The 72,089-nt window shown below is 33.5% G+C and overlaps 4 protein-coding genes across 20 annotated transcripts in view; 2 read left to right on the top strand and 2 right to left on the bottom strand.

Annotated features, from left to right (window-relative positions):
- LOC107922436 (histidine biosynthesis bifunctional protein hisIE, chloroplastic) overlaps positions 1-4,461 on the bottom strand; it is a 4,815-nt gene extending 354 nt beyond the window's left edge. Inside the window, exons 1-11 of one of the 17 annotated variants that reach the window (XM_041087440.1) lie at positions 4,252-4,448; positions 3,804-4,003; positions 3,624-3,686; positions 3,183-3,296; positions 2,693-2,799; positions 2,414-2,608; positions 1,898-2,111; positions 694-939; positions 515-610; positions 252-400; positions 1-44 (exon numbers count right to left, since the gene is read on the bottom strand). The exon at positions 1-44 is cut by the window's left edge and continues 354 nt beyond it. In XM_041087440.1, coding sequence (XP_040943374.1) covers positions 1-44; positions 252-400; positions 515-610; positions 694-939; positions 1,898-2,065 — 703 coding nt within the window. In that variant the 5' untranslated portion in view covers positions 2,066-2,111; positions 2,414-2,608; positions 2,693-2,799; ... (2 more) ...; positions 3,804-4,003; positions 4,252-4,448. Of the gene's footprint in view, positions 45-251; positions 401-514; positions 611-693; positions 940-1,897; positions 2,112-2,413; positions 2,609-2,655; positions 3,128-3,182; positions 4,004-4,251 lie in introns of those variants that run through there. The other 16 variants (XM_041087437.1, XM_041087439.1, XM_041087445.1 and 13 more) reach the window with 16 other exon arrangements.
- LOC121213599 (uncharacterized) lies at positions 3,661-4,224 on the top strand. The gene has a single exon (XM_041086395.1). It carries the CDS (start codon positions 3,661-3,663, stop codon positions 4,222-4,224), a length of 564 nt encoding a protein of 187 aa, XP_040942329.1.
- Positions 4,462-53,053: 48,592 nt separating the features above from the next.
- Positions 53,054-55,382, top strand: LOC107921406 (amino acid permease 4). Its single transcript, XM_016851260.2, has 7 exons — positions 53,054-53,203; positions 53,302-53,437; positions 53,531-53,764; positions 53,834-53,927; positions 54,044-54,258; positions 54,348-54,505; positions 54,579-55,382. Exons 1-7 carry the CDS (start codon positions 53,156-53,158, stop codon positions 55,230-55,232), a joined length of 1,539 nt encoding a protein of 512 aa, XP_016706749.1. The 5' UTR covers positions 53,054-53,155; the 3' UTR covers positions 55,233-55,382.
- Positions 55,383-57,604: 2,222 nt separating this feature from the next.
- Positions 57,605-62,776, bottom strand: LOC107921558 (uncharacterized). The gene is given in 7 exon segments (XM_041086394.1): positions 57,605-58,033; positions 58,346-58,473; positions 58,679-58,826; positions 60,510-60,654; positions 61,197-61,297; positions 61,381-61,478; positions 62,759-62,776. Coding segments are annotated over 6 exon segments (618 nt in total). The 3' UTR covers positions 57,605-58,033; positions 58,346-58,365.
- Between the last annotated feature and the right edge of the window lie 9,313 nt (positions 62,777-72,089).

Genomic DNA, 72,089 nt, shown 5'->3' with positions numbered 1-72,089 from the left:
CCTCTTTCTCCTCCAGCGTTCGGCACAACTCATCTGCTTCTTCCCTGCATTAGTAAACTGATCACTTAATTTGCTTATATAAAATTCAACATGCAAATACTATACACATACTCTTACATGGGGCATATACCATATACACACTTCTAGACATGTTCATTAGTGGTTTAACACTACTTTCTTTGTTTTTGAACTTTTTGCAGTTCTTTATGGGACACATACTACTATTGTAGCTTAAGGTAATATAACTTTACCGGATTTTTGAGCACAACAAGTTTTCATCAAGTAAGAGCCGTTTAGTCCACGAAGGCTTTCCATGTTTCCCTGCTAACTCTAATTCTCTTTTGGAAATTGTAGCCTCTAATGAGTATAAAGTTGTCAATGCCAAGTTAGTTTCTTCAACCTACAAATACAGACCAAGTTAAATAAGAACTTGCAAATAATACCGTATAAGGTAGTGTAGAAGTAGAACTAAAAGATTGTGACAGCACTTTTGTTAAAGATGAGAGCTGCTTACTTCTTGCTCCTTAAACAAATCTCCTATTGATGTGAAATAGCATGTCTCTGACCCTGTGTGGCAGGTAGGACCATCAGGCTTCCCAAGGTAAATTATCTAAAGGAGAAGTTTCAGTTATGTCAAACTTCATAAATTAAGCAATCAATAAGATGTCAATGAGAAAGTTATTTAGAACGAACAGAATCGCGATCACAATCAACAAATATGTCATAAATGTTGATGAAATTGTTGGAAGTTTCTCCTTTTGTCCACAATGTTGCCCGTGATCGACTGAAGAATGTTGCCTTCCTAGAAGTGATAGTTGTAGCTAGTGCATCCCTGTTGACAAAGCCTTGCATTAATATGGCTCCAGTGTCAACATTTTGAGCTATAGCCACTGCTAAACCTTTGTCATCCCATTTGATACTGTCCAACAATGTATCAACCTAAAATTAAAACTTTTAGATATTTAGGTCCTTATAGATGTGCGGTTTTTCAAAATATACAGAAGTCTAAGAGAATATATATACAAAATCAATGAGATACCATACAAGAATAACAACTTCACTATAACCATGCGTCTACATAGTGCAAAGAACTACCATATTGTATTTTCACTAGTAATAAAACAAATTTCCACAATCAATATAATTTAAACAAATTAGAGATCTGATTTTTAAGAATAAAGAACTGAAATCAGAAAACCATAGAGACAGAGGACAAGAGGTTCGAAAGCAAAAGGGTTTTGCCAATCACCACCAAGCCCTCAATGGCTTAGTACCTCAACTCATAGTACCAGGCAACATTTGACTCCTTCCAGAGATGGTTACCATTAATCCTATATTTTATTTTCCAGATATGTAACAATTCATACCATAATGGATAAGATTGGGACCTCCCATATTCCAGTTAATTCTTAAGCACTAGTCAAAACACATAGATGAAAATAGGGTTAGAGGAATACTAATAACATTATTAGTTGTTTCAGGACTATTTTATCTTGGCCTGCAAATGCCGGGCTAACTTACCAGTAATAATATCAGCATCAAATGGGCATGAGTTATGGCAAAGAAGCCTGGATTCATGGCTAAGGCAAAGTAAGTTATTAGTGCAAGACTGCTTAAACAAATTCGAAGTTCGATAATCTTTTTCTTCTATTTGACATCTCCATTCGTTAATAGCTAATCAATCTAGCTTGTCCTTATGTCTTCATTTGGGAAAGATATACTTTATTAGATAGTATTTTAACACTTCTTCTTCAAGGATAAGGGGTAAAGCCGTATAATATCCATGCTTGCAAACTATTTAATCAGCCAATGCCTTGATGGAGTAAAAGACAAGCAGATAATTACTAAAAACATTTGGCTGCTTCATCAAGCAAATGCACATTAAAGAAAAAAGTACCTTGGATTCAATGTTGATATCGTTGGAAATTTTCCTCAACGAAGAAAAAAGAACAGCATTTATCCTTTTCTTATTGTTGAATCCACCACAAACACCAGCAGGAAAGAAGCTACAAGCTTTTAAAGGAACTCTTACAGGTTGAATACAAGGGAGAGATGAAATCGCCATTGAAGCTTCAAATGTAAATCTCAGCTATGATTGCAGTTGTGTCAAGCTGAAAATAAAAATGGTAAAAAAATATTACTAACAAACAAAAAAAACCAGAAGAATGTCGTTAGTTTTAGTGAAAACGATGGTGAACCTCTGTAAAAAGATAAAACTTGATTTTTCATATATAGTTGCTCCCTTGTTTGAACCACAACAAGAAGGTAAACCTAACTAAGGTTGAGATTGAATATAAAGCCACACAGTTTGTAGTTTATATTGCTTCAAGGGATGAGTCATATGGGAATGAATCAAAATTCAAATTTTTTTCAGAGAACAGAATGAGGTGTAAAATGTTAGCAAATAAAAAACCTTTCTTGTATAAGGATGTCAGGCAATGGAGAAGCACCAACACGGATTTTCCCCTCTCGTACTGGTGTCCTACAGAATACGAACTGTCAAGACACCATTGTCCGAAAATGGACACGGATGACTGGCGGCCGGCGAGCGGATGAAGAAGAAGAGGCATTCTGCTGATGAGTGATGAAGAAGAAGCAGTTGTGGCGGCTGAAAGGAAGGAAAAAGTTATAGAATCAGATCAGAGAAAAACTCACTTGGTGTGGCCGGTCCTCCAGTTTTTTTTGCAGCTACCTTCAGGAACAAAAGATTTGCTGGCAGCTTCTGTTTCATGTTGGGAGGGAGAGGGTGGAGGTGGCTTTCGGGTTGGGAGGGTAAAACAGGGCAGATGAAATCGAGAGCTGTAATGGGGAAGCAAAACTGAGCTTTTGGAAGGGAATAGAAAGCAGCAGATTTTAAGAATAGGGGCGTAATGTAATAAGCCCATAATAGGGCATTACACCCAACCAAACGACGGAATAGGTGGGGCCCATGGAATAGGGCTGTAATGGCATACCCATTACACCGAACCAAACAGCACGTTAAGCTGCCAAGGTTTATTGCAAAAGGGCTCCTGCTGGCAAGTTGGTTCGGGGGAAAGCATTTTAATCTCGGAGCATGCATGGATTCCAGGTTCAGTTAATTACAAATTATGTGATGACATGCAAAATAATGTTGTTTCCTTTATGGCGTAACTTATTGATAATATTACGAGGGATTGGAATAAGGAGATTGTGTTCAATACCTTCTCGTCTGGGGATGCAAAACGAATTCTACGGATACTATTGGCCAAGGTCCAACATGATGACTTTGTGGTGTGGCGGGGTGAACACTCGGGGAAGTTCTCGATCCGGAGTGCCTATAAACTATTACAAGTAGGTATTTTTGGGACTAATTTTAATGATTTACTGACCATTTCTAATGCTTTTTATAGGAAGCTCTACAGCCTTAAACTTCCCACTAAGATTAAGATTACAATCTGCAAAATTGCTAACAATTATATCCCTACATTTACAAATCTGAACCTTCAAACCTTGGTGATTAATACTGTCTGCCCTCGATGTACGGAGGGTACGGAAAATTGGGACCATGATTTTTGAAATTGCCTTGTATTACAAGTATGGTCACAATTAGGCCTTCGTTGGGTTTTAAACAGAGCAGATTTGGGCGGGTTTGAATAGCTTACCTAGGTGTTTAGGGAGAGTAATCATCATACTAGTAGGATGTTTGGAGGGGCACTATGGGCAATCTGGTTAGATAGAAACAAAACAGTTAATGAGAAACAGACAAAAACTGGACGGAAGATCGCAAATGATTTACTTTGCTGCTTAGTGGAAATTGATAAATCAGAGTTAGATGGGCCTACTAGAATGAGTGCGAATGATCAGTGGATTCCCACACATGGTGAACTTATCGAAGTTAATTTTGATGAGGCTTTTGACAAAGATTGTCTTCAATCTTGCTCTAGAAGAGTGGCAAGAAACGCTGGCGGTTGGGTTCTGGTCTCACGAACAATACTTCATGAAAATGTTGCGTCCGCTTTCGCTGTAGAGGCCCTTGCATGTTCTTGGGCAGTACAAACAAGTATGGAAAAGGGCTGGTCAGATCTTATCTTTGAAGGGGACTCGTTATCAGTTGTTAATAAATGTCGAATAAATTCCCTTAATAAGTCGGAAATTGGTGCTTATATAAGGAATATTCAACAAATTTCGAAAAAATTCCGGTGGGTTCGATTTCAACATGTGAACAGGAAAGCCAATCAACTTTCTCATATACTAACGGCATAATGTTTAAGAAGGAAGGAGCAAACTTACATGGAAGGTGGGGTTTCCAGATCTGGCAGACGGAGAATGGAAGATGACTAGCCGCGCGAACCAGATTGAAAGAGCTCTTGTGTTTAGGGGATGAAAGAATCGGGAACGATGGAAAAGAAATGGAAGAGGGTTTTTGGTTCTCTTGGAAGATGCAACCGCCTGGTCTTGAAATGTGGAAATGAATTGTTGGGCTTTTTTCATCATTGAATGTGGCTGGTCAGTCTTTTGGTCTGCTTTATTTATTTTACCTTAATTTGTTTTAGGACTGGTTGGTTTTGGGCATTGTGTTGTTGGGTCGGGTCATTTATGCTTTCTTTTTTGCTTTTAAGCCCGTGGATTTTGGGTCTTATTCAGTTTTGTTTTTTCTTTTGTATATTAATAAAATCTAGCCCATTTATTGATTAAAAAATTAATTTAATATACTTTTATTAATACATACACATGTTTATTTAAAATTATTTTTAATTTCCATTTAAAAATATTTGGGATAGTTTGTGTTTAAAAAATAAAATATATTGATTAAATAATTGTTGGGATAATTTCTGTTTTTAAAAAATAAAGTATATTGATAAAAAAAATTATTGTTAAATTTTGTGCAATTTTTTATATCCGATAGAAATTAAATTTTATACTTGTGAAAATTTGATCAATTTTTTAAATAGATAAGAAATTTTAAATTTTATACTTAAATTTTAGGCCATCAATGTGGCAAGAAATTGGCATTTCCATCTCAGTTGGGAGTTTGAGACCTTGTATATATATATATATATATAATATCAGAGGTGTTTCTGGGCTGAGTTAAGACACGTTGAGATTGAATTTAAGCATGATATTAACACACTTTATGTTTACTAAACCCCTCATATTTGTAATTATTTAATCTAAACTCATTTCAGGTTCATCCATATTTTTTTTATAAAATTTAAAAAATATGTTTATATTATTTTTTTAATTTAATATATATGTTTATTTATTAAAATTTTATATACAATCATCTTAATAGTTTTTAATGTTTCCATTAAAGTAGTTTTATAAAAATAACATAAAATAAAACATTAAACATGTCTAATTTTTTTTCAAGCCCATTTTTCAAGTTTATTTTTTTATCCAAATCCCATCAAATCAGGGGAGCCTTCAGACTTGAGCGATTAATTTGGTCCATAAATAAGTTTATTCTATATGTGATATATTTAATTTTTAAAAATTATTTTGTTATTGAAAAATATAATTTTGAACTCACTTCTAAATAGATATTTTTAAAAAACAAAAAAATAGAGAAGTAAGATGGAGCAATCCTTGCATAACTAATTTTATATTTACTTAGCAGACAGATGAATAACCTGGTTTATTGATGATTTAATTTGTGATTATGGCGCATTAAACTTTGAACATCAAATAATTAAAAAAGAACCACTAACATGATGTAGCGCTAACAGGGGGAACCTGACATGATGTAGCAGCTTATTTTTATCCACTTACCTATTCAATATGCACCAACCATAACTCACCAATATTCCTTCAACCCTGCAACCATATAACCCTTTCAATGGAAAATTAAATTATTTTACCTAATCAGTAACCCTCCATTACAAAAATTCTAATTTGTTCAACTTCCGAATATTAAAAAGGTAAGAAAATTATTTAAATTTTTTTTAATTTTTAAATTTGTATTATTTATCAAATCATCTTAAAATAGATGAAAAAAATTAACAGTTGTTAAATTTTCTGACATAATCTATGTGACAGTCCACGTGTATGTATGACACGTTAACAATTAATTATTATTTCTTAATTTTTTCTAAAAATAATAATGAAGTTTTAAAATTTTAAAAATTAATTAATTCTTAACCTCACAATCTATATATATATATATGCTACATCAAGAAAATTGATAGACTTCAAGTTTTTCATAGACAAAAATAGTCATTATGGAAGGTATCTTTGATTCTTTTTCTGGGTACGTTGTTGAGCCAAGGTGACCACTAAATCCAACAAGTTTGTTAGCTAGGGTGCAGCTACTTCCCCATCATTGGGCCTAAAATATAGCACAAATATCTTTTATCTTACTGGCCAGCCAGCATTCCAGACTTCCAGGATCCAACCATAGAGGGTCCCTTTTTCTAAAAGTAAATTAAATTAAAAAATTAAATTAAATTAAATTTTATTGTTTCGAATTTAATTTATTGATTTTTAAAATTTTAAATTTTTTTCATATGACTTTTAAATTATTTTTTATTATTTTAATATATAAAATACGTTATATAAAAATAAATTATAAATTAAATAAAACAGATAAATCCAGTTCAGTTTGGATAATTAAAATTTTTTAACTAAAACTAAATCAGACCAAATAGAATTGAACTGAATTTTAAAAATAAATAAGTCGAAATCAAACCAAACACTATAATTTAATTCAATTCAATGCAATTTTCTCATCTCTAGCAAAAGGACAAAGTGAGGAGTTGTAAATTGACCTTATAAAGCAGTAGAGGAACCTGCAAAAAAATGCACCAATGCCCCCCAAAATATCATTCTAAATGTGGGCACCGTAGAAACACCAACTCTCTAGTCATATCCAAGAGAAGTTGGACCTTGAAACCGAAGGCTCAAAGACCGAACCAGCAAGTGACAGTTGAGATGTGGAAAAATGAAATATCTAAAGACCAAGGAGAGTACCAGACACATACAAACATGATCTTATCTGTCTTGTAGAAGCTGCTAGAAATCTCCATTTCTGTAATAGGACATGCAAATATGTCTGTTAGCCTTGCAGGGTAACAAGTATGTGTTGATGCTCAAGTTTTGTAACTGGTAATAGCTATTAAATAACACCCAAAGCTCGAAAGTAGCAACAATCAAGTACTATCAGCAAATGCATGATGCTGAAAATACAAACTAAAGTTTTCCACATAGCGATATTCAACTAACCAACCAACCAATCGGCATAACTGAATAATGTTTCAATGGAGAAGTAATGAAGGGAAAACTAAGGCGAGACCAAGGAGATACGAAAAATTGAAATAGGTTTCTTTAGGGAGTGCCTTCTTAGCAGCCTTTGTAGCTACTTTCTCAGCTTTAATCTCGGGCAACAGTGGTCAGTGGCATCAATTTCAGCCTCTTCTGGTTGTCGCAACCCATGCTCTTTCTAATGGATCAAAACCATATATGTTACCTAATTATTTGTTTCATTATTACTATATAACTTATAATAACATCAGAGCCTCAACAGTCGCACAACATAAAACTTCCTTGAAATTACCTACATGATTTTAATTTTTCCCCAATGTCATCCAAATGTTCCATCTTCCTTCGGATCCTTATGGCAATGGAGTGGAGTGGAGGAAGATATCATCGATTCTACCACCACCCTACTATTGGCATGCTCTACCTTGCCTATTGCCTCACTTCACTAATGATGTGTTAAATATCATTATCATCTCCATAAATGTTGGATATATCCACAATTGCCCCTATTTGATATTTATTAGTTATTTATAATATTTTCAATGAGCTTTTAGCCTATAAACATGGTGTTAGAATTAAGTGGTACCAGAGCTTCGGATCCTTGGTTTTTTCTCGAAAGGGTTTCCATGTAAAAATCTGTGTGTTCTTTATTTTTATTTATCTTTTCTTTGTGATATATTGTCATTACCGACATTCTATTTTTACAAAGTGGTACCAGAGCTTCCGGGTTGTTCATCTTAATCACGGTAATGGCATCTTTGAAGTATAAAATTTCGCTGTTGGATCGCAACACCAGATTCGCATTGTGGCAGATAAAGATGCAGTCAGTTCTTGCACAGATAGACTTAGAGGAAGCCCTTCTAGGGGTAGATAAGATGCCTTCAACATTAACAGAGGAAGAGAAGAAACACAAGGATCGAAAGATGTTAACACAGTTACATCTGCATTTGTCTAACGAAATTTTACAGGATATGATGAAGGAGAAGACCGCCGCTAGATTATGGAAGAGGTTGGAACAAATATATATGTCAAAAACTCTAACTAGCAAGCTGCATATGAAACAACGTATTTATGCTCATCGTTTGGAGGAAGGTGCGTCTGTGCATGAACACTTAACAGTGTTTAAAGAAATTCTCTCAAACTTGGAGGCCATGGAGGTTCAGTATGATAAGGAAGATCTAGGGTTGGTTCTACTTTGTTCGTTGCCCCCGTCTTATTCAACCTTTAGAGATACGATTTTATGTAGCCGTGAATCTCTCACAGTTGATGAGGTTTATGATTCTTTAACCTCGCATGATAAGATGAAACATCTTGTGGTTAAAATAGACTCTTAGTGAGAGGGTCTCATTTTTCATGGAAGACAAGATCGGAATGCTGATGATAAGCGTGGAAGGACACGGGAACAAAATCTTCGTGGTAAATCTAAGGGTAGATCGAAGTCTTTAAACAGAAGGAAAACTTGTAACTTCTGCAAGAAGAAAGAGCACATTAAATATGAGTGCTATAAGCTACAAAACAAGATCAAAAGGGAGGTTACGAATCAAAATGGAAAACAACTAGAAAATTTTGGTAAAGCTGATGTTGTAGAAGACTACAGTGATGATGAACTTCTAGTCATTTCTGTCAACAATTCTAAAGTGAGCGGGGAGTGGATCCTTGATTCGGGTTGCACCTTCCACATGAGTCCCAATTGGGATTGGTTTACAACTTACGAAATAGTGTCTGAAGGTGTTTTTTTGATAGGAAATAATGCTTCATGTAGAATTACAGGTGTTGGAACAATTAAAGTTAAGATGTTTGATGGAGTTGTCAGAACACTTAGTGACGTATGACATGTTCCAGAATTGAAGAGAAATTTAATTTTATTGGCTACTATTAATTTAAAAGGGTACAAATACACAACTAAAAGTGGGGTTTTGAAGATTTTCAAAGGTTCTCTCGTTGTGATGAAAGGGTAGAGAAAGACTGCCAAGTTACTTATTTTACAGGGTTCTACTGTTACTGGTGATGCAGCTGTCGCATCCTCTTCCTTATTAGATGATAATATTACTAAACTTTGGCATATACGCCTAGGGCATATGAGTGAGAATGGCATGGCAGAATTGAGCAAAAGAGGACTTCTTGATGGGTAAGGAATTTGCAAACTGAAATACTGTGAACACTGCGTTTTTAGGAAGCAAAAGAGAGTTCGATTCACCAAAGAAATCCATAACACGAAGGGAATGTTGGAGTATGTTCATTCTGATCTGTGGGGGCCATCTAGAGTGTATTTGAGAGGTAGAGCTAATTATATGTTAACTTTTATTGATGATTTTTCCAGAAAAGTTTGGGTGTTCTTCCTGAAGTAGAAAAACGATATGTTTTCCATATTTAAGTCTTGAAAAACTATGATTGAAAAATAGACTGGAAAACAAATAAAATATTTCTACACAGATAATGACTTAGAGTTCTGTTCTGATGAGTTTAATAAACTGTGCAAGTCAGAAGGGATCGTGAGACATTTGACAGTTCGTCATACTCCACAGTAAAACGGCATTGCAGAACGAATGAATAGAACGATCATGAAGAAGATTCGATCTATGTTGTCAAATGCCAACTTACCAAAGTCATTTTGGGCCGAAGCAGCCTCTACTGCATGTTTTTTGATCGACCGATCTCCATCCATTGCCATTGAGAAAAATACTCAACAAGAGGTATGGTCTGATAATCCTGCTGACTATTCTGATTTAAAGATATTTGAGTGTCTTGTGTATACTCATGTTGATAATGGAAAATTGGAATCGAGATCCATTAAATGTGTTTTTCTTGGTTATAAAGCTGGTGTAAAAGGGTATAAGTTATGGTTTCCTAAAAATAGAAAAGTTATGATTAGAAGAGATGTTGTTTTTTTATGAAACTGTTATGCTACCTAACTTATCTCTTAAAGACTCTTCCAATAAAGAACAACAAAAGCAGGTGGAGCATCAGATTAATCTAGAATCCACAACAGAGTCGACTCCTCAAGCTAGTATAGTAATTCAGAATAGAGTTACTTTTTCACCACAATATTCTATCGCCAAAAACAGAACTAGAAGAGAGATTAAACCTCTAAAGATGTATGTCGAAGCTGATCTTGTTGTTTATGCTTTAAATGTGGCGAAAGATATAAATGCAAACCAAGAGTCATCTACTTATTCTGAGGTAGTTAGCTGTGAAGACTCAGAAAAGTGGATGTTTGTTATGTAAGAGGAGAATCAATCCACAAAAATAAAACATAAGATCTTGTGAAACTTCCTAAAGGTAAAAAGTTTGTTCATAGTACATGAGTATTTAAAAAGAAATAAGGGGCTACAGGAGTTAAAGAACCAGATATAAAACAAGGCTTGTTGCAAAATGTTACAGTCAAATTCCAGTAGTGGACTTCATAGATGTGTTCTCCCTAGTTGTAAAGCATAGTTTGATTTGAGCTTTGCTTAGTATTGTGGTCATGCATGATTTGAAGCTTAAGGAGTTAGATGTAAAAACTGTATTTTTGCATAGAGAACTTGAGGAAGATATTTACATGCAACAACTAGAGGGTTTTACAGTCTCAAAAAAGGAGGGCTATGTTTGCTTACTGAAAAAGTCCCCTTACGATTTAAAACAGTCACCAAGACAGTGGTACAAGAGGTTTGATTCCTTTATGACTTCTCATGATCTCAAAAGAAGTAGTTTTGACAGTTGTGTTTACTTTAAGAAAAACAATTATGGTTCTTTTGTGTATCTACTCCTCTATGTTGATGACATGTTGATAGCAGTAAAAGATAAATGAGAGGTAAGAAAGGTCAAAGTCCAACTAAGTGAAGAATTTGAGATGAAAGATTTGGGACCAGCAAAGAAGATACTTGGTATGAAGATTCTCAGAGATAGAAAAGCAAGTAAATTGTACCTAAGTTAGAAGGGGTACATTGAGAAAGTTCTTTGCAGATTCAATATGCAAAATGCTAAGCCTGTTTGTTCTCTTTTAGCAGCCCATTTCAGACTTTCATTGGCTTTGTCTCCACAATTAGATGATGAGATTGAGTACATGTCACATGTTCCATACTCTAGTGTAGTGGAATCTCTCATGTATGCTATGGTTTGTTCATGTCCAAATTTATCATATGCAGTCAGCGTAGTTAGCAGATACATGGCGAATCCTGGTAAAGAACATTGGAAAGCAGTTCATTAGAAAGCAGTTCATTAGAAAGTAGTTCAGTGGATTTTAAGATACTTACGAGGTACTACTGATGTTTGCTTACATTTTGGAAGAACTAGAAATGGAGTCATTGGGTGTGTTGATGTTGATTTTGCTGGAGATTTTGATAGAAGAAGATTTCTCACAGGTTATGTCTTTACAATCGAAGGTTGTGCAATCAGTTGGAAAGCCATTTTGCAAACTACAGCTGCTTTGTCTACCACTGAAGCTGAGTACATGGCGATTACTGAGGCTTGTAAAAAAGCTATTTGGTTGAAAGGACTCTTTAGTGAACTCAATGAAGACCTTCAAATAAATATAGTATTTTGTGATAGACAGAGTGCCATCTTCTTTACAAAAGATCAAATGTTTCATGAGAGAACAAGATGCATTGATGTTCGGTATCATTTTGTTCGTGATATTATTGCTTGTGGTGATATTGTTGTGAGCAAAATTAGTATTCATGAAAATCCTGCAGATATGATGACTAAGTCACTTCCTATAACCAAGTTTAAGCATTGTTTAAACTTGATTGATGTTCATTGTTGAAGTTAAACCCTTAAGGGATTTTATGGAAGAGGTGGAGAACTTGTTTGTTGAGAGTTCGCGATAAAGAACTTGTTCATTGAGAATTCGTGTCAAGGTGGAGATTGTTAGAATTAAGTGACCCGAATCCTTATTTAAATAAAATAAAAGTAAAATCCTTATAGAATTACACTTCTTTTATTTTATTTTAGAATAAGATTTTTTAAACCTTATTAAACTTCATCTATTTGATATTGATTAGAATAAGGTGTTTCAATCTTACTACACTCCTATTAGAATATGGTTTTACAAGCCTATAAATAGACATAGTCTACTCCTCTTGTAATTATTCAAATTCGACATAGTGAATTTTCTTCTCCTCTATCCGTGGTTTTTTCTCAAAAGGGTTTCTACGTAAAAATCTGTGTGTTCTTTATTTTTATTTCTCCTTTTTTTTTGTGATATATTGTCATTACCGACATTTTATTTTTACACATGGAAAAATAATCTTGAATATCTCACTTCAATAAAAATGTATTGATCTTCATATATTGTAGACAAAAGAGAAACTATTTTCGAAATATATCTAAATATAAAACAAAAAAAATTATTTTTTTCTAAACACAAATAAATATTTAAACATAAAACATTATCTATAATTATCTAAACATAAAATACCATACAAACTCGATCACAAATTTTTAAAATATAAAATATTCTCTATACAAATCTAACGCATGAACATAAACATCTCTCGAATATCTAAATATGTTAGATAAGAAATCATATCTTTGAAGTATAAAATGAAATAAATATTTTTGAAAGGCTTTTCAAGTATATAAAAGTTCTTCGTATGTAATCATAGTTTAAAACAAAGTTAATATCATAAACATAATAAAAATAATATACTTATTAAATCGAGAGTAATGGAACCATGATCATCCCCATAACATTTTTGGACGGTGTATCCAAGTACAAAATTATAAAATATGTAAAAATGGTTGAATTGTTAAGTAAAAATATAACATAACCTTCCGTTTGAGTTACTCAATTCCGTGAACATCCATAATAGGACAAAGGGTACTACATTAGAGACTTGTCAACCTACCACTCATCTTGTAAAGCCACTATGAACATTTTTAACATATACATCTCTAGCTATTTTTAGCAACAGGGGATACTTGAAACCACCACTCTTCCACCATCCCAAAATGCCAAATTTGATTACCACACTTCCTTTCAAAAAGAATTTTTTTAATAAAAAATATTAATTAAAATTTTAAAATTTTAAACATGACAACTTGCATAACAATCTACATATATTCATGTTAATTTTTTTAAAAAATTATGAACATTTTATATATTTTTTTAATTTTAAATATTTTTATATTTTTTAAATTATTTGTCAATATCATATCACCATAAAGTACACATGGGCCGCCATACGGGTTACCATGCTAATATTATTAAAATTTTAATGCTTTAGTCAACATTTTCACTTAAAAAATGATTTGACTCTTTTTGAAAAGTCAATGACCAAATTTAGTTTAAAAAGAGAATAAGAGCTAATACCTATTAGATCGAATAAAAATATTAAGTTTACGTTAAAATCAAACAATACATAAGTGTGTTAAAAGTTTCATGGAGGCCCTTATACTATGAGCTGGATTGTATTTTGTTCTCTATTAAAAAAAGGGATAAATTAGTCATTGTACGTTAAATTAAAGAGCAAATTGCTCATTCTTTTAAAAGTTGATACTTATACGGAAGCATGAAGTACACATGGCACGCCATTTGTAGCTGTCTAGTTATTTTGTCAGTAATGCCAGTTTTTAACAGTAAAAATAGATGAAATTTTTAACAAAAAGGAACGTACATGACTAATTTGTCCATTTTTAATAAAGAGATAATGCAATCTAATTCTTAATACAAGGACCTCCATAATACATTTACCCTAAGATATATCAAATTTTAATACTATTTGAACCAAACATAGCCTAAAAATTTAATATGTCTAAAAATTTAATATGCTATGAATTATTTGTTATGTAAATTTCATAAACCTACAAAATTAGAATTATTTTACAAAATGATGATTGTAAAAAATTGGAAAAAGTGGTAATGGTTGGATATGTTAATGGCAAAAAATCAAAGTGGATACATTAGCGCATGGCCATGGACATGGCACTCAAAAAATCATAATCTTAAGGACAATGATCAAATAAGAGAAAGAAGAAGAAGAAAAACACTAATGCAAATTGAAAGGTACAACAATAATGAGTCCTTTTAATTTTAATTTTTATCGAAATAAACATTATAATTTCTACCATTGTGAAAATTTTTCGCACACAAAGTTGGAATCTTGAAGTTGACGCTATCAGATTTGAAACCTATATAAAATCTTGGGGATGGATCAATAACTTATTGGAAAAAGAGTGCCATTTTTGGAGCGATATATCAACAATTGAATTTTACACCCAAAATTGTTTAGTACATCTCCAATATGAGTGAATACTAGAAGGAAAAGGGAAACTGGTGGGACAGAGTGGACTTGGGTCAGCTCTGGTTTGAAAGTTTAGTGGCATGTTGAAATCACATTTCCCCAAGCAATACCCAAACCACTTCTAGTTGTTCCCTTTCATGCTTCATTTGGCCCAACACAAATATGATGCCATTGTCAGACTCTCAATCCCATGAACTGATTTTTTTTTTGTTCAGTTGTAATCTATGAATTAATAAAATTGTTAATTCATTATGTTAAATTCATATTTATTAAGTTGAGAAACTTACTCAGAAACGAATATATATGATTATACATTCAAACATGTTTAATTTAAACCGATATTGTTTTTCTTAGTGGTAGGGAGTTAATATGTGTATGCAATAAATAAGTAAATAAAATAGAATCGAAAAGATCGAACACATAAAATTTTATGTGGAAAAACTTCTCAAAATAGGATAAAAAATCACGAGTAAAAGGATATTTCACTATAATTGATAGCTGTTAAAAATAACATGTTTTAATCTCATTCTTAATGCATTTTTAGGTGATTGTAACGCCCCAAAAATTTGATGTTTTGATTGTTAAAGTTTGCTAATAATTGAGTCTTTGTATCTGTGGTTGAATATTCTATTTATGTGTTTGAGATTAGGGGTTCAAGTTTTCCCTCTTGAAAATTTTCTATTATTTTGGTTTCACCCTTATCTATGGATTCTCAACTTAAGTTTATTTCTGCATTAGTCTATGTCAACAATGAGTTTGCTGGTTTGATGATTAAGTTTTAATTACTTTCTGGTCCTGTGTTCGAATCTTTGTGCATGCATTAATGAAATATTTTTATGCTACTTATGGAAGCCTGTTAGTTTTTTTTTTAGTTGGTGTTGTTTAAAAAGTTTTGTTTAACGTTTTTTTTTCTCTTTTTTTTTCTTCCCTTCACATTTTTCTTTTCTTCTTTCTTTCTTTTATTTTTTTCTCTTTTTCATTTTTACTTGCTTCTGTTGACTGCTATCGGGTTTAATTGGAAATTTTAAGTTCTTCTTTAAGTCAATTGAAAGGTCATTGCACAAGTTCTGTTGTTATTCTCTTTTGTCTCGCGAAATTTTGTTGTTTGCTTTGAAGTTAGAAATAATTGTAGTTTGTTTGAATCTATGTTAATTGTGTGATTGCGGTTTTGTTAGGTGAAGGTCTTACGAGAACGGTTACTCCAACGCACTGATTTCATAATGCATTGTTACGTACAAGGTAACGGATGTTTTTTGAGTCGGGGTTCTATGTCAATTTTTTTGACATAAGTTTGGGGTTGTTCGCTAATTTTAGCATTATGTTGTGAATAATTGCTTAAATGGATTTTTTATTACCATTTTTAGGTTTTGGACTCCTTTTAGGTGCTTCTACGTCGAAACTATACCAGATGTGTACCTAAAACTCGATTTTCTACGATTTTTGAACGCCAAAAAACATGGCTGTTGACACCACATGGTCGTGTGGTAGGCCGTGTCAGCCACACGATTGTGTGACAGACCGTGTAACTCACTATTTATGATTTAGAGGCACACGGGCTAGGGACACGAGCGTGTGACCAGGCCGTGTAACTCACTGTTTGTATTTTGGGTTACATAGGCTACACCAGCGTGTGTCCAGGTCGTCTAACTCATTATTTTGGATTTACGGTCACACGGGTCAGTGACAAGGGCATGTGTCTAGATCGTGTGAGGGGTTGTGAGTCACACGGACCTGTGCTTGTGTAATAACTCATTTTCAGTGAAATCGAAACAATAGTTTTAGGACCACAAATCTGACAAGTAAATATTTATTTTATTTTTATTTTAATATTTACGAGACTATGTTAGGGTCGTGTTAAAATTTTGTTAAGAAATTTTGATGTTTGCATGCTTAATTAAGTGAAAAGGACTTAATCGTAAAAGGTGCAAAAGTGGAGTTCTAGTAGCTAAAGGTATCAAATAGCTATGAAAATTTAAAATAAGAGCACTTAAATGGTAATAATACCATTCATAAGGTTATTGGAAAATATTGGGCATGATTTAAGTTAATATTAAGGTAAATAACTAAGGTTAAAAATGTAATTAACAAATCAACTTAAAATTAAAATAAACAAAAGAGTGGTATCATCTTCCTTAAGAATTTTAACCACTAAAATTAGGGTAGGAGGAAGCCATATCCAAGCTTTGAAATTCTGGCAGACTCATCCATTGCATGTAAGTGATATTTTGTCCCGTTTTTAATGATTTTTATGTTTTTAGGATTGTTGTAGCTTAATCTAGCTAGCTTAGGGACTAATTTACAAAACTTTTAAAGGATTAAGGTTTTTCCATGAACATATTTGCATTGTTTTATGAAATTTGATGAAATATTGTGAGTCCTTGTTGTTAATGAACAACTTTTGTTAAGTAATTTTTGATGAAAATATAAATTAGGGACTTATTTGTAAAAGTAGCAAAAGTACATGGTGAAATTTTGAAATGATGATTTATATGAGTTGATATGTGTTCGTAATAAATTCGTCTAGCATGGGTTAGGGATGAAATTACATAAATTTTCATTTATGAGATTAAGGACTAAATTGTAAAGAAGTTAAAATATTAGGGGCAAAAATATAATTATGAAAAGTATAAATTTTGGACGAAATTGAATAGTATGAATAATAAATGGAATGAATTTGTATATTTAGATCAAGATAAACCTCGTACAAATTTAGATCAGGGTAAAGTTAAAACTTCGGATTAGTCAACTCCATTTCTATGCCTTAATCATTAAGGTAAGTTCGTATAATTATATATAGTTTTAATGCCATGTATTGATTTATATGTTAATATAACAATTGCTATGCAACTGTATGATGTAAATCCAACAAAGTTACGACGATTATCGAGCCCCGTTTGAACCTTAGGAATTCATAGGATACAAATGACATATCATTAGGGTTTTCATGTTTCTGATGCTAGTCTTGAATGTCCTACCGATGCTGAGGTCCTATATTTGTTGCAGATACTCCACAACTCGTGTGAGTAGGCCCATTTCACAGCTCGTGTGAGCAATGATGTAAAGGAAATGAAAGGTTATGGTTATATGTTTAGCACACTTTGTGTGAGCTATCCCACGTATCCGATGATATTCTAAACAGTTCAACGGGCATTAAAAGGAAAGGAATGGTAAGTGTTCAATATGAACCGTGATATGTATTTATGAAAAGGATTGAAATGATGAGTTACATTGAAAGCATGTTATGTTAAAGAAGATGAATTCAAGTGAATTATGTTTATGTGTAATGGCTTACCTGTGTTAAATTCATGTGGATTATGTTTGAGTATGCTAACATGTGTTGCTGTTGGTGCTTAGGTTTGTGCCAAGCTTATGGTTGGATTGTATTATGCCTAAATTTAATGTTATGTTATGAAATGTTATGTTTTATGTTTGATGAGCTTACTAAGTACTAGATGTTTACATAGTTTTCTTTCCTATGTTTTATAGTTTATCGGAAGCTTAATCGGTTTGGAAGCTCGTCGGAGATCTATCACACTATCCAGTGAATATATCGATAGTTTTTTATGCTCTAGCCAAGGTTATAATGGCATGTATAGGGAACTTATGTTTAAAGTTTGGATTGAATGCTAAGTGTTGAATTTGGTATATGTAAATTTGTTGGTTGTTTGGTACCATTTGGAAATGGTTGTTTTGTGTCATTTATGAGATTTTGAGGCATGTGAATATGGACCCAAATGGCAAGTTTATTTTGATATGTTATGGATCAAGTATGGTATGTTGGAAATGTGGTCAATTGTGGTATGTTTTGGTATGGAAATAAGTTAACTATGTATAGTTGATGTGTGGCCAAAAATGCATATGTTTAGGTATGTTTAATAGTTTGTGATTAAGGTGCCTTATTGGCATATTGGTTGTATGGATTAATGTATGGTGAATTGGTCATTTTTATGCATGTTTTGGGTAAATTTTGATGCTTTGGTCATAAGTACAAATGTGTTTAGGTACGTGCTTAAGGTGGGTGAAGGAAATAGCTTAATGTTGGCCAATTTCTTGTCCACACAACCAAAGACACAGGAGTGTGTCTCAGCCTGCGACACGACTGTGTATCCCCTGTAAGTTTTAAAGGTTGCAAGTCAGGCAGTTACACGGCTTGGCACACAGGTGTTTGAGGCCTTTTCGAAAGTTACACGGGCTAGGACACGGGCATATGGCTTGGCCGTGTGGCCCAAGTCAGAGAGTTACACGGGCATGAACACGGGCTAGGACACAGCAGTGTGTCCCTATTTCAATTGTTACACGGCCTTAGACATGGGTGTGTGTCTCAGTCGTGTGAGGCACACAGCTTGGGCACACGGCCGTGTGACCTCTACAGTCCAATTTTCCTAACTTTTTCTTCAATGTTCCAAATGTTTTTGGTTGAGTTTCGAATAATTTCTAACGTGTTTCTAAGGCCTCAAAAGCTCGATTAAGGGACAAAATGCATGAATATGAATTGATTATGATATGTTTAATGAAATAATTGAAATTTTATGTTTTTACGTTACAATTTTACTGTAATGCTTCGTAACACTATTTCAACGACGGATTCAGGTTAGGGGTGTTACAGCCTGGCCGTGTGCCAGACCGTGTGACTCACTATTTTGAGTCATACAGCCGTGTGGGCCCAAATAATAAAAATTTTCCCTATGGTTGTAATCGTCTTTCGAATCAAACGTAGGCCTTCAATAAGGTTCGTATGATCTGAATTAAACTGTATAACTTGATATCCAATATTCTGAGGCTGAATAATCGATTATCTGTACGTATAATTGATGCGATAACTGTTAAATGATAATAATTTGTATTATCTAATTATGAATCATAATTGAATAACTGTATGAACATCCTTGATATTTGATATCTGTATCTGCATTCGATGGGAATAGTATAAAGAAAGAATTTTTTACTGTTTAATGATCTGTCGAATTGAGTGGCTAAGCCACAAATTTTTATATAATTCTGGCTATTTATCGTATACTGATCTGACAGCTAGTCTGTAATCGCTCTGAAATGTGTCATACTGGCACTAATTGGTGTGTAAGGCTGGATGGTTACGTAATACCCTATATGGTGTGTTGGGATGGTTGGAGATGGTGTGTAGTAGACGGGGGTAGGAAATTGCATCTGATTCTAATCTATTTTGCATCTATATCTAATTTGTTTTGCATCTTATCTGAACTGTTACAATAAAACTGAATATCATCTATTTCTGATTCTATATCTGAATTTGGGCGACTAGTGTTATATCTATATTTTTTCCTTTCATATATATTGGTTACACACATTGAGTTATAAGCTCATTCTTTTTGTTAACAGGATTACAAGAAATCCACAGACTTCAGAGGCTCAGTGTGTCGGGAGCTCGGTCATCTCTCTTTTCTAGATATTTTTATGTTTGTTTAAATTTGAACTATCATATGTTTTATTTCGTCCTACAGTTTGTAAATTTGGATTTTCATGTTGGTTTAACTGTTGAAATGCTTTTGGTATGAGGAATAATTAAATACTTAAAGGTTGGTTTTTCCTTTAAACGTTTTGATGTAACCTCTAGACTTGGTCTTAACGTCTAGGTTGGGTATGGGGTGTTACATTTAGTGGTATCAGAGCTAGGTTTACAAAACTCGGGTTGTGTTTTTGGGCTCATATTTTTGTTAAAATCTGTTTTAGAGGAAAATTTTATTCGAGTAACTCTGAAAATTGATTTTATAAAAGATCGAGTCTCCGGTGTCCAACTCATAAGTACTTCCACTTTACCTATACTATTTAGATAGGAAACTACTATAATGCCTGAACTTATGGTTTAGTTAGAGACTGTGATATGAACTGTGAAATATGATATCTGATGGGAATTTGAACTAATCTATGAACTTTTGGCATTGTAGATAAGTAGATATAATGAGTTCGTATGGTAGTCATGGACGGGGTTCGTATGGGTGTCGTGGATGCCAAGGAGAAGCTCGAGCAGAATCATCCTCTATAGGTAGTATGCCTAATCTGGAGACCAATGAGACCGTTGGTACTCTATGCTGAAACTAGGTCTTAGACTCCGACAGCCGAGGATAACGTACTATCCTAGGCTATGCTACGTGTGTTGGAGAGGGTCGTTAGGCCCATTCCAGATTTGGGAGTCGAGGGTCCGTTACTAAATGACTACGATCAAATGGTGCTGAGCTATTTAGGGGTGTCATTAGAGTTGCCTCTACAGTGGCCGACTATTGGTTAGAAGCTAGTAAGCGCATTATGAACGACATCAGCTACACTCCTGCTTAGAAATTGAGGGGTGTCGTCTTTCTACTCTGAGTTGAGGCCTATCAATGGTGGCACACTATTGAGCAGGGCATTCATGCCGAATAAATTTCTTAGGATTTCTTCAAGAATCCCTTCCAAAATAAGTATGTATGGGCGAGTTATGTGGAGGGTCGTTGTTACACCCCTAACCTGTAACTGTCGCATGTATAGGGTTACAGAGCATTACCAGAGATTTCAAACCAAACGAACATAAATCTCAAAAATTTCAAATCACATCAATAATCATATTAAAACTAATTCAAGACATTCATATTTTCCCTTAAACGAGCCCTCGAGGCCCTAAATAAGCATTAGAAACAAGTCGAGACTAAATCAAAAACTCAGAGAATTTTTCAGGAAACAAGGAAAAGTTTTAAAGCTGCAAGGGTCACATGCCCATGTGACTCACATGGCTCAGGGACATGCCTGTGTTTTTGGCCATGTGGATATTTGAAGTAGGGACACACGGTTGTGCCCCAACCGTGCCTGTACCCGTGTAACTTACTGACTTGGGTCACACGGCCGAACCACACACCTGTGTGCTAGGCATGTACCCTTTGAAATAACCCCACACGCCCGTGTGCGAGGCCATGTAATAGCCTAGCTTGCAACCCTTCGAAAGCTACAGGGAACACACAACTGTGTCACCTAGCTGTGTGTCACAGACGGCTGAGACACACGCCCGTGTCTATTCCCGTGTGGACAAAAATAGGCCATTTTACAAGCCATTTTTCGGGCCCAACATGCCATGAACCTACAACTAAATTTCCACATATATGCAAGCCAAAACAAGGCACCAAATTCAAGCATAATCAAGCTATAAATTTAAGGTATACAATCATTCAACCAATATGCCCATGGGGCACCTTAACTCAATATTTAATCTTGTATAAATACAATCTCAATTTGACTAAAATGTTTAACTAAAGTTGGAATAATCTTATATTAATAACCAACCATTGAATTCACCTACTAAAACATACCAATTAGTACCAAAATTTCCATTCAACAACTAGCACCAAAATGTACATATATTTCATATAAAACAAGGTACCAATTCATCACATTTCCAACACATCACAAGATAGTTATAGCTTCCATTTTAGATTACCATTTCATCCTTAAACATCCAAGCATCAAGATCAAAGGCAATAACTATTTAAAGACTAAATATTTACATATCAAACTAAGTTCACAATAACACACAAAATCTTAAATACAAGCCAAGCAAATGGCAACTTCAACAACCAAAAGCCAATACATGCCATTATAACTGAACTTAAAGACATCCATAGGTACCAATATAGCCGATGGATAGTGTGATAAATCTCCAATGACTTCCCAACCCGAACGAGCTTCCGATAACTACAAATACAAAAAAATAAACACAAAGTAAGCATGTCATGCTTAGTAAGTTCGTAACAAATATAATCTAAGTTTGTCAATACATTAAACAACCAGAAAGCATGTGTATCCAAATTCAACATGAGAACAACTAATTCGAAAACTTATATATATACATTCATACTCTTAATTTCCTCAAAGGTATACATTATCTACATTTCATCATAATAATGAAATTTACATTGAAAGCTCTTACTGAAGCTCACACAAGGTAATAGTACAATGGTTAACATATCCCTTTTCGTAATTTGATAACCGAAGTTATCCCTTTTCATAATATGATAGTCGTCACCAACCCATTTCATTATTCGATGGCTGTCACCATCCCTTTTCATAGATCGATAGCTGAAGCCATCCCTTTTCATAGTATGATAGCCGAAGCCATCCCTTTTCATAATTTGATGATCGTCACAATCCCTTTTCATAATTTGATGGTCGTCACTATCCCTTTTCAAAATTGATAGCCCAAGCCATCCCTTTTCATTCATCGATGATCGCCGTTACGCCTTTGAATTTTTTCGTCAACACACAATTTAATATTATGAAATAATAAAATTTAAATCATAATTGAAAATATTATTTAAACGTGCGAACCTACCTTGACAATAAACATAGAAAATGAAGTCGACTAATCTGAAGCTTTTTCCTTACCTTGATCTAAAGTCGTACATGGATTATCTTTATCTAAATGAATAAATTTAATATATTTAATAATTAATCTATTCAATTAAATCCAAATTCACATTTTTACAAAATTACACTTTTACCCTTAATGTTTTGATTTCTTTACAACTTAGTCCTTAGGCTCGAAAAAATGAAATTCATACAATTTTACCCCTACCCAAGCCTAGCCGAATATCATATACACTTATAACAACCCACACATTTCATTAATTCTCAAATTATACCATGAAAATTTTACATTTTTCAATTTAACCCTTAATTGATAATTTCATCAAAAATCCGTTTACAAAAGTTATTCATCTGACAACTATCCATTTTCTTCCATCAAACAGCAAAAGCATCCAATATTCATTCATGGAAAAACTTAAATCCTTTAATAGTTTTACAAATTAGTCCATGGGCTAGCTAGATTAAGCTACAACGATCTTGGAAACATAAAAATCATTAAAAAGGGGACAAAAATCACTTACCTATGAGCAAGATAAAGTTGAAAAAAAAGTTTAAGCTCAATAATGGCTTCCCAAAGCCCTAATTTTGGTTGAAGAATAACTTAAAGATGACAGCTTTAATTTGGTTTTATTTAATTCATCATTTATTTACCTATTTACATATGTAACCTTTAATAACATTAATAATTACACAAATGCCAAGTCATGTACATCCACTATCACTAATTATGGTCTAATTACCAATTAAGAATTCATACTTTAAGGTTCTATAGCTATTTAATCATTTAGCTACTAGAAGTCAACTTTTACACTTTACGCGATTTTTTCCTTTTTATCAAATTGAACATGTAAACGATAAAATTTCTTTATGAAATTTTTATACCATACTACTATCATGTTGTAGACAATAAAATAATAGTAAAATAATTATTTTGATGTCAAATTTGTGATCCCAAAACCACTGTTCTGATTTCACTAAAAAACGGGCTGTTAAACTCTCCCCCCTCAGGGATTTTTTGTCCCCGAAAATCTTACCAGAAACGAGGTTCGAATATTGCTTTCTCATAGCTTCCTCAAGTTCCTAGGTGGCTTCTTCTATCCTGTGTCGTTGCCAAAGAACCTTTACTGAAGCTATATTCTTATTTCTCAATTGTTTAACCTCTCGAGTCAAAATCGGAGGGGTTCTTCACTGTACGACATATCAGACTGAATCTCCATATCTGTTGGGGAGATAACATGTGAAGGATCAGATCAGTATCGAAGTAACATAGAAACATGAAAGAAATTATGTATCTTTTCTAATTCTAACGACAAAGCTAATCGATACGCAACAGGTCTGATTCTTTCAATAATCTCATACGGCCTAATAAATCGCAAACTTAATTTTCCTTTACGGTCGAATCGAAGAACTTTCTTCTAGGGCGATACTTTTAGAAACACTCTGTCGCCAACTTTAAATTCTATGTCTTTACATTTAAGATCATCATATCATTTATTTTGATCCAAAGTTAATTTCATACTATCCTGAGTCACCTTTACTTTTTCTTCAGTGTCACGAAACAAATCAATCCCGTGTATCTTTTTCTCACTGAGCTCAGTCTAGAATAGTGTAGTTCGACATTTACGACCATACAAAGCTTCATACGGTGCCATCTTTATGCTCGACCGTTAACTTTTGTTATACGCGAATTCGACCAATGACAAATATTTCTCCTAGTTACCTTTGAACTCTAATAGGCAACAATGAAGCATATCCTTAAGTATCTAAATTACTTGCTCAGACTAACCATCGGTCCGAGGATGAAATAAAGTGCTAAAATGCAACCGAATACCAAGAGGTTCCTGTAATTTTTTCCAGAATCGCGATGTAAACCGCAGATCTCTATCCGAAATGATTGGAATTGGCACCCCGTGCAATCTGACAATCTCAGAAATGTATAATTCAGCTAATCTCTCAAAGGAATAATATGTATGTACTGGAATAAAATGTGTAGACTTTGTCAAACAATCATCAACATCCCAAATTTTATCTTTCTTCCTCAGAGATAGGGGTAAAATCAATACGAAGTCCATTGTAATTCGATCCTATTTCCATTCCGGTATCATTACTGGCTGCAAGAGGTACGTGATGTTTAGCTTTAACTTGTTGACATACTAAACATCTCAATACAAAATTTGAAATCTCGCGTTTTATTCCTGGTCACCAATACATCTGTTTCAAATCATTGTACATCTTATTTTCTGAATGAGCTCAGAATTCTTCGGTACGCAAATTTTACCTCTGAACAATAAGCAATCATTGGGTCCTATATAAAATTCTTAATTGGAAATCAATTCACTCTGTGCCCGTTTACCTAGCAACTCAACATCACACTTCTGAGCTTCGCTAATCTATTGTAAGAACATCAGTCTAGCTTTCAACTCGACTAAGATTGAACCATTATGAAAAATGTCAGTCGCGTATTCATCACTCGCAAAGCAAATTAAGATTTTCTAATCAGAGCATCAGCAACTAGTTCACTTTTCCCAGATGATAATCAATAATCAACTCATAATCTTTTAACAGTTCAAGCCATCTGTGTTGTCTCAGATTCAAATCTTTTTGTTACATTAGATACTTCAAACTCTTGTGATCGGTAAATATATGATATTTTTTGCCAAACAAATGGTGTTGCCAAATTTTTAACGCAAACATAATAGCTGCCAACTCTAAATCATATGTCGGATAATTCTTTTTGTATAGCTTTAACTATCTAGAAGCGTAAGCTATTACTTTGCCTTCCTGCATCAAAAGACAACCTAAACCATTTAAAGATACATCTTTGAAAATCAAAAAATCTTTACCCGATTCAGGCTGAACTAGTGCCTTGATCAAGAGTGCTTTCAACTGATTGGAACTTTGCTGACATTTCTCGGACCATTCAAACTTCACATCTTTCTGTAATAGTCGCGTCATCGGTGTAGCTATCATCGAGAATCTTTTGACAAATATTCTGTAATAATCGGCCAATTTCAAAAAACTTCTAACTTTGGATACGTTTCTCGATGGTTTTCAATCAACAATGGTTGAAATTTTACTCGGATCAACTCTGATGCCTTCGCCCAATACTATATGTCCCAAAAAACCTACTTCTCGGAGCCAAAACTCACATTTGTTAAATTTGGCAAACAGTTGTTTATCACGTAGGGTTTGCAACACAATTTTCAAGTGCTTGGTATGCTCAGACTCGTCTCATGAATAAATCAAAATATCGTCAATGAATACCATAACAAATCTGTCTAAATATGGTCTAAAAATTATGTTCATTAAATCCATAAATACTGTAGGTGCATTATTTAAACCAAATGGCATCACAAGAAATTCATAGTATCTATACCTGGTTTTGAATGTAGTTTTCGGTACATCCGAATCTTTTACTCGTAACTGATAGTAACTAGAATAACGATCAATCTTCGAAAACACTGTTATACCTTTCAACTGGTCAAACAGATCGTCAATTCGAGGCAGAGGATACTTGTTCTTGATTGTAACATTGTTGACCTGACGGTAACCAATACATAATCTCATCAATCTATCATTTTTCTTAACGAATAGAAATAGTGCACCCCAATGTGAGAGGTTGGGTCAAGCAAAACCCCTATCTGTCAACTCTTGCAACTGTGTTTTCAACTCTTTAACCTTAGTAGGAGCCATTCTGTATGGTGCTATTGAGATAGGTGATGTTCCCGTACTAATTCAATAGCAAACTCAACTTCTCTGATTGGCGGTAATCCAAGTAACTCCTCTGGAAACACATCAGAATACTTGCAAACCATTGGCATTGATTCAAGCTTTGATTCAGATATTTTAGAGTCCAATACTTATGCAAGGTAAGAATCACATCCTTTTCTTACATATTTCTGCACTGACACAGCTGAAATAACAATAGGCAGCCTACTCACACTATCCGATTCAATACGAAGTGTCTCACCGTTTTGACATTTCAATACAATAAGCTTTCGTATACAGTTTACAATAGCGTCATGTAGAGTTAGCCAATTCATGCCCAAAATCACGTCAAATTCATTAAACGTTAATAACATTAAATCAACCAAAAAACTATAACCCCGAGTAATTAAAGGATAGTTCTTGCAAACTTTATCATCTAACACATACTGACCTAGGGAGTTCGATACTTTAACCACAAATTCTGTGGACTCAATAGATAAATTCTTACTAGACACTAAATTCATGCACATATATGAATGAGTTGATCCCAGATCAATCAAAACAATAACATCAATGTCAAATATAGAGAAAGTACCCATAATAACATCTGGCGCAGAAGCTTCCTCTCGTGTATTAATAGCGTAAGCCCTAGCTAGTGCTCGTGCTTCAGATCTCACAACAGAATCTTTTGTTTCACCTTAGCTACTACTCACATTTCCAGGGTTACAAGGTGGTCTACCCCTCGTGGCAGTGTTGCTGGGTCAAATATTCTGAACTTTTTCTTTCTAATATATTTCTGGGCAATCACGAATAAAATGTTTAAGAGAACCGCATTTGAAACACGCCCCGCCTTTTGCTCTAACTCACCAAAATGTCAATGTCCACATCATTAAAAATTAGGTTTATTATCCTTAACGCTACCTACGCTAACCACATATGTAGCTTGCATCTTGAACCTGCATAATGTTTGCCTCAGTCTCTGTCAGGATATCCCACTAAAACAATTGAATGACTATGGTGTTCTTTCGATCTCTTCAATTGTGATTGATACGATTTTATGATCGACCTTTTACTTGAATCCCTGGCTTCAAAATTAGCTGTTCTTTTCTCTTTTCTAAGCTCCTCAGCTTTATGTGCTCCGTCAACTAAAATAACGAATTCTTTTAGTTCGAGAATCCCAACTAGAAGTTTAATATCTTCATTTAATCCGTCTTTAAACCATTTACACATTGTAGTCTCGGTCAGAATGCACTCCTAGGAATATTTACTCAATCGAAAAAACTCTCGTCCATACTCTTCTACTTCATACGATCTTACTTAAGCTCAAGAAATTCTTTACGCTTTCGATCTAGAAATCTTTGACTAATGTACTTTTTTCTGAACTCGCTTTGAAAGAATTCCCAATCGATACGTTCCCTCTGTACAACTGAAATCAAAGTATTCCACCACTAATATGCTGAATCTTTTAGTAGGGATACCACATACTTTACACATTCAGCTAATGTACAAGATAACTCGTCGAAAACTCGAATTTTATTCTCTAACCAAAACTCAGCTTTCTCAGGGTCATCATCAACTGTAGCTTGAAATTCTTCAGCCCCATATTTGTAAATTATGTCGACTAGCGGCTTATTAACTCGTACTATTTCCACACATTGAAGAACAACGAGAACCAGATGGAAAACAAGTGGGGGTAGAGGTCGTTGTGCTGCCAGGTTCGTTTGTACGAACTCGGTAAACCACTCACTCATTATTTGGAAGAAAGCTTTCTTATCTTCTCCCCAACCCTCAAATACAGGCCTTGAACCACTAGATGTTGCTCCGTAAATGAAGACTTGTGCATTACTTTCGACTTCATCAGAGTCAACTCAGTTGGATGTCATTGCTATAAGAAAACATGTTATAAGACGATCATGAGATATCACACTATCACATGTTATATAATGGCATGTGTAGCTAGACTCGTACACGCTACGTTCAATCCGGGAGTCGACTAAACCATAGCTTTGATACTAATAAATGTAACACCCCTAAATTGTAACATTCGCTGGTACAGGGTTATGGAGCATTACCGAATTTTCAAACCAAACGAACATAAATTTCAAAAATTTCAAATAACATAAATAATCATATTAAAACCAATTTAAAACATACATATTATCCCTTAAACGAGCCTTCGAGGCCCTAAATATGCGTTAGAAACAAGTCGGGACTAAATTGAAAACTCAAATAATTTTTCAGGGAACGAGGAAAATTTTCAAAGTTGTAGGGGTCACATAGCCAAGGGACATGCCCGTGTCTCAGGCCATGTAGACATTTGAAGTAGGGACACACGGTCGTCTCCCAGCTTGTACCCGTACCCATGTAACTCAGTGACTTGCGTCACACGACCAAACCACAGACCTGTGTGCCAGGCCCCGTGCTAGGCCGTGTAATAACCTAACTTGTAACCCTACGAAAGCTACAGGGGACACACGGTCGTGTCACCTGGCTGTGTGTCACACATGGCTAAGATACATGCCCGTGTCTATCCGTTTGGATGAAAATAGGCTAATTTACAAGCCATTTTTCTCGCCCAACATGCCATGAACCTACAACCAAATTTTCACATATAGGAAATCCAGAACAAGGCATCAAATTCAAGCATAATCAAGCTATAAATTCAAGGTATACAATCATTCAACCAATATGCCCATGGGGCACCTTAACTCAATATTTAATCTTGTATAAATACAATCTCAATTTGACTAAAATGTTTAACTAAAGTTGGAATAATCTTACATTAATAACCAACCATTGAATTCACCTACTAAAACATACCAATTGGTACCAAAATTTCCATTCAACAACAAGCTCCAAAATGTACATATATTTCATATAAAACAAGGTACCAATTCATCACAATTCTTACACATCACAAGACACTTATAGCTTCCATTTTAGATTACAATTTCATCCTTAAACATACAAGCATCAAGATCAAAGGTAACAACCACTTAAAAACTAGATATTTACATATCAAACTAAGTTCACAATAACACATAAAATTCTAAATACAAGACAAGCAAATGGCAACTTCAACAACCAAAAGCCTGTACATGCCATTATAACCGAACTTAAAAACATCCATAGGTACCGATATAGCCAATGGATAATGAGATAGATCTCTGACGACTTTCCAACTAAAATAAGCTTCTGATAACTATAAATACAGAAAAATAAACAAAATGTAATCATGTCATGCTTAGTAAGTTTGTAACAAATATAATCTAAGTTTGTCAATACATTAAACAAACACAAAGCATGTATATCCAAATTCAACATGAGAACAACTAATTCGAAAACTCATATATATATATATACATTCATACACTTAATTTCCATAAAGGTACACATTATCTACCTTTCATCATAATAATGAAATTTACATTAAAAGCTCTTACCGAAGCTCACACGAGGTAATAGTACGATGGTTAACATATCCCTTTTCATAATTTGATAATCGAAGTTATCCCTTTCATGGCTTGATAGTCGAAGCTATCCTATTTTATAATTTGATGGTCGTCACCATCCCTTTTCATAATTATATAGCCAAAGCCATCCCTTTTCATAATTTGATGGTCGTCACCATCCCTTTTCATAATTGGTAGCCGAAGTCATCCTTTTTTATTCATCGATGATCGCTGTTACGTCGTTGAATTTTTTTTTTCAACACACAATTTAATATTATGTAATAATAGAATTTAAATAATAATTGAAAACACTATTTAAACATACGAGCTTACCTCGACGATAAACGTAGAAAACAAAGTCGTCTAATTCGAAGATTTTTCCTTACCTCGATCTAAAGTTGTACGTGGATTATATTGATCTAAATGAATAGATTTAATAGATTTAATAATTAATCTACTCAATCTAATCCAAATTCATATTTTTGAAAAAGTACACTTTTACCCCTAATGTTTTGATTTCTTTACAACTTAGTCCTTAGGCTTAGAAAAATGAAATTCATACAATTTTACCCCTACCCAAGCCTAGCCGAATATGGTATACACTTATAACAACCCACACGTTTCATTAATTCACAAATTATACCATGAATTTTTCACATTTTTCAATTTAACTCTTAATTGATAATTTCATTAAAAATTTCTTTACAAAAGTTGTTCATCTAACAACAACTATCCATTTTCTTCCATCAAACAACAAAAGAAACCAATATTAATTCATTGAAAAACTTAAATCCTTTAATAATTTTACAAATTAGTCCCTGAGATAGCTAGATTAAGCTACAACGATCTTGAAAACATAAGAATTATTAAAAACGAGACAAAAATCACTTACCTATGAGCAAGATGAGGTTGCCAAAAGTTTAAGCTCAACAATGGTTTCCCAAAGCCCTAATTTTAATTGAAGAATAACTTAAAGATGATAGCTTTAATTTGGTTTTATTTAATTTATCATTTATTTACCTATTTACATATATAACCTTTAATAACATTAATAATTACACAAAGGCCAGTCCATGTACATCCACTATCACTAATTATGGTCTAATTACCAATTAAGAATTCATAATTTAGGGTTCTATAGCTATTTAATCATTTAGCTACTAGAACTCAACTTTTACACTTTATGCGATTTAGTCTTTTTTTATCAAATTGAGCATGTAAACGATAAAATCTCTTTATGAATTTTTTATACGATACTCCTATCATGTTGTAGACAATAAAATAATAATAAAACAATTATTTTAACGTCAAATTTGTGGTCCCAAAATCACTGTTCTGATTTCACTGAAAACTAGTTGTTACAACTCTCCCCCTAAGGGAATTTTTGTGCTAGAAAATCTTACCAAAAAAGAGGTTTGGATATTGCTTTCTCATAGCTTCCTTAAGCTCCTAGGTGGCTTCTTCTATCCCGTGTCATCCTCTGAGGATCGAGGCACCAGCTGCCTCAACTAAGATTCAGACCTGTGGTGATTGTGGGAGGCATCATCTAGACGAGTACTGGAGGAAATTAGGGGCTTGCCTCCGATATGGGTTAATGGAATTGGAAAAGCAGGTTTGGAAAAGGAAACATAAAATAAATTTAGTGAAAAACTAGAGTTTTAAAATTTTTCCAAAATAATATCTGAGTTGTGATATCTAAAGTAATAAATACTTAATTAAAATTATACATTTTTGATTCGTCTAGAATGAGTGCTTCGACCGAGTAGTCTTCTCCGCTATCCTCAAGCTCACGTCTGCTGAGTGTGGGCTCGCTTCGAATTAGAAAATTTTTCACAAAAATTATCAATGGGGTAATTTTATAATTTCTCTAAGCTTTTGGGTCAAGTTGTCAATAAGAAAAAAATCTCTAGAAATTTTCTGAAATAATCTCTTTAGAGAATTTTCTCTCTACAACTTTCTCGTGAATTAAAGTGTGTAATTAATGTCTCGAAACTCTCTTTATATATAAAGAGTTTAGAGAGTTCAACTATGACTAAACTTAATCACTTTAATATTAAATTAATATAATATTTATCAAGATAAATATTAGGTTAAATTTATTATTAAATCTTAAATTAAAATAATAGAATATTTATCTATAAGATAAAAATTAAATTAAATTTAATATTACAATAATCACTTTAGTATTAAATGAATAAAATACTATTAAGATAAATATTTAATTTAATTTAATATTAAACTATTAAAATAATATTATTTTTCGAATAATTAATATGAAATCAAATTTTCTAGTAGAATCCTAGTAGAAGTGTAACTTTTTGACTGATCAACCATTGATTACCAACTGTCGCCAGCCACCGGGACACCGTCGTCGCAGCTGCCGGCATCGCCGTGTCCGGTGATGCAGATACGACACCCTTACGACACCCCGAGTCAGTTCGACTGCTGCCAGTTCGGTCTAGCTACCAATTGGACCGTCGGCTCGATTTTACGTACCGAGCCCGATTCGACTAGTTTTTTAGTATTGGTCTCGATTTTAGATCCCTGGGGTCAATTTATGATCTCAAGTCCAATTTTTAAGTTCAATTACCCATTGGGCCAATTGTCTGACTTGAACATTAAGTTCTAAAAATATCATATTAATTTTAATTAATTTGATTAATTTAATTTTACTTGATCAAAACTAATTTTTCCAAAAATCAATTAGATTTTCCAAATTAATTTTTCAAGAAAATTCTTTAATCAAATTCTCTAGTTGAACAATTCTCACGACCACCTAATTTAATTCCACATTGAATAAATCGACTCAATTAAATTATTTCTCAAGTTGTAGAATTTTCTTCAAATTCAAATACAGTCCAGTCGAGCTTTTGTTGAGCTTGCAGAGAGGCCGATCGGACATATACAATTAGGCTCTAGTGATTGCAATTATGTTTAGAAGCATCGCTATGATAATTCACAATTACTTAATCATGCAGTCGGTCCACAATAAGTACCATGATTGAAAACTCCTTATTGTATACTCTTTACAAAAGCAATTCATCTAACTTCTTTATCCAATGACCTCGTCATGTGTGTGTTACCTTCATATGATATCCTTGATTCTTTTGAGTTAAATCCGTTCACTCAATATAATCCAATTTTATCTCAGTGTCACTATTGTGTCTTCTTAATGATTGATATGATCACTGTCAACAAATGACTATGATAAATTGCTCGTTCGAGAACTAGCAACCTGTGGCCACATTTCATATTTATCAATCCATATAAATTCAATGAGAAGATATCATTAACACTTTAATTGAGCTATGAATTCCACTGTTGCTAGTAAAGTCATGCCATACACAAGTCATGTATCCAACATATCGACTATAGGCTCGATTATCTTTAAAGCATAAGCATCCATTTATATCAAAGCATATGAGTTGCATAAGCATGGTCAGTGACTAACTTAGGATTTAGGTAAATCACACCATTAATGTCACATGTAAATTAATTCACAAAAGGATTCAGAATTAATTCATCTTAGGTCTAGTCTAGAGTATCATTCTACCAATGAATACGTCTATGTCTCTACTCGTGGAGTCAACTGCTCCGATAGCCAAAACTAACCATCTCCCCAATTGGAATTGTAGACAACATAATAATCCTTCTTAGTATTTGAATCAAATGCTCACTTTGATTCTTTTACTGGATTACAGGCTCATTTAGATTATCTGCTGAAGTAAGTTGTCTTTCTCGCAGTGTAAATGTTCTTTACAAATGTCACTTATCTTCAGTTTGAACTTTAGACAGTCAATGAGCTAATATTTTCTTGTCACAATTTCGCTATGCATGTAAAATATAAAAGACAAAATACAAAAGATATAATTGTGAATTGTGAAATTAATTTTATTTATTTATTCATCGTTTAAATAAATAGAAAATAGTTACATGTTTAGTACAATATGGGCACATTTCCCAACAAATAGAGCACCACGTTCGGAATTGTGTTCATCAATCTGATCAGGTGCCAGCTCCTGCACAGGCTCCACCTCTAGGTTCTATTCAACCTCTGAGAGTGGATCAATAACTACCTAAGGGTCATGGTATGGCCAGGGGTGGTATCAATTCTGGCAAAGGTTATAAAGCACCGGGTAGAGGTGCGGTTCAGACTGAGGCACGACAACCTGCTCTTATGTACATCGCGTGGCATCGCGAGGATAGAGACAATACCGATGTTATAACGGTACATTATTTATTCATACTATTCCATACTTTTCTTTGATTGATATTGGGTTTGCACATTCATATGTATCTAGCACTGTATCTATAGATTTGAGTATATCTATTGAGTGTACGACTAAAGAGATTTTTATAATTAGTTTCTTGGGTCAGTCGGTTTGAGTTGATAAGATATATAGACGGGTTTTATTAGAGACTCAGGGCATTGTGTTTTCGGCTAGCCTATGGAATTACCGCTCGGTGAGTTTTATTTGATTCTGGGAATGAATTGACTCATGGAACATCGAATTAGTTTAGATTGTGCCTCTAAGCAGGTTACTCTGAGATTGGATGAGGATAGTTAGATTATTATAATTAGTAAGCATCGAAATTATCTTTCTAACATGATCTTCGCTCTTGTAGCTAAGAAGCTAATTCGGAGAGGTTCCGAGGCATACCTAGCCTTTGTATCTGATTTTGGTTCTGTAAAGGTTTCTGTTAAGGATATTAGAATTGTAGGACACTTTCTGGACATTTTCCCTGATTAGTTGTCGGGAGTACCTCTAGACAAAGAAGTTGAGTTCGGTATTAAACTATTACCAGGTATCGCTCCGGTGTCCATTGCTACTTATCGCTTGGCACCAAGGGAGCTTATGGAATTAAAAGCCCAGCTTCATGAACTTCTAGATCGAGTGTTCATCCGATCGAGTGTGTCCTCGTGGGGAGTACCGATTCTGTTTGTTAAGAAAAAAGATAACACGATGAGAATGTGTATGGATTATCATTAACTGAATAAGTTTACGGTAAAGAATAAGTATCTACTTTCGAGGATCGACTATCTTTTCGATCAATTTCGTGGGATATCTGCCAAAATTGATCTCCATTCTGGTTACCATCAGCTCAAGATTAAGGGGACGAATGTGTATAAGGCTGCTTTCAGGATTCATTATGGGCATTATGAGTTCCTGGTCATGCCCTTCAGTTTAACGAATGCTTTGACTGTGTTTATAGATTTGATGAATCGGGTATTTCAGTCGTATTTAGATTATTTCATCGTAGCCTTCATCGAAAATATTCTGGTTTATTCTAAAACTAAGACTGAGCACGATGAGCATTTCCAGATAGTTCTTCAAATACTCCGTGAGCAACAACTGTATGCTAAGTTTAGCACGTGTGAGTTCTGGTTGCAAGATGTTACTTTTTTGGGGCATGTTGTGTCTGCCGGGGAGGATCCAAGTTGATCCTAAAAAAATTGAGACCGTGATCGAGTGGAAATAGTCAACAAATGTGTCTCAGATCCATAGTTTCCTTAGGTTGGCAGGTTACTACCAGAGGTTTGTCGAAGGGTTCTCTCTTATCGCAGCTCCTCTGAATTAGTTGTTGCGTAAGAACGCTTCGTTTGTGTGGGCCGATGAGCAACAGATGAGCTTTGAAAAGCTCAAGTCCGTTCTAATATAGACAGCTGTTCTGGTACAACCTGAAGCTGGTAGAAAGTTTGTTATCTATAGCGATGCTTCACACGTTGGGTTGGGGTACGTTCTGACACAGGATGGTAAGGTAGTGGCTTATACATTTCGACAGCTTAAGTCACACGAGGGCCACTATCCTACATATAACCTTGAGTTTGTTGTAGTTATCTTTTCTCTGAAAATCTAGAGGCACTATTTGTATAGTGAGAGGTATATCATTTACACCGATCATATGAGTCTCAAATTTCTGCTAACTTAGAAGGATTCGAACAATAGATAGCGTAGATGGGTTGAGTTGCTTAAGGATTATGATTACAGCCGATACTCTTAGTCGTAAAGCGATGACTAATCTGAGAGAGATCTTCGCTCGTTTGAGTTAGTTTGACGATGGTAGTCTTCTGGCTGAGTTGCAAGTTAAGCCAAATTGGATTGATCAAATTAAAGCTAAAGTTAGTAACAAGTTTCTGTTTTCTCATTTTCGTCAAATTGAGGGTGGTAAGACTTTTGATTTTGGACTAAATAATGATGAGATTTTGTGTTTTAGGGGTCGGATCTGTGTATCTAACGATGTTGAGTTGATGCAGTCAATTCTGCAAGAAGTACATAGTAGTCATTATGCTATGCATCCTGGTAGGAATAAGATGTACAGAGATCTTCGTGAGCTTTACTAGTGGCCTAGTTTGAAATGAGAGGTAACTATTTTTTGTTACTAATTGTCTAACGTGTTAAAAGGTTAAGGTGGAGCATCAACTACCTTCACGTCTGCTACAACCAGTTAAAATTTCCCTTTAGAAGTGGAAGCATGTGACTATGGACTTTGTTAGTGGAATACTTTTGACACCTACTAAGAAGGATTCAGTTTGGGTCATCGTTGATCATTTGACTAAGTCTGCTCATTTTCTTTCGGTCAGGACGGGCCACTTGATTCAGAAATTGGCTAAGTTCTATGTTTCTAAAATCATAAGATAGCACGGAATGTCAGTTTCAATCATCTCTGACAAAAACTAATGTTTTGCTTCTCAATTTTGGAAGAAGCTTCACGAGGCCTTGGGCACTCAATTAGATTTTAGTATAGCGTATCATCCTCAACCGGTGGACAGTCTAAGCGAGTCATTCAGATTTTAAAGGATATGTTACGAAGTTGTGTAATCGACTTCTGGGGTAGTTGAGAGGATTATTTGTTGCTGGCTAAGTTTGCATATAATAACAACTTCTAATCTAGCATTCAAACGGCACCTTACGAGGCTTTGTATAGTCGTAAGTATTATACCCCTCTGTGTTGGACTGAGTTAGGTGAATGTCGGGTTTTGGGCCCTAAGTTGGTTTCATAGGCTGAGAATACTATTAGAACGATTCAAGATCGTCTTAAGGCATCTTCTGATCAATAGAAAATGTATGCAGACTTAAAACAATATGATATTGAGTATTCTATAGGTGATCAAGTATTCCTCAAAGTTTTTCCATGGAAAAAGGTTCTTCGTTTGGTCGTAACAACAAATTAAGCTCGAGGTTCATCGAGCCTTATCGTATTTTAAAATGTATCGAACCTGTGGCTTATCAGTTAGAGTTACCTCCTGAATTAGATCAAATTCATGATGTGTTCCATATATCTATACTAAGACGATACTGATTGGACCCCTCTCATGTCCTATTGAGGAGATTGAGGTGAGACATGATTTGACATTTGATGAGGAACCTGTTCAGATTCTGGAACGAGATGAAAAAGTCTTAAGGAAGAAGATCATTCCTCAAGTTAAGGTTCTGTGACGGAATTATGGCACTGAGGAAGCCATTTGAGAAATTGAGGTTTTGATTTGTAAGCAATACCCTCACTTATTTGAGTCAAGTAAATTTCGAGGCCAAAATTTTTTTTAAGGGGAGAAAGTTATAACGCCCCAAAAATTTAATGTTTTGTTTGTTAAAGCCTGCCAATAATTAAGTCTTTGCATCTCTGGGTAAGTGTTCTGCTTCTATGTTTGAGATGGGGGTTCGAGTCTTCCCTCTTGAAAATTTTCTGTTATTTTGGTTTAACCCTTATCCTTGGATTCTCGACTTAAGTTTATTTTTGCATTAATTTGTGTCAAGAATGAGTCTACTAGTTTGATGGTTAAGCTTCAGTATACTTTTTGGTCTTGTGTTCGAATCTTTATGCATGCGTTAAGGAAATATTTTTATGTACTTGTAAAAGCATGTTTGTTTTTTTTTGTAGTTTGTGTTGTTTAAAAAGTTCTTTTTAACGTTTTTTTCCTCTTTCTTTTCCTTCTCTTCACATTTTCCTTTTTTTCTTTCTTTCTTTTATTTTTTTCTCTTTTTCATTTTTACTTGCTTCCATAGGGTGCTATCGAGTTTAATTGGAAATTTTAAGTTGTTCGTTGTGTCGTTGCTTCTTCGTCGAAATCGTACCAGGTGTGTACCAAAAACCCACTTTTTTACGATTTTTAAATGTTAGAAAACATGGTTGTCGACGCTACACGGCCGCATGGTAGGCCATGTGATAGAGCGTGTAACTCACTATTTATGAATTAGAGGTACATGGGCTAAGGACGCGGGCGTGTGTCTAGGTTGTGTAACTCACTATTTTTATTTTGAGTCATACCAGCTAGGGACACGAGCATATAGCTAGGCCGTGTAACTCATTATTTTGGATTAAGGATTACATAGGTCAGGGACACAAACGTGTGTCTAGACCATGTGAGGGGTTTTGAGTCACACGGGCTTAAGCCTGGCCGTATGCTAGACCGTGTTACTCATTTTTTTGAGCCAGATGACCGTGTGGACCACACGGGCCAAACACCCAAGTTGTGTGAATCCATATGGGCGTGTGGGCTCAAATATTAAAATTTTTCCTAGGACCATAAGCGTCGTTCAAATCAAACATAGGCCTTCCATAGGGTCCATATGAATTGAATTAGACTATATAACTTGATATCCAATACTCTGAGGCTGAATAATCGATTATCTGTACGTATAATTGATATGTTAACTGTTAAATGATAATGACTTGTATTATCTTATTATGAATTATAATTGGATAACTGTTTGAACATCCTTGATATTTGATATCTGTAACCTGCATCTGCATTGGGTGGGAATGGTATAAAGAAGGAAATGCTGACAGTTTAATCACTACACCAAAACAGGCTTTTAGCGGCGCTTTTTTAGGGCTATAGCGGCGTTTTTTAGCGCCGCAAATACTTTTAGCGGCGCTTAGCAAAGCACCGCAAAGAACGCCGCTAATGACTGCGTCGGTAACTTTAGCGACGCTTTTTATAATAAACGCCGCTATAGACCATGGTCTTTAGCAGCGCTTATCCATGAAATGCTGCTATAGACCATGGTCTTTAGCGGCGCTTATCTATCAAACGCCGCTATAGACCATGGTCTTTAGCGGCACTTATCCATCAAACGTCGCTATAGACCATGGTCTTTAGCGACGCTTATCTATCAAACGTCGTAATAGACCATGGTCTTTAGCGGCGCTTATCCATAAAACTCCGCTATAGACCATGGTCTTTAGCGGCGCTTTTGCATTAAACGCCGCTATAGACCATGGTCTTTAGAGGCACTTTTGCATCAAACGCCGCTATAGACCATGGTCTTTAGCGGCGCTTACACATCAAACGCCGCTATAGCCAATGGTCTTTAGCGGCGCTTACCCATCAAACACCGCTATAACCTATGGTCTTTAGCGGCTACCCATAAAACGCCGCTATAGACCATGATCTTTCGCGGCGCTTACCCATCAAATGCCGCTATAGACCTTGGTCTTTAGCGGCGCTTAACAAACAAACGCCGCTATAGCTCATGGTTTTTAGCGGCGCTTTTAGAAAAACGCCACTAATTTTGGCAGATTTGAAAATTTTTTTATTTTGTTTTCAGCCCTCCTGTAAAAACAAATCAGAAGAAACTAAATCTAACCAACCGAAAGTAATAAATCTATATAATATTTAAAATAAATGTCAATAAATAAAATAAAATTCGTATTATTCTGACAAAAATTGTAAAAGTTAAAATGATAATACCAAAGTCAAAATTGAAGTATATTTACACGATAGTCTAAGACGAAGGCGGTTGCGACTGCTGAAACATTTTCATAATTTTCTGAAACTGCTACTGGAGTTCATCGAACTTTTTAAGCTGTTCTGCTTCCATCGCTGCAACCTCTACTTCCCTTGCTGTAGCCTCTACTTCTCTCGCTGCCGCATCTGCTTTAAGTTGCTGCTGGAGTTGTTCATACTTTCGTTGAACCTCAGCTTCTCTCGCAGCTGCCTTTGCTTCTCTCACTGCCGCATCTGCTTTAAGTTGTAGCTGGAGTTCTTCATATCTTTTTTGAACCTCAGCTTCTCTCGATGTTGCCTCCGCTTTAAGTTGTGTAATTTGCTCACTCGTTGTCGCTTGCATCTGAGCTATCTAGTCTCTTAACCTCTGAACTTCAGCTTGAGCCTGACTCCTCGAATGCATGTATTGTTGCGAGCTGGATCCAAAATATTGGGATGGATTAACAAAAGATCCTTGAAATCGAACCCGACCATACCTTTCAGGACCCAAAACTTCAGTGATAATCTGGTTATCAATGTCGTCAATATGAACAGAACTATCACTGGAAGCAATCGCTTCGTATTCCGCCTTTTTATCCTTCAATTTTTCCTAAAAAATAAATCACATAGTTAAGAACGCAATATATATTAAAAAAATGCAACATAACTTAACAATATTTGCATTACAAGAAATGAAATAAACCATTAGAAAATAAACAATATAAATAATTAAAACAAGTCAAATTGTATTAAGCAAACGTATCATAATTTTTGCAGCTTCAGGAGTCATAGGGTTTCCATCTTTCTTCCTATGTGTAATGTCAAAAAGTTGAATGCGTCCAACTTTTTGACCCGACAACACTTCCTACAATACAATAGTAAAAATATTATTTGATAGAAAGTAGTAAATATCTGCTAGTATTAAAAAATTCAAAATACCTCGGCCTGAGCTACACACGCAAAACTTCTCGACCCAGCTGTGTGCGTGAATTTTTGTTTCTGCCTACTACTTGTTCCAACTCGTTCACGATCCTACGTTATTAAATTATTAGTACGTTAATTAGTAAATACTATAAACCAAAATAATTACAAGATTTTTGTAGTAACACATACCTCTCCTTTCTTCGAAGTCCAAAATCTAACGACCTCTTCCTACTGGTACCTCAGCATTCCCGGTGGGACATTTTGTAATTTCTCGTCGAGTGTTGTTTTTGTCTTAAAATAGTCTTTCTTTAAAGTGCTCTTATGGTCTCTCCATCTTTTTCCCAATGCCTTCTTTACATAAGCATCGGAGACCTCTAGAGCAAATCTCGCCTACAAAAAGCACAACTTAAGAAAGTAAATGTAAACGAAACTTAAACCCAAGTATTATAAATGATATACACGCTTTGTTACCTTAATTTTATCGAGAGCTTGGTTCTTGTTACTCTCGGGCACTTTATGCCATGACTCGAAGTTAATTGGCAACATATTTGCATTCCATGCTAGAATGCCCATGTATCCTGCTAAAAGGCGAGCTTCTGATCCAACAGGCTGGCCAAAGCTATTACTAGATACTTGGACACGCTCGACTGGATCTAGATCGTATAAATCCCTCAGTAGCGTACGTCCGCGAACTCTCCGCGTCCCACCAGTTTCAGCTGGAAAATAAAAGTATTGTAATATAAGAAATTAATAAAATAAAATAAATAATAAGTCAACACATATGTAAATTAAATGTTAAATTACTTTGAGCTTCTATAGGTTCCTCAGGTGTAACCGGAACATTCGAAGATCCAATAGCAGTCTGTTGTTCAGTGCTGTTTGTTTCCACCGAGTTTGGAGTACCTTGAACAATGCGGTGCGCTCGCACGGGTCTTCTAGGCATTTTTTTTGCAATACAAATAAATTAGTTGAAAACTTAATATACAATTACAATAATAATAATATGTTTAAAATTGTTTCAAACTCTCAACTTTTAATATATACACACACTAAAATTGAGTATTGATAACTTAATATTTCAAGAAATTTGTTTGTAGCTTTGGGTACTACTCAATTGATTTTTATCTATAATCAAAGCCTTCTATGAAAAGCATAAGAGTTAAAGGTTTTCTTAATATACTGATCATTCAAATTTTACAGATGAAATTGGGTAGAAAAAGAACATTTACTATAAATAGATTTTTTTCTCGAATAAATGGATTTAATCTCAAGCATAAGATAAAGAGGGTGTGAAAAGTGAACTAATTTTTAAGGTCGAGTTTGGAGTTAATTTAAACTGTTAATATTATTTTCTTGCCCTTTAATAACAAACAATTTGATGCAAAATTACAAATGGGACAAGAAACCAACGAACTAACATGATTTTTTTTTTAAACAAGCGACTGCTATTCACTCATAAAGATAAAGGACGTAAGGAAAATGAAATTGTAGCATTATGCCATGCCATGATGCAACATTTAATCACACAACACAATAAACATCACTTAAGTTTCTTAGCAATATGATGGTAAAAACATATTAGCACAGAACACACGTCTATGCTTTTCAACTTAATCTTGTATTAGCACAGAAGGAATCATCAAGAAATTGTACCTAATTCACATACCTGCTAAACGATGAAGAAAACAGAAAAGGAAGCAATGAAATGGAATTGAATGAAACCCTAAACACAAACCCTATAAAATCAATTCCTAACCAATGAAACCATTCAGAAATAAATAAACATTCGAAGCATTACATTACCTTCAAAATGATGAACAAAAATTGAAAAGGAAGACCGAAAACCCTGTAAACAGAGTATATATTTTTTAATGTCAGTTTCTCAGCACAATAACAGAGAAGGAAAAATAAAATTAACAAATTGGGGAAAACCCCATGTATACGGAGGCAGAATAGGGAAAGCAAACCTTGAACACTTATTCCCTCGACCACCAATTCTGACGATGCTCCTCGACGTTCTCCGTCAACTGTCTATGTCTATGGAATGTACGAACCCGATTTTTATTAGTTTTGCAAGAAATTGAAACACCCAAACAAGGAAATTTGAAAGAGATATAGAATTGATTTTCAGAAATTGGAGAAAGCAAAAACAGTAAATGGAGTTAGGGATTTCAGAACTTGTGGATTTTAGAAGAGGATAAATGAAATTGGCGCTGGGAGAGGGGGTATACCCCGAAATCTGATCTCTCACTAAACGACGCTATTTCAATTAAATATATTTGCGGCGTTTTTCATAGAAACGCCACTAATAATTCAGTTGTTATAATATATTTTTTTTCTTTTTATTTATAATTATTATTTTTAATAAGTTTCTTACTTAAACTTTTTTTAATTGATAAAATTTATAAAAAAATTTTAATTTTATACGGTATGATTAATTTAAACATTAACAACATTAAAATTTATAAATATTAATCCCAATACCCTAAAATACAAAACTTTCATTTGCGGCGTTTTTACAAAAAAATGCCCCTAATACCAATAAACAGTATAAAAACGAAGACGTTTCGGTTACACGTTTTGCGGCGTTATTGCAATAAACGCCACAAATCTTGTTCTATAGCGGCGTTTTCTGTATAAGCGCCGCTAATTTTTCAATTTATTTTATTTGTCTTTATTTATAAGTTTAATGATTTTTAATAGATTTTTTTTTTATAATTGTTATGACATTATTTTAAATTGATACATTAATATGCATTTATAAAATTATTTCAATTTTATGCAGTATATATAATATATAACATATATGCATAGATATATATCGTGGCATATATTATATATAACCCTGTCACTTATAATCCTATATACTAGTGACATAATAAGCAGAAAGATTTTTTTTTTTTGCTTTTGTACCCTAAAACCCGAAGCTATTAATCCCTATAACCCGTAAACATTAAAATTAAAGGCTAAACCCTAGCTAACTCGTATTCTTCATGCAAATCCGAACGCAAAAACCAAGCATTGTAACATTCAAATCAATAAGGGTGAACCATAAACCATAAACATCAAGCCGTAAAACAGTAAATTTGATCATTACATCTTATAAGCCGTAAACCTCGCATTAAAACTAACATGTAAACTCAAACCCTAAAGTCTATTCCTCAAGCCGTAAACCTAAACCCAAAACCCTAAACATAAAATTATAATCCTAAACTAATAAACATTATGTATCGAACCCTAAAACCCCAAACTGTATGCAACAAAACTTAAATATTAATCCCAACACCCTAAAATACATAACTTTCATTTGCGGCATTTTTACAAAAAACGCCGCTAATACCAATAAACAGTATAAAAACGAAGTCGTTTCGGTTACAAATCTTGTTCTATAGCGGCGTTTTCTATATAAACGTCGCTAATTTTTCAATTTATTTTATTTGTCTTTATTTATAAGTCTAATGATTTTTAGTAGATTTTTTATTTTGATAATTGTCATGACATTATTTTAAATTGATACATTAATATGAATTTATAAAATTATTTCAATTTTATGCAGTATGTATAATATATAACATATATGCATAGATATATATCGTGGCATATTATATATATAACCCTGTCTCTTATAATCCTATATATCAGTGACATAATAAGAAGTAAAAAGTAGAAAGAATTTTAATTTTTTTTTTGCTTTTGTACCCTAAAACCCGAAGCTAGTAATCCCTATAACCCGTAAACATTAAAATTAAAGGCTAAACCCTAGCTAACTCATATTCTTCATGCAAACCCGAACACAAAAACCAAGCATTGTAACATTCAAATCAATAAGGGTAAACCATAAACCATAAACATCAAGCCATAAAACAATAAATTTGATCATTAATATATCTTATAAGCGGTAAACCTCGCATTAAAACTAACATGTAAACTCAAACCCTAAACCCCATTCCTCAAGCCGTAAACCTAAACCCAAAACCCTAAACATAAAATTATAATCCTAAATTAATAAAAATTATGTATTGAACCCTAAAACCCCAAACCGTATACAATAAAACTTAAATATTAATCCCAAAACCCTAAAATACATAACTTTCATTTGCGGCGTTTTTACAAAAAAACGCCTATAAAAACGTCACTAATACCAATAAACAGTATAAAAAGAAGTCGTTTCGGTTACACATTTTGTGGCGTTTTTGCAATAAACGCCACAAATCTTGTTCTATAGCGGCGTTTTCTGTATAAGCGCCGCTAATTTTTTAATTTATTTTATTTGTCTTTATTTATAAGTTTAATGATTTTTAGTAGATTTTTTATTTTGATAATTGTTATGACATTATTTTAAATTGATACATTAATATGAATTTATAAAATTATTTCAATTTTATGCAGTATGTATAATTTAAATATAACCAACATCATAATTTATAACTTATTGAAATTATTCAAATTAATATAATGTATAACAATTTTAATTTAGATCCCAATATATGCTCTATTTTTAAGCTAACAAACAAATGTACGTACATAACTAACACAATATTAATATATATGTTTCATAATATATAACTTATAATATAATAATATAATTCAAACATTAATTGAGAATATATAAAAGAATGAAATAATATTTTAGATTTTCTAATTAGCGCCGTTTTTACACAAACGCCGCTATAGACCGAAGAATTACCGGCGCTGTTACACAAACGCCGCTATAGACCGGAACATTAGCGACGATTCTCCATAAACGCCGCTTTAGAGCGGAGCATCAGCGGCGGTTTATAAAAAATGCCGCTATAGATCGGATTATTTGCGGCGCATAAAAAACGCCGCTAAAGATAAGACCATTAGCGGCGCAGACACAAAAACGCGGCTAAAATACCGGTACTTTACCGACGCTTAACCCCAAACGCCGCTGAAGAACGGAGTATTAGCGGCGCTTGGGCAAAACCGCCACTAATGTTCCCAAATATATGAAAACGGTGTCGTTCTGTGTTACTCTATTGCGACGCTTTTTGTAAAACGCCGCTAATTCTTGGTTTTAGCAGCGTTTTTTTATGTAACACCGCTAATGCTCGATATTTTACGGCGTTTTTCGTAAAATGCCGCTAATGCTCGCTTGTTGGTGGTGTTTTTTGTCCAAACACCGCTATATCCCTATTTTGGTGTAGTGAATGATCTACCGAATTAAGTGGCTAAGCCATAATTCTGTATCTGATTATGGTGATTTATCTCATATTGATGTGGCAGCTAGTTTGTAATCACTCTAAAATATGTCATGCCGACACTAATTAGTGTGTAGAACTAGATGGGTACCTGATACCCTATATGGTGTGTTAGGATGGCCGGAGATGGTGTATAGCGGGTAGGAAACTACATCTGATTTTGATCTGTTCTACATCTTATCTGAACTATTATGATAACACTAAGTATCATCTGTTTCTGATTTCGTATCTGAATTTGGGCAACTACTGTTATATCTATATTTTTGTTTTGCCTATATATCGGCTAGACACATTGAGTTATAAGCTCATACTTTTTGTTGACTGAATTGCAGGAAATCTATAAACTTAAGGGGCTTGACACTGAATTTCGAAAACTACTGTTATATCTATATTGTTGTTTTGCCTATATATCGGCTACACACATTGGTTTATAAGCTCACACTTTTTGTTGACTGAATTGCAGGAAATCTACAGACTTAAGAGGCTTGACATGTTGGGAGCTTGGTCATCTCTTTTTTCTAGATATTTTTCTGTTTATTTAAATTTGAATTATTGTATGTTTTATTTCGTACTACGGTTTGTAAATTCGAATTCCATGTTAATTTAACTGTTGAAATGCTTTCGGTATGAAAAATAATTAAACACTTAAAGGTTGGTTTTTCCCTTAAACGTTTTGATGTAGCCTTCAGACTTGGTCTTAACGTTTAGGTCGAGTATGGGGTGTTATAATGATTATTCGATGTTAATAGTGAATTTTATGCTCTTGATCCTCTAAATTTATGTTTTTATACTTAGGAGAGCCTTTGGGAGCAGAAGGAGTGAAAACCAGAAAATCGGAGCAACATACAAGACCCACACAGGCTGACTCCTTCCATATGGTCCTGTAACCCACACGATTTTACGAATTGACACGTTGAACTGCGGTAAAACATGATTTTTAGGTTTTTAGAGTATTCTAGGACATATATATGACAAAAATAAGAAGATAGGAGCAAGCCGTCATAGAATATTCAAGAAAACAACTCGAAAAACACTATTGAAGTCGATTTTGAAACAGATTTCCGTCAAGATCAAAGACTCCTAGTTGATTTCTTAGGAGATTATCATGAGCTTATTTATTTCTATCAGTTATACTGTGTCTTGGATGTTTTTATTTTCATGTCTGAATTAATTTTCTAAATACCTAAGGGAGATTAACCCTATGATAAATTCTGTCTTTTGATTTTTATTTTATGCAATAAATACTTAGATCTTGTTCTCAATTATGTGTGCTTAATTCTTGGTTTGATATTTCTAGATTATTGATCCATGCTTGATGTGCTTAAATCAGAGGAGGAATAGACTCTGTTTAAGAGTAGATCTTGCGTAATTGAGTGGAGTTGCATGCAATCTAGAAATAGGATGACATAAATCTATTGGATTGGAGTCAAATGTAATAGGGGAATCCATAGATCGAGTTAATGCAATAATAGGGGTTTTAATTAGAAAAAAATTTCAATTAATCAACCTAGAGTCAATTGCTCTTACTTTCGAAAGAGATATTAGCATAATTTAGGAATTTCTACGGATCAAGATACTAAGTAAATAAATTGTGTAATTTAGATTGATAGTGACAAATGAAATCTAGGTGAATTCTTTCCTGGGTATTGTTTCGCTTCTTGATTGTTAATAGTTTATTTTCTTGATTTGTTTTTTCTCACGTTCATATTTAATTAATTTAGTTAATTTTAGTTTTAATCAATCATTCAAATTTATCAGTTAAATAATAAAAAGACAGTAATTACTAGTACTTTTAGTCTTCAGGAGAACGATATCTTTGCTCATTGTTGCTATACTATTAATTGATAGGTGCACTTGCCCTAGTCAAATTTTTAGTTAGTTTCGCAGACGTGTCAATAATAAAGGAGAGTACAAAAGATGAAGAGAATTAAAGGATAACCCGAAACTCCACAAGAAAAACCCTTCAAAACAAAAAACATAATTCTCCTAATCTAATTATTTATGTTGTGTAAAACCTAGTAACTAGAAACAGATTTTAAGTGGGAAATTAGAAACTGAGTTTAACTGGGAGAATGAAAGTCGAAAAACTTGAACTGTATGTCGCCACATCGTGAGGTGGAATTGCGTCATCGGGACGAAAAAGGATCACATCGTGAAGATTAGTGTTTTCTTTTCGTCGTGATGTCGACTGCTCGTTGGGACAAAGAACACTTCCTCGTTGCGACGTTACACAATTTTTAGTCTAAAATGCGTGGCATAACTCCACATTAGTGCTAATTGAACTGCACGTCGCAACATCGTGACGTGGAATTACTCATCGGGACGAAAAAGGATCACATCGTGAAGATAAGTGCTTTCTTTTCACCGTGACGTCGACTACTCATTGGGACAAAGAACGGTTCATCGTTGCGACGTTACACACTTTTTAGTCTAAAATGTGTGGCATAACTCCACATTAGTGCTAATCGTAAGAGTCAAATATAATGTCAATTGCAACTTAAGGAGTATCTGACATATTATTGTGATTTATCTTATTTGGTTGGTATATTTTGACCAAAATTTTTTAAGTATTTGATTGTTTATCTTTCAGGGTTTTTAGCATCTTATTACTGAAGACATGTCGTGCAAAAATTAAGCCTAGTAAGGATTGAATCAAAACTTTCAATGTGATCAAATTTCTCATAAATAGGAGATTTGATTTTCAAAGAGTTCAATGATAAAAAGATCTCTGCCAAATATACTTTTTATTGAAGACATATTTTAAGGCCACTTTGAGGCCATATTGTGTTTATTTATAGGATGACTTGTTTAGGTTTAATGTATGTGAAAGAGACCACTTAGCTTATTAATTGAGGACTTGACTTTTAGTACATATTTTTTGTAAGTAAATTATTTTGTTTATCAGTTTAAAACTAAGTTCTAAATTGTTAGGGGGAAAGACTTAGTGGGAGAGTGATCTAAATTGTGTATAGAAGTGAGGTTACAAATTGGTGAGTGAGTTGGACTAAAATCACATATTGTACATATTGATTTGTAGTGGATTGTTCTCTAGGTAATGCCCTGTAGACATATGAAGTTTCTAAATTGGTAACCGAACTTTTGTGTCTTTGCTTTCTATAATTGTTAGTAACTTCGTTTAATTACAACTAAACGCAAATCTGGAAAGTAAATTCAACGAATTCATAACTTTCATTACAAAGGAAATGAAAGGGTTAATAATATGTTGATAGTTTGCAGAATTAATAATAAAAAATAAAAAAATACTATAGCAAAAATGGCTATGGAGGACAGTGATGACGAGGGAGGTGGGCTTATAGAGCAAGCTATGGAGGATGTAGGGTTCCCTAAGGTATCTTTTAGAGGCAAGTTATTAAATAATACTGAAAACGTAGGTTCTTTGCATTCTGATGAAATGGATGGAGACCTTGAATTGCAAGATGTTGACCTCACCATTATTAGAGATGGTTGTTGGATAAATCAGTTTAAAGAATAATGTTTTTAGTCACAACAGAAGTTTAATTTTTTTCTTAACATTGAGTCATGTGATATTTATAGTAACAAATCCTAACTAAATTATTACCTGTACTTTGTGCATGGCAGTCTAGGTCATTTCTACCAAATGATCTTCTTTATTATCCTTGAACCCTAAATTACTTCGAGTGTGAGCTCAAACAAAACGAACTGAACACAAAAAATGAAAACTTTTATTAATTTTCAGTGACAAAGTAAATATCTCTCTATGGGAATTAGAAAACTTTGAGTTTTTGAAAAAATAGAATTTTATGTATTGGGCTCATTTTATGTATTGGGTGCAATTTTATATGTTATCTGGTTTTTTAATCAACACTTATAATTTATACAACTTAAGAACTATTTTCTATTTCCTAAAATATTAATTAATTAATTTTCTCAATTAAATTATTTTTCCAACCTAATTCTAATTTCATTAAAGTCATGAAAACTTTACCATATTAAAATTTTATAGGGAAATATATTTAATTGCCTCATTTAATAAATTTACAATTACTAATTAATTTAATTATCATTTTGAACTTTAATTATTTTAATTGCAATTAATTAAATAATAATTCAAAGAAATTAATTTAAATTTTAAGTAATCTTTTGTACTCAGCGAGAAAACACATATACTACAGATAATGATACATGTGATCTATTTCTCTTAATCATCATTTTCATTCATTCCATAGTATTTGTTCTACGTGCAATTTGTTTTGGGTTATATCGAGCTAGCGGGGGGACCGATTGGACATATATAATTAGAGATTAAACAATTTGTAATTAAGTTCCAAGTTTTTGCCTATTAAGTACAATATTATTTAATCATTAAGTTATTCCACTAAAGTATCATGATTTAATTTCTTCCTTATATTATATACCATTACGAAAGCAATTCAATAAGTGTTTGTTCAATGACTTTATTGTACGTGTGACTCTCATAAGATATAATTATTCTCTGTGTTAAATTCATTCACCAAATATGCTCTTATTTTATCTCATGGTAATTATTACATTTTTCTTCATAAATCTGCAATGAACCTGGACAAATGTTTGTCCATGTTCATTCATTTCAAAAGTTAAATTTTTTTAAAGAAAATTTATAAATTTATAAAAGTAGTAAATAAATTTCAAAAAAATAAAAATTAATAAAAACCATTTAAAAGTTAATGTCTAGAATGAATATGGACATAATGCTGTCTAGATTTATTGAAGATGATTTTTCTAATTTATATAAAGCTTAAAAATATGAAAAGTTATTTTTCTTTAAAATATAATATGTGCGTCAATATTTTAATTCTATTGGTACTAAAAAATATAAAAATATTTTAATATTATTTTAAAAATATTATTAATTATGCAGAAGGAGAGAATGGGTTGAACCCAAATAAGTTGGCATCTCTTGAGTTTCTTTTTCCTTTTAAGCCCATGTGATAATTTGGTTGACATAAGTGTTTATTATATGAGAAATTCAAATAAACCATAAATTTAATTGAAAATCCCATCCTAAAACTAAGACAAGTAGTCGCAAAACAAAAACCAACATCCAAAGCAACTTCACTTTTCTAATTTCCTATCATCATTTATATTAACCACCTTATCTTTGTTAACTTCCCTTCAAATTTTTCCAATGCCTTTTTAAACTTTATTTTTTAATGTCCTATAATAAATTTTAAATTTATTTTAGTGTATATACATTTTTATTTTTTATAAATTTTCTTATATTTTTATATTTAAAAAAATTTTAATCAAACATAATTTCTTTAGCATTTTCCATATATGAGAACAGAAATTATCTATGTTACATAAAACCAAACAGATCCTCCTTTTATCTTCTACATATTTGTTCTAACAAAATATCATCAAAGTTAGCATAAATATCACTGGATATTTTCAAATATCATGAAGATGCAAAACTAATAGAGTAAAGATGTTTGGGGGGATGTTGAGGTTTTGAGAGCTGTTTATTGTGGAGGGAGTGTCAGCAAGCATTGTTAGGAAAGGGATGCTTCAAGGATAAAAATGCTTCTTTTCTTTTGATATGATTAATTTTTTGATAAAGCAAAGGGACTGATATATAATAAAATAAAATAACAGAGAGCTAGAGAAGGCAAAGAATAAGGCTACTCCACACTTCAAGTATTGGGGAAGGTTAATGTCAGTTCAATTTGTACAAAATCAAAATACCAATCTCTTTGTTGGAAGTGAGGAAGACAACTAAAAGGATTAGGATGGAAGTTTCTGCAAGTCCTTCCCCATAGTGGAAAATTGGCATGCTACCACTTCAATCATATCAACTTACATATTAACCTTGGCCACCATAGGTGAATTGTGGTGTTGGTTAAGATATATATATATATAGATGATATTTTCTTTGAGTGCTGCATTTTGAGTTCGGGATTTAAATTATGATTGCGAATGTATTTGTAGAAATTATATACTAACCAAAGCTCAACAAGTTTGACAGTGACTTGAATGTTGCTGTTTCCATAATAAACGTCCCACTTAGATTTTTCAACGTGTGACTAAGAAAATGAAATTTTTGCTAACATAGTAAGCATATAAAATATTTTGAATTCATGAAACAATAACCTAAAAAACTTATCAAAAACTTAAAAAGGATAGAGAAAAGTAAGAGAGGTGATGGCATTATTCAAGTCGTAGCAATATTAATTGTGGCATAAAGTTAGGGGTGAAGTCAGAATCTTTTTAGAGATTTAGTTAAAATATAATTTCATCATTGTATTAGCTTTACCTTTATGATTTTTAAAAGGATTAAATCAAAATTTTAACATTTTTATATATTAATTGCAAGTTTTCATTTTAAGGGATATAGGACTCTTACCTGCTCCTCTCTTTGCCCCTGGATAACGGTTAAATTGCGCGCCTTGTTATTTAGAAATATCGGTTCCATCGAATTACTGGGACTAAACCTTGGAAGTTTGGTCTGATAGACCTGCGAAAGGAAAATGAGTTATTGCATCACCGGAGGTAGCACTTCAAAATGCTCTTCTATACTAAATAAATAAATAGTAAAAAAAAAAACAATGAGAATTGAGGAAATACCGAAAATTATACGAAGAATGGGAATTGGCTAATTTCTTGTCATTAGTCGAAAAGCTAAGTAAGACAATGTGCATTCTTAGCAATGTGGCAGTCTTTGAGACATGACTTCGTTAATTTCTCATAAACCTTTCTTAACTGTTGGAGGCTAAAAGCTATGACTTGAAATTTGATTTGTTGCACACTATTACTTGTGAATGCATTGAACCTTCTGAGCCATCTATTTCTTATTATAATGGGTCGGTATAACAAATCACTCTTACAAAGGCTCAAAATGTTTATTTTCTAGCTAAATTGCCTTTGTACATTATCTACTACGGTATCATAATTATGCAGTCTTGTACTTTCTATCCTTCACTGTCTCGACAATGATCTAAAAGTCGTAGGGGAGAAAAAGGAAAATACAATAGTTTTACCCAAACTAAATCTAGTTATAGCAGGTCTTGTCAGGCGTATGATTCTACTTTTGCATAAATATTCATACTTAATTTGCCATTTTTTGTCCATTTATCATGCACTTGGGTTCAAAACTGAGGAGATTTTTTATATGAACAGAGCGACAAACGTGTTACACATTTAGTAGTGTTCACCAGCATCATTGGATCCATAACAGTTCGACTTTCTCCAGTATTTCCTCTCCTATAAAAAGCCCTTTATTAAACAATCTGAAGCATCCATCATTTTCATCTTAGCTTTCACTACCAACCCTTTACTTCCCTTTCACTACCATATTTTCTATCTTCCATTTATCTTACAGCCATGTTGCCTAGGAGTCGGACTACGCCAAGCAGGACCCACCATGGCGTCGTAATATGCGACTCACCCCTCCTTCATAGAATACTCTTCCTTCTCTATTTTTGTAGTCCTTCACTTGTTTCTAACATTGATGTCCTTTTATGCTTTAGGTCGAAGAACGGCATGATATCAAGCACTACTTACAAGTAGAAGTGCAGCCTAAAGCTCAGAATGAGAGTAAAGCAACGAACAGTCCACCCGACTATTCCAAGTGCTTCGATGATGATGGCCGCTTGAAGAGAACAGGTACCACTATGACATAGTTGATATGCAACTCTACCAAGCTTACAACCTTTTTTTTTTCTTGTCCTTGACACGAAAACTAACACGTGGATGCAGGCACTTTTTGGACTGCAACATCGCACATTATAACTGCGGTCATTGGGTCAGGTGTTCTTTCATTGGCATGGGCCATTGCACAGCTTGGTTGGGTCGCAGGACCGACTGTCCTCGTACTTTTCGCCTTTGTCAATCTCTACACTTCCAACCTTCTAGCAGAGTGTTATAGGTCTGGTGACCTTGTAACTGGACAAAGAAACTATACCTACATGGAGGCTGTCAAGGCACACTTAGGTAACTTAATTAGTGTTTCTAAATCTGCTAAAGTCGTGCCAATATTATTGATATACCCTGTTATTACAGGAGGATGGAAGGTCAAGTTATGTGGATGGATTCAATACTTGAACTTGTTTGGTGTTGCAATTGGGTATACAATTGCTGCATCAGTGAGTATGATGTGAGTTATCTTGCCTAAGTACATCAACTACTCCATTCTGCTTTAGGAATTTCATTAGTTTCAAAGCACCAAAATCAAGCTTACGTAATATAATCCCTTTTTCCGAGCTTGTTTAGGGCAATCAAGAGATCGAACTGTTTCCACAAGAGCGGTGGAAAAGATCCATGTCATATGTCCAGCAACGGGTATATGATATCATTTGGTATAGCAGAAGTGATTTTTTCTCAGATACCGAACTTTAGTCATATAGGGTGGCTCTCCATAGTTGCAGCTATTATGTCATTTACATATTCCTCGGTTGGCCTTGGACTTGGCATTGGCAAAGTTGCAGGTACATAACATGGATAGTAATCTATTGGTACCGTGCATTTAGCGTTTTTCATATCTGAATATAAATGAGTTTCGGATTCTTCTTTACAGAACACGAGAGGTTTGACGGAAGCCTGTTAGGTATCAGCATAGGTACAGTAACACATGCTGGAACAGTTACCGGTATGCAAAAGATATGGAGGACTTTGCAAGCCCTGGGAGCTATTGCTTTTGCATATTCCTATTCTGTAATCCTTATTGAAATTCAGGTATCGGAGTATAATTAGCACTTCATGATGTAGAAATGTTGCCTGTAACTTAACATGGCCAATGCTTCCGCAGGATACGGTAAAATCACCTCCAGCAGAGTACACGACAATGAAGAAGGCTACATTATTCAGCATCACTGTAACAACTGTGTTTTATTTACTCTGTGGTTGCTTTGGATATGCAGCCTTTGGTGATCTCTCTCCAGGAAATCTTTTGACAGGGTTCGGGTTTTATAACCCTTACTGGCTGCTCGATATTGCTAATCTAGCGATTGTCATCCACCTTGTCGGCGCATATCAAGTATTTTGCCAGCCCTTGTTTGCATTTGTTGAGAAATGGTGTGCTCAAAAACGGCCAAACTGCAACTTCGTGACGGCAGAATATGAAATACCAACCCCTTTCGGTGGTGCGTATGAACTCAACCTCTTCCGCCTAGTATGGAGGACGATATTCGTTGCAATTACAACTCTTATAGCAATGCTGATGCCATTTTTCAATGATGTTGTTGGATTCCTTGGGGCAATGGGATTTTGGCCATTGACTGTTTATTTCCCAATTGAGATGTATATATCTCATAAGAAGGTTGGACGAGGAACAAGCAGGTGGTTTGCTCTCCAAATAATAAGTGTGGCATGTTTCTTTGTCACAGTGGCTGCTGCAGTTGGCTCCATAGCTGGAGTTGTGCTGGATCTCAAGACTTACAAGCCATTTAAAACTAGTTATTAAGAGAGACATGAAGATGGTGGTAGAAATTGCATGTATTTGAATGCGACTTGTGAGCAAGAGCCGCAAAGTTTATGATTCTATCGGTTCTCAAATCTATCAAATACAATTTCTGTAATGAATAAGAGGTATCTATTTTTCCAAGTTTAATTATCTCCTCTCTACTCTTTGAAATGTTGAAATTTTTTTACTTTAAGAATGATTTAGTGAGTGAAGTCCGGTTAATAATCTATCAAAGAATGTCACATAATCTAATGTAATATAGTTCGTTTGTCGAGTTATTAACTGAATTTTAATCATTATTCATTGCCAGAAACAGACCTAAAAGAATTAATCCTCATTGAATCATTAAACAGACATGCAAATAAAAAACTGCAGCCCCTTTATTACCTCTGTATCAGCTGTATTATATATACAGTGGGGTGCATGGCCTTACATATCAGTAGAATTTAATACATTCAAGCACAGAGAACCAATCATCAAACTTGTAGCTAAATATTAAACCGAGTTTTAGAATGGACGTGGGTTTCACAACACTCTTGGGGTTTAGAGTTTAGAGCCTTTCTTGCCTTGAATAAAGACAAACCAAGCACTTCCATCCGGTCAGGGATGAGCCAAAATCCATGGAAATATGTTCATTCATTCAATAAATCCATTCGGTTTATTTTATTTCAATTTTATGTTGTGGTTCTTTTCAGAGTTGGATCGATGCTCGAATTTGACCATCATCCATTGAAATTAAAAATTATTAATAATTCATTAAAAAACAAAAATAGCAAAAAGAAAATCGATTCAATCAATTCGTATTGGCTTGTGGATCAATCAATCCAACTTTTTATCTTGAAGTGATACTTTAATCGATCCTTAATCTAATCAATTAACTAACTAGTTCGGTCCAATTTTGAAAGTCATAATAAAATCGAATTAATTGGTTTTATATTACTCTATTAAATTAAATTTGTATTTTTAAAATTTTCAAAAAGTATATCTATCTACACTTCTTTTAAGGGATAACTAATATTATTATGTTGATATTTTTTTTGTAATTTTATATAATCTTTAATTAAAACAACTAAAAACTATATATCCTCTTATCAAGCCACTAGTTCAGTTGCAAACGTGTGGATTTTAAGTTGATTGATATGAGGTCCACTATAATATATATATATCTATATATATATATAAAGATAAGTCTTTGTTACAAATTTCCTATATTTGCATGGTATTGCTCAAAGAGTAATTTATTATCAATCAATAATACATGACCTAATTTAAGTTTAACTCACTCACAAACTAAGATTAATCTATCCACTAAGACTTTCCTCCTTAAACTTAATTACAAACTAAATAGCTTGTATACAAATTATTTACCCAAAGCACAAGTTCCTAACAATGAACAAATTCGGGGAGGCCTTCTTGATTTTGCCTCGATTTTTTAGAAGCCATCTTTGAATGGATGGTTTAAACTTAACATGGATGGCTCATTTTTGAGAAGTCAGGGAAAAGCGGGAGTAGGCATGCTTATTTGGGATCACAATGCACTACACCAAAACAGGCTTTTAGCGGCGCTTTGAAAGCGTCGCAAAAAACGCCGCTAATGACAGCGTCGCCAACTTTAGCAGTGTTTTTTTTAAAAGCACCGCTAAAGGTCATGATCTTTAGCGGCGCTTTTACCACAAACGCCGCTAAAGACCATGACCTTTAGCGGCGTTTTTCCCACAAACGCCGCTAAAAATCATGACTTTTAACGGCGCTTTTCCATAGATGCCGCTAAAGACCATGACCTTTAGCGGCACTTTTCCGATCTTTAGCGGCACATTTATAAAAAACGCTGCTAAAGGCCATAACCTTTAGCGACGCTTTTCCCGAAAATGCCGCTAAAAACCATGACCTTTAGTGACGCTTAAACAACAAACGCCACAATGAAGATGACTTTCAACAGCGCTTTTTAACAAACGCAGTTAAAACATGACTTTTGAAAAAATATTTTAATTAAACAATATTTATTTGTATGATAATTATTATATTATGTTTTGTTTTGTTTTTAAGGATAAAAATATTAATTAAATTAAAATTTCTATTAAAATTTTAACTTTAAAGCTAAATATATATTTCCATGTAACAGGAATATAAATTCGTACCGATTTCAAATATTTCCTATAAAAACCTGTCACGACAGTGATATATATTGCATGCTTGATAATATATCAACCATCACAACCGCATATATTTCAAGACAATTCACAATTCTTAAACACCCATTCTCACAGAAAAATTTGCTAAGTATGACAGGCTTCAGATTGTTGAGAAAAATCAATACAAAGATTTATAACCTCAAGCTATCAAACAATTCCATTCATCTAAAGATATCCTTCTTAGAAAATTTATGAGCACTATGTCATACTCATTTATCAGCTCTTAAAAAATTAACAGCATGTATGACCTTGCAATTCAATTAATCACCACATTTCGTCCAGCAAGCACTTTACTGGCTTTCTATAAAATTTAAGATTCTTAGACTATCCCCAGAAATTATTTTCCAGTCCAAAAAGAATCCAACAGAAAATTATTAATAGCAATTGACTTGCATATTTAAAATGACAAGCAAGTTAGTTACTGACATCAAGGGAAGGATTTAGATATTCTATTCCATTGCTTATCTGACCATATGGCTCCATTAAATCAACCAAATTTTGTAGATCATCTTTGGTCAAATTTAGTCCAAGGTGATTCACCAGCATTTGGCTAATTTGCTTGACAATTTTGGTTTTCCGCAGCCATTTTGGGATCATGCTGCTGAAAGTCTGCAAGCAGTAAAAATTACAGTTAGATAAGTTGGTTAAAATTGATTAGTGCTTAAAACGTGAATTTACCACCAATTAAGATGGATTAGTTAAATATGAAACTCAAAGAAACAGAGGTAAACATGTAAACTGAATGACAACACTTAAATAACTGATTCTTCGAATTTCAGGAAGAATAAAACAAGACATTAATGAGATTGGTAAGGTACTAACACCCACAACATAAGATCCAAGGGCAATAGAAATATTATAGACGGTGAAGTATTAAACCATTCCGGGTACCATAAAATAGAAATAGGAGTCATTTCTTACCGCAAACCAGCTACAATAGCTCATAAGTTCATCCGTATCAAGAAACTTGTTTCTAAATGCACTACCTTCCAAGGCACAGGAACAAGTTTAAGTTCTATAGGCCGCAGAAAAGCAGTCTTCTCAGCAACCTAAAGAAATAGAAGGATCATGATTTAAGAGTATATTGGCAGACACAACTTAAGTTTAAAATAAAAACCATTAACAACAACATAAATTCCGCAAGCAAATACATGCAGACAAACAAAATGATTCTGATGCAAACATTATACATGCCATATACCAAGCCTAAACAAGTTAGCACTGGATTAATCATTGATGAAACATATAAGATACCTGGTCAAAGCCCAGCAATAGGAGCTTGCCAACTCCTGATCTCAAAAGCATAGATGCAGCATGACTTCCAACACCTCCAAGACCAATGACCACAACATAGGACGATGTAACCTTTTGCTGAGAATCAAGGCCAAAGAACTGGATATTCCTAGCAACAAACAACACAGACAAATACATGTTCAATTATTCTCTCAAAATGATAGAGAAGGATGGTTAGGTATGTCTAAACCTCACATTGGGCATATTATATGAATACTGGCCAATCCATGAGTGGACTTTAGCTCAGAACAATAGTCTAAGAAATTTAACAGTAAATCAAACATTCTCACCTATGTTCAAGCAAAGCTCACCTATATTCAAGCTTGGTTCGTTGATTAAATGTGATTAAACTCATTTATTTAATTAGTAACCACACATAACAAGAAGTTAATTAGCAACCTGTAACCAAGAAAATACCACATCAGAATCTTTTTTTAATCAAAATTTTATACATTTATTGTATAATTGTTTTCACCTATATTATGAGCGTGTCAAAATCTAATATACAATATATATATTTTTGTGTGAACTATATATAATTTAGGTAAATTATACCAACAGTCTTTAAATTTTATATAAAATTATATTTTAATCATTCCACTTTAAAAATTAAGCACGTTTAAATTGGTGCAAAAATAAATAAATAAATACATGCCTTGAATAAGACGCAATGAAATTATATATTTTAGGTTTATGTCAATCTGTGACTATGACCTTTTTATCAATCCAACCACATATAGCTACCAATTTTCTTGGCAAAATAAACGATCATTTATCATAAATTTTAACATCATGCACTCGCAAGTCAAACTTTTTTATTCATATATGCCGACTAAATTTTAATTCAATTGATGTTAGTATAATTGTCAATCTGTGACTAAATATTCTTTTGATAAATCATAAACAAAAGTTACCAGAAATGTACATTCAAAGTCCAAATAAGCAAAAGGAAAATAATGCAGACCATAGCATACCAAAACTTCATACTTCCCAGGCTTTAAAATCTATCATAGCTATATTAGATGGACACATGACATGACGGCCAAAAAACATAGAACAAATAAAGTGCAAGAACTAGACAAGTAAGTAAGTAATGTTAGACACAATAAGTAAAGTTTAAATAAAGAAGTTATGACAACAAATTATTAAAATATATCAATACCAATATGATATGAATACATAAATCCTCCGAAATTAAAAAATAACTTGTAAACAAGAACGAAACTTGTATAGTTGCATAGACTTATATTTGAGGGGTTTTTTTTCATCTGGCGTCATTTTAAAAAATGAGAAAAATGAGATATATATAGAATAAATATGAAAAGGATTAACTGATAAAGGCTCTATGTATATACAGAAACCTTTTATATATCTAATATTCTATATAATGAGTCGGCCTACATCTATAAAATAAAAGTAACAATCAATATATCTATAGATTTATAATATTCTACAAAGAAGAAAGATGGGGCAAGGCACATATAAATGCATGCAAACATAAATGAACAATCACAATGCACTTTAAAATGCTAAACAATTTAATTTTATTTTTTTTACCGAAACACACTTAAAAATTTGAAATTATAGAAATGTATATGCATAGCTTTAGCTCAAATCCAGCATCTATGAAAATCTATTTGGAAAGCGAAGGGATACCCTAAACTGCAATAATGAGGGACCACAGGCAAAGCTTTAATTCCACATTGAAAAACGGCCTCTATCCCACCAATTTCATTTCTATGCTCCAAAACCTACTATTTACAGGTAATATTAAAATAAAAAGGTATCTTGCCTTTGGTATTTCTTGATGCAGTGAAGGTAGTTCCTTCGGACGATAATGGTCCTTACCATTTTTGCACTATGGTAAGTACCGGCAAGGATACGGCCTCTAATAGAAACAGTGCCAGTAAATGGGCTTTTCTTATCAATATATGTTCCTGGACAACATTGAAATCCAATGTAAGTGTCAACAAATGCAATTGTAGAAAGGGTGAGGGTGAAGCAGACATGAAATAGTACAATGAAAATGAATCAACAAAGGGCTAGACATTCATAAAAATTATGGATGCCCCATGGTTCTATGACATGAACTGTTTGAGTAAAGGTAAGATCTCAGAAACATATTAGCCAAAAACATGGCCTCCACAGTGTAATCACATCGATCAAATAAAACCCAAGAGAAAGCATCTAACATGAAGTGCAATAAACTTACTATATCAATGCCCTAAAACAGTTCCAAGCAGAAAACACAGTAAAATGGGGATGAATGTTGTCCTGAAATCTCCAAAAAGAACAACATAGTTAGACTATCTAGTTTAACAATAAAAAAATATATAGCAGAGAACAAGTAATTACCATTACACATATTCAGTGATGAACACAAGGAAGCATGGCTAAGAAACATGTATTCTAATTGCCAAATCAAATAACAATATGCAAGCAAAATAGTAATGATAAGGAAGAGCAAAGTAAAGCAAACCTTCAATGGCCTCTCTAGGTGTCTTAAAGCCGAACCCAATGCTTTTCCAGAAGCGATTCCCTCCCTTTCCAGGTCTCTTTCCTTTCCCAGTTTTTTTACAGCTGATAGAGGTATTAGAATGGTCTGAGTAAGATGAATTAGCAACAAAGTAAAACATATATAACAATGGAAGAAGCTAGTTCACCTTAAAAACACCTTGGGTTGTTTGAGAAATTCTTTCTCCGTCTAATATACAATAAAAAGAAAGATCAAAGCAGTTTCAACACATAAAAATTTTTGGATCTACGAGGAGAAAAAAGAAAATTTTTGGAATTGAAAGATGGCAGCCCTTGGATTTGAACTTGCAGCGGCGAATGTAAAAAAGAAATTGAAACTTATTCAAAACAAAATTGAAATAAATTAAACAAGGAAGAGTGAAATTTATACGAGAGAAGGAGCAAGACAAATAGGCGGAGAATTTTTAAAAATGAAATTAGGGTTTTTAGGGGGAAATTTTGGGATAAAACGGCGCCAAGTGAATTTTTTTTTTGGCCTTTTTATAAAAAAAGCCGGTAATGTCTACCTTTTGTGTGGCATTTTTTCTGAAAACGCGACTAACAAATTTAAATTCTTTTATTGAAACGGCGTCATTTTGAGAAATATTAATATATAGTAATAGCGTTTTTTGCTAAAAACGTCACTAAAGCTCTCATATTTTTTATGTTTAATTTTTGTATCTTTCATATAAATTATAAATAAAAGAATTATTAAAATTTTAAGTAATATTTAAAAGAATTAAATAATATTATAAATTTTAGTTTTCTTATTTTATTTTTATTTTTGTATTTTTTTCTTATAATTTGGTCTTATCCAAATTAAATAATTACCCTATATATCCATATCAAATATATCAAATGATTTAAATTATATATTTTTAAATATAAAAGCATTAATTAATTGTATAACATTGTATCATTTAACAAATCTCAAATAAACCTTAAACCCTAAATTAACCTAAATTAGCCATTCAATATACATAAAGTCTATCTATTATATATCTCTTAAACAATATAAAGTACTATACTCAAAATTTCAATATATTAAATTTATTATTATCTCTTTTACAATTATATAAGAACATATTTAATATATAAATTAAAAAAATTAATTAATCTAAACCCTAAACCTTAATCCGACTCTTGAAACCCTAGATCCCTAACTCCTAACCCCTAACCCCTAACCTAAACCTTAAATCCCAACCCTTAAACCATAATCCCAACCCTATATATAATCCCCAAACCTTAAAATAGTAACTCCTAAACTGGCTTTAAATATTAAATTAACCATATACCGTAAACCATATAAACCCTAAACTATAATGATAATTAATTAAATATTTTAAAATTAATACTATCTTATCTTTTTCAATTATATATGAAATTATTTAATATATATATAAATTAAAAAATCTTTAAAATATAAATTAAAATGCTTTTTTTGGATGATTTAATGAATATGGCAGGATTAACTCTAAACCCTTAAACCCTAAATCCTAAACCTGACCCTAAACCTTAAACCCCAACCCTGAAACCGTAAACCATAAACAATAATCCCTAAACTATAATTACAATTAATTCAATCTTTTAAAATTAATACTATCTCTTTTACGATTATATAAAATATTTTTAATATATAAATATCAAACACGTCATAGACACTTAAAACTTTGAGATAGTTATACTATTTTTTTTTCACTTATAGGAACCTCATATACTCAAGCACTGCAAGTCTTTTGTGAATTAACCAATGCTTATGAAGATCTACTACTTACGATTATCAATGCCAGCTGGAATCACAAATATTAACAAGAATCAGACATAGATGGCAAAATTAATCAAGCACTTTCAAGGGACATCATTCTAGTAGTTCTTTAAAGAAATGGATTTCAATCCAGAATTCAGCAGTTCTGTAACCAGCAGCCTAGCAGACAGATGGAAAAATAATATTTATTTTAGAGATCAGTCTACCTCTTAAGTGGAATAACTTTCTGTAAACTTTAACCTTGTGAACTTTTTTATTAATATATTTCTTCTAATACTTCTTAGAGATAATCACAGTCAAGAGATTCAACCATTAAGATTCAATGGATGGTTAATATAATACCAAACAAAGACAATGCATCTAATTTAATAAGCTAAGCAATGCTCATGAACAAAGCAAAACAGTGTATAAGAAATTATTTAATATGTAAATTTAAAAACACTCAGTAATGTACCCAAAAAACTTAAAATATTTTAAATAATAGTATTTTAAATAATGTACCCAAAAAACTTAAAAATATTTTTTACGGCGCTTTTTAAAAAACGCCACTAAAGACCTGAGCATTAGCGGCACTTTTTCAAAAACGCCGCTAAAGACCCCAGCATTAGCGGCGCTTTTTCAAAAACGCCGCTAAAGACCCGAGCATTAGTGGCACTTTTTCAAAAACGTCGCTAAAGACCCGAGCATTAGCGGCGCTTTTTTAAAAACGCTGCTAAAGACCCGAGCATTAGCGGCGCTTTTCCAAAAATGCCGCTAAAGCCCCGAAAAATAAAAAAAACGACATCGTTGTGCTTGGGTTTTTGCGGCGCTTTCTGGAAAACACCGCTAATGCTCATTTTTAGCGGCTTTTTCCAAAAAACGTAGCTAATACTGGATCTTTAGCGGCGTTTTTCCTAAAGCGCCGCTAATGCTTGATTTTTAGCGGCATTTTGTATCCAAACGCCACTAAAAATGCCGCTAAAAGCCTGTTTTGGTGTAGTGATGGCAATTGGATTGTAAGGAGTTTCCATTATATCCAAAGTACAGCTAGTGTTAAAGTGGAACTCTGGACCCTTAGAGATAGACTTATGCTAGCTTATGAACTAAACATCTTAAATCTTGATATTCCTAATCTCATTTTATGAAAAATACTTCTATCCCTAATCTCATTTTATCCCCTTGATTGATAAGTGCATGATGTTCCTTGAAGCATATATTTCTCAAAGGGAACAAAACAAATGTATGGATACCTTAGCACAATTAACCTCTTGATTGGCTGAAACATCTATTATTGGATGACGCCTAAAGGAATATTATATATCCAACCTTGCTTTAATAGGTTAATAAATATTGTTCCCTTTCGAAAAAGAAATATTATCTCTCAATCATACATTTAATTTGACAAGGTATGTGGATTTAGAACATTTCTCATCTTGAAGACAGCACAAGCAATTTCAATTGCATGCCCTGCAAGATCGGGCTCTTTTATTATTATTATTATGAGCTCCTGCAAATGAGAGCATAGGTTGGCACAATTTTAATAACCTACCCATCATACCATATCATATGAATCACATTCACAGCATTTTCATTTTTTTTGTTTCTTGTTGCTAACCATTCATAATTCCTCCGCACATTTTTAACACAAGATCCAAATCCAATATGTAATTACATGATACAACTATTCATTAAGAATTCACTTTGAAGGTAAGAAATCTGTTTTTTAACATGTATAAGGTAAATATTATGTCTAAAGTAAGAATCCTTTCCATGAGCTTCTAATCTCTTAGGTCTTCACAAGTAAATATTATATATATATGGTTAGAATTAAGTGACTCAAATCTTTATTTAAATAAAATACAGTGATAAAATAAAATAAAAGTAAAATCCATATAGAACTACACTTCTTTTATTTTATTTTAGAATAAGGTTTTTTAAACCTTATTAAACTCCATCTATTTGATATTGAGTAGAATAAGGTGTTTCAATCTTACTACACTCTTATTAGAATATGGTTTTACAAGCCTATAAATAGATATAGTCTACTCCTCTTGTAATTATTCAAATTCGACATAGTGAATTTTCTTCTCATTTGTCCTTAGTTTTTTTCCCGAAAGGGTTTCTATGTAAAAATTTATGTATTCTTTATGTTTATTTTTCTTTTCTTTGTGATATATTGTCATTACCGACATTCTATTTTTTTCAAATTGGTATCTGAGCTTCCGATTTGTTCATCTCGATCATGGTTATGGCATCTTTGAAGTATGAAATTTCGTTGTTGGATCGTAACACCAGATTTGCGTGGTGGCAGATTAAGATGCAAGCAGTTCTTGCGCAAATAGATCTAGAGGATGCCCTGCTAGGGATAGATAAGATGCCTTCGACATTAACGGATGAAGAGAAGAAGCGTAAGGATCGAAAGGCGTTAACTTAATTACATCAGTATTTGTCTAACGAAATTTTGCAGGATGTGATAAATGAGAAGATCGTCGCTGCATTATGGAAGAGGTTGGAACAAATATATATGTCGAAAACTCTAACCAGCAAATTGCATATGAAGCAGCATCTTTATGCTCATCGTTTAGAAGAAGGTTCATTTGTGCATGAACACTTAACAGTGTTTAAAGAAATTCTCTCAAACTTGGAGGCCATGGAGGTTTAGTATGATAAGGAAGATCTAAGGTTGATTCTACTATGTTCGTTGTTGTCATCTTATTCAACCTTTAAAGGCACGATTTTATATAGCTGCGAGTCTCTCCCAATTGATGAGGTTTACGATTCTTTAACCTCGTATGATAAGATGAAGCATCTTGTGGTTAAACCCGACTCTTAGAGAGAGGGTCTCATTGTTCATGAGAGACAAGATTAGAATGCTGATGATGATCGTGGAAGGACACAGGAACAGAATCCTCGCGGTAAATCAAAAGGTAGATCAAAGCCTTCAAACAGAGGTAAAACTTGTAACTTCTACAAGAAGAAAGAGCACATTAAATCTGGGTGCTATAAGCTACAGAAAAAAAATCAAAAGGAAGGCTGCGAATCAAATGGGAAAACAACCAGAAAATTTCGGTGAAGCTGATGTTGTAGATAACTACAGCGATGGTGAACTTCTAGTCGCTTCTGTCAACAATTCTAAAGTGAACGATGAGTGGATCTTTGATTCGGACTACACCTTCCACATGAGTCCCAATTGGGATTGGTTTACAACTTATGAAACAGTGTCTGAAGGTTTTGTTTTGATGGGAAATAATGTTTCATGTAAAATTATAGGTGTTGGAACGAGTAAAGTTAAGATGTTTGACGAAGTTGTCAAAGCACTTAGTGACGTGCGACATGTTCTAGAATTGAAGAGAAATTTAATTTCATTGAGTACTCATGATTCAAAAGGATATAGATACACAGCTAAAAGTGGGGTTTTGAAAATTTCCAAAGGTTCCCTCGTTGTTATGAAAGGGCAGAGAAAGACTACCAAGTTATATGTTTTGCAGGGTTCTACTGTTACTAGTGATGCAGCTGTCGCTTCCTCTTCCTTGTCAAATGATGATATTACTAAACTTTGGCATATGCGCCTAGGGCATATGAGTGATAATGACATGACAAAATTGAGCAAAATAGGACTTCCTGATGGGTATGGAATTTGCAAACTAAATTTGTGTGAGCACTGCATTTCTGATAAGCAAAAGAAAGTTTGATTCACCAAAAGAATCCATAACACGAAGAGAGTGTTGGAGTATTGTTGACACCATTTTTTTGTGAAAACGGGGTCGACTTGGATTTTGAAAACGAAAACGGGAGTCGCCACCAATCCTTTTTGATAAGGTGTGATCGGATTACCTTGAAAAGTGGTTGTTTTTAATAAACGATTTAATTTTATTAAAACAACGATTTTGGTCCACGAAATTCAGAAAAGCGGGTTCGGGAGTCAGTTACGTACGAGGAAAGATTAGCACATTCGTAACGCCTAAAAATTGGTACCTAGTTGATTAGTTAATGTCTTAATGTCGAAGATTGAAAACTTTGAAGAGTTTTTAAAAAAAAACACGATCCTAAAAATTTTCGAACAATATGAGTTGGAATTTAAGATTCTCTTGTTCCGAAAGAATATCACATCCAGCACATTAGGATACGATACTTTAAACTCTCGAAACCAAGATCACCTTATGGTTTCCAAAACTCATACTTTAAAACTTTAAGAGGGTATTTGGCTATTTGGCTAAACGAGAAATCGAAACCCAGCACATTAGGGCACGTTTTCTCGAATTTCCAAATGCAAAATATTGCCTTACTTATTTTTTAGAAAAATCCTCATATCGAGAAAACAACATGTTATATCCAATGCGTTAGGACACAACATATTGAATTCCCGATAATGAGCTTTTTATTTATACTTTTTTGATTAAAAAGTATTCTCGATTATTTAGATTCACGAAAAAAATTGGAACACAATACGTTAGGGCTCAATCCTCTCGAATCTAAACACGAAAGTTTTCTTATTTTAAAGCAATGATTTACATTAAATAAAATTAATTTAACATAAAATGGTAGGAATAAACACAATATTCATATGTATAACAAAATGATAATGAACATGATAATAGAAGCATAACTAATATGAGCAACAATAAAAAAATACATAAAAAACAAATCAAGTATATATGAAATAATAAGTAAATAAAAAGGGAACTAAAGCATTTCCTAAAAATAATGACGAACACATAAATAAATGAAAAAATAAATGTCAAATAGAACGACAATAACAAATAATAAAAGATAAAATATTTATGTATGTATATCAATATATTTAAGTTATAAATTATAAAATGTGCGAATGCATATACATATATATAAACGAATATGCATATCTATGTACATATATGAATTATAAAGCATAAAAAACATGAGTATGTATATATCTAAAAATATATAGTTATATATATAAATTATATGAAAATATAAAAAACATGTAAGTATGTGTATGTATTCATGAAAATAAAAAATATGTATATATATTTTTTTAAAAATTATGCAATATAAAAATATATGTAAGTATGCATATATACATATATATGTGTACGCAAATTAAAATATGTATATATGTATATAGATATATATAAGAATTATGAAATATATGTAAGTATATATACATACATGTTTATAAAAATTAGCAATATGCGCGTATGTATATACCATAAAATGTAAGCATATATATTTGAAGTTATAAAATATAAACGAAATATATGTGTATGGACATGTACGGATTGTAAAATATGTGCATGTATATATTATAAAAGATATGTATATATATATAATAAAACTTGGGATTAAAAAGTATACATAAATATTTGGTAATAATAATAATAATAATACAATATTAGTGAACAACATTAATATAATATAATAATGAAAAAAACAAGTATAATAATAATTATATTCGTTACTAAAATGACAAAATAACAACAAAAAGACCAATTTGAATTCTAGAACAAAGATTTGGGGTAAAATCAAAAATAAAATAAAGAGGAAGGACCAAATTGTGACGCACACAAAAGTAGAAGGACCAAAAAAGAAAATACCCCAGGCCTTCAAAACGCTCAACTTCGATGGGGACTAAAATGGAACAAAAATAAAATAGGAGATTAAATTTAAAAGGAAATAACAGGACTAGATTGAAGTGCGCTTGAAAGACATAGGGACTGTCTGCGCAAATAAACCCTCAAGGCTAAAACACACGGATCCGGGCCAATCGAGTCGGGTCGCACGCGGGTCAGAGACCAAAACAAAGTCGTTTTGGCCTCTGAACCCTAAGTCCAAATACGGCGCCGTTTTAAATGCTATAAAAACTAAAAAAAAACCTAAATTTCATTCTAGTCAACTTCAAAAAAAAAAAAAACCAGACAAACACCCTCTGCCTCCCCCCTTAGCCATCCAAATTCGGCCTAGGGTTTCGCCCTTGCGTTGACTTATCTCCACCGTCGGCGGTGGTCGGCAATGCGCAAAAGGGCATTTTTAGCCTGCGTTTTACGGGGCATTCAAAGGCCAAGCCCTTTTAACCCTAGACGCCAAAAGAAAAAGGAAAAGAAAAAAGCCCTAGCCCTCTTTTGAGCCTAGATCTGACGACGGCGAAGGGCCACTGATGATGATGGTACTTTTTTTTTCTCTTTTCATTTATATATGCAAAGAAGAAAAATAGGAAAAAAAAACAACAACAGATCTCAAATAGAAAAATCACCTTAAATGATTTTCCTTTTTTTATTATTCTCCTTTACAAATCTTTGCTTGGCTTTTATATAGCCGATTTACAATATATTTTTCTACTATTTTGCACTGTTTCGGCTTCATCTCTATCACTGTTTTTTTGCTGCTATTTTTGCCTTTTTTACTGTTTCTTTTTGGTTCTTTTGCAGGTGTTGAGGGGTCAACGGAGCAAGTTTTTACCATTTTGGTGCAACCTCGGTGAAGGAGTCATCATCGGATGTCGTGCACGCCGAGGGCACACATGGGGGAGGCTACGGTGGAAGAGAGGAAGGGAACCCTAGAGTTTTCTGATTTCGTTTAGTTTTGGGCTCGATTAGGTCGTTTAGGGTTTGGGGCCTAGTTTGGTTATAATTGGGTCTATCGGACTTAATATGTAATGGGTCATGGACTGTTTAATATTTTGTTTGGGTTTTATTTATTTTGATTTTGGGTATTGGGTCTTATTGGGCCCAGGCTAATTGGCCCACTACAAGTATATTCATTATGATTTGTGGGGGCCATCCAGAGTGCCTTCGAGAGGTGGAGCTAATTATATGCTAACTTTTATTGATGATTTTTTCAGAAAAGTTTGGGTGTTCTTCCTAAAGTAGAAATGCGATGTGTTTTTCACATTTAAATCTTGGAAAACTATAATTGAAAAATAGACGGGAAAATAAATAAAACACCTCCGCACAGACAATGGCTTAGAGTTCTTTTCTAATGAGTTTAACGAACTATGCAAGTCAGAAGGGATCACGAGACACTTGACAAATTCTTCATACTCCACAACAAAACAGCGTTACAGAACGAATGAACAGAACAATCATGGAGAAATTTCGATGCATGTTGCCAAATGCTAACTTACTGAAGTCGTTTTGGGTCGAAGTAGCCTCTACTGCATGTTTTTTGATCAACCGATCTCCATCCGTCGCCATTGAGAAAAAGACTCCATAAGAGGTATGGTCTGGTAATCCTGCTGACTATTCTTATTTAAAGATATTTGGGTGTCCTGTGTATGCTCATGTTAATAATGGAAAATTGGAACCGAGATCCATTAAATGTGTTTTTCTTGGTTATAAAGCTGGTGTAAAAGGGTATAAGTTATGGTGTCCTGAAAATAGAAAATTTGTATTAGTAGAGAAGTTGTTTTTGATGAAACTGTTATGCTACCTAACTTATCTCTTAAAGACTCTTCCAATAAAGAAAATCAAAAACAGGTGGAGTATTAGATTAATTCAGAATCTACAACAGAGTCGACTCCTCAAGCCAGTACAAAAATTCAGAATATAGTTGCTTCTTCACCACAATATTTTATCATCAAAAACAAAACTAGAAAAGAAATTAAACCTCCAAAGAAGTATGTCGAGGCTGATATAGTTACTTATGCTTTAAATGTGGCTGAAGATATTGATGCAAACCAAGAGCCATCTAATTATTCTGAGGCGGTTAGTTGTGAAGACTCAAAAAAGTGGATGTTTTCTATGCAATAGGAGATGGAATCACTCCACAAAAACAGAACATGGGATCCTGTGAAACTTCCTAAAGGTAAAAAGGTTGTTCGTTGTAAATAGGTGTTTAAAAAGAAAGAAGGGAATCCAGGAGTTGAAGAACCCAGATATAAAGCAAGGCTTATTGTAAAGGCTTACAGTCAAATTCTAGGAGTGGACTTCATAGATGTGTTTTCCCCAGTTGTGAAGCATAGTTCGATTCGAGCTTTGCTTGGTATTGTGGTCATGCATGATTTGGAGCTTAAGCAGTTAGATGTAAAAATTGCATTTTTGCATGGAGAACTTGAGGAGGATATTTACATGCAACAACCAGAGGGTTTTATAGGCTCAGAAAAAGAGAACTATGTTTGCTTGCTAAAAAAGTCCCTTTACGGTTTGAAACAGTCATCAAGACAGTGGTACAAGAGATTTGATTCATTTATGACTTCTCATGATTTTAAAAGAAGTAGCTTTGAAAGTTGTGTTTACTCTAAGAAAAATAGTGATGGTTCTTTTGTGTATCTACTCCTTTATGTTTATGACATGTTGATAGCAGCGGAAGATAAAGGAGAGATAAAAAAGGTCAAAGCCCAACTAAGTGAAGAATTTGAGATGAAAGATTTGGGACCAGCAAAGAAGATACTTGGTATGGAGATTCTTAGAGATAGAAAAGCAAGTAAATTGTACCTAAGTCAGAAGGGGTACATTGAGAAAGTTTTTTGTAGGTTCAATATGCAGAGTGTTAAGCCTGTTAGTACTCATTTAGATTTAATAAACAGAAATCTTAGCGATGGAATAATATAATTAAGTCAAAATTCATTGGATGATTGTATCATTAACCATTTCTTTATTTTGGTGCGAGGAACTTATCATGAATCCACAGATTTCTGCAGCTTCCGTTATTGCTGCTGGGTTGGCTGTCGGGCTTGCTTCTATTGGACATGGAGTTGGTCAAGGTATTGCTGCGGGCCAAGCTGTAGAAGGTATCGCGAGACAACCGGAGGGAAAAATACGAGGTACTTTATTGCTTAGTTTGGCTTTTATGGAAGCTTTAACAATTTATGGGCTGGTTGTAGCATTGGCACTCTTATTTGCGAATCCCTTTGTTTAATCCTATAAACATGAGAATTTTGTATTTTTTTTCTTATTTTATGGCTTGGGACTTACTCTTCGCTTTTTCAAATTCTATCAAGATTTCACCCCTACAATTAATTATTCGTTGGGACAATAATCCATGGGAAGGATTAATTTGAGGATGAGGAATTATCACATCGACTAGCTTTCTTCCTTCCCTTTCTTAGTTCAAGAGAACCCCTTATTTCTTATTTCTTGTTTACTTATTTCTTATTTATTTTTTAAAAGAGTGCTGCAACAAATAAGGTATTTTTCCATT

Source organism: Gossypium hirsutum, chromosome D01 (genome assembly GCF_007990345.1).
Source record: "Gossypium hirsutum isolate 1008001.06 chromosome D01, Gossypium_hirsutum_v2.1, whole genome shotgun sequence".
In the NCBI taxonomy this organism is placed as follows: domain Eukaryota; kingdom Viridiplantae; phylum Streptophyta; class Magnoliopsida; order Malvales; family Malvaceae; genus Gossypium; species Gossypium hirsutum.
Note: the sequence above shows the minus strand (reverse complement) of the source record. Positions and strands in the feature narration are given on the sequence as shown.

Coding starts and splice junctions, on each gene's coding strand:
- LOC121213599 (XM_041086395.1), top strand. CDS start 3,661: ATGTTTGGAGGGGCACTATGGGCAATCTGGTTAGATAGAAACAAAACA.
- LOC107921406 (XM_016851260.2), top strand. CDS start 53,156: ATGTTGCCTAGGAGTCGGACTACGCCAAGCAGGACCCACCATGGCGTC. Junction 53,438..53,530: donor TGGCCGCTTGAAGAGAACAG/GTACCACTATGA, acceptor ACGTGGATGCAG/GCACTTTTTGGACTGCAACA. Junction 53,765..53,833: donor GGCTGTCAAGGCACACTTAG/GTAACTTAATTA, acceptor CTGTTATTACAG/GAGGATGGAAGGTCAAGTTA.